Source organism: Vanessa atalanta, chromosome 30 (assembly GCF_905147765.1).
Source record: "Vanessa atalanta chromosome 30, ilVanAtal1.2, whole genome shotgun sequence".
NCBI classification, from domain to species: domain Eukaryota; kingdom Metazoa; phylum Arthropoda; class Insecta; order Lepidoptera; family Nymphalidae; genus Vanessa; species Vanessa atalanta.
Window position 1 is genome coordinate 3511629 of NC_061900.1, and position 51316 is coordinate 3562944.

The following is a 51316-nucleotide window of genomic DNA, read 5'->3' on the forward strand; positions in this document are numbered from 1 at the left end:
TTACCCCCCTGCTTCCGGCCACCAACGCCCTCTAGATTAGTTTCGCTCTTTGTCCGCAGAGAGTTTTGGTGGCCACATTTATAGTTTTATTTCCTCATTATAGCGTCGTTTTTCAAAGTGTTCAGACGTGTTTCCTAATACTACCTACTTTTTGAATATAAAGTAGATTAATACTTTCGAATACAGTTTTGCGTTAAATTTGTAAAAGTTAAAGTAGAATAGGAATCCCCTTGCTTTTACAATGAATAATAACGAGGAAGAAATAGTGGTTCGACGAGCTGAGAAGAGACAAAGGAATGACAGTGAGGCTTCGGATACATCATCATGTTCGAGTAGCGTGGAACGAGAAAGGTCTGATGAATCAGAAGGTAGGCAATCTGAACCAAGACCAAGGAAGCGGGCGCGATCGGTGAGTCAGTTGCAATTTGAAATTTTGTCACAACAAGTAGCGTTCTTAACGAGTTTGATAACGCAGTCTCATAAAGAAGTGAATGCTAGTAATATTAATGAGTCATCCTCGAAAGCCGTACCTATTTCAAACGATAATATGGTCGAGGGAATCAATTTACAACTACCCGCCAATGTTTGTGTAGAAAAGGCTCAGTTAAATATTTCGGATTACACGACAGTAGTTAAAGATCCAATTTTTCCAAAATCAAAAGAAAGTTATTTGAAAAGGTTAGAAGAGTTACAAAGATTTCAGTCGGAAGAATGGAGTTCAATTAGATTTGCAGAAGTACAGAAAAAGTACCTTACTTCTCCGGGCTTTGTAGAACTCAGTGTTAATGACGAACTAAAACGTTATTTACCGTCTACTAGTGAACGCATTCGTTTAGACTTAATGGAACGTTCTTTTGCGGCAATCACTCACGCGCTTTTAGTTCAGAAAGATGAATTACGCAATACTTTACAATGCCTTATTAATTGGTCAACTGAAAAGGAAACGGTATTGACGGCCACAACCCTTTTTGAGAAGGTAGAAGGTTTATTTTGTAAAGATTCGAATTTTATGAAAACAAGTGACGACATATTACAAATAGTATGCGGTAGAAGAGCGGATTTAATTCAGTTACGTAGAGATTCGATTCTTAAACAAATTTCTGATGAATACATTAGTGCTATTTTAGAAAGGGTACCCCCTAATTCAATTAACTTATTTGACAGTAACTCGCTTAATAGTTACATGCAAAAAGTAGGGGGGGCTGAGAAACTTTATCAAAATATGGGCCCAGCAAATTCAATGCAAAATCAAAACTTCGATGCGGGTCGTCCCAGTACTAGCAGTGGATACAGAGGTAATTTGTCTAATTATAAGCACAACAAGGAAAGTTCCTTTCGAGGTTCCCGAGGCCCTCAGGGAAAAGCTAAATCTAGCAACCGAAAAGGAACTAAAGGTAAGAAATCCAGTGCGAGACCTGCAGGATATCCAAAAGGCAAGACATCTCGTTCCCGCTCTCCCGTTAAAAACAAAACTCGACGTGCATGACTACAAACGCTTTCAAGGTGGGTGTCTTATGCAATATCGACATATTTGGAAAGATCTAGGAGCTCCACGCCATATCTGCAAACTTCTAGGCGGTATTCACATTCCTTTCATAATGAAGCCGCCTCTGGTATATCCAAGCCAAATAACAATGTCCAGTTTTGCAACAAAGATATCTCCGGTAATGTCACAACAAATCAAAAGCATGATAGACAACCAGATTCTCGAAAAAGTAGAAGTCTCTCCCAGCTACCTGTCCAACTTTTTTCTAATACCAAAACAAGATGGATCGGTACGTCCAATCTTCAACCTGAAAAGATTGAACAATTTCGTGAAAGTCGGAAATTTTCGGCTATTCAGTCATTTCCGGATACCGTCTTTCCTACAAAGCAAGGACTGGATGGTGAAATTAGATTTGAGCCAGGCTTATTTTCATCTGCCAATCGCGCCTCAACATCGAAGATTTCTCAGAATGAGCTACGAAGGGTCGCTTTATCAAATGACGTGTCTACCTTTTGGTTTATCATCAGCGCCCAAGACATTCGCGATGGTCACAAATTGGATAGCGGAGTATCTAAGAAGCAACAAAATACGATGTGTTGTTTACCTAGACGACTTCCTGCTGGCCAGCCAATCCTACGAGCAGCTTCAGCATCAGGTAACATTTACAATATGCCTGCTGCAGCATCTAGGATGGACGATCAACTTCGACAAATCTGTTCTGGTTCCGACACAACACCTAGAATTTCTAGGTGTTACTTGGGATACACGGAACAATTCCAAATCCCTGTCGGAACCAAAGTGCCGGACGCTACGCATGGCATTACAAAAACAGATGTCGGAAGGCAGTTGGTCCCTCAGACAGGCCCAGTCCCTAATGGGGAGACTCAACTTTGCCTCCTTCGTTGTTCCCAGAGGGCGACTTCATTGTCGAACCATACAATACCACAGTCGACATTTTCCGAAAAGTCACCCTTACTATCAGGTGATGATTCCGAAACCAGTTCTTATCGAAATGGAATGGTGGATGAAGATGGCAACCAGCACATTACCGATACATTCGAAACCCATCACACATCTACTCACGACGGATGCATCCGATATAGGTTGGGGAGCCCAACTAGGACACATGAAGTTAGCAGGTCAGTGGACAACAGCTCAGCTATCCTGGCATGTGAACTGCAAGGAGTTATATGCGGTCCACGCAGCGGTATATCACGAACGACGATTGCTGAAAAATGCTCACATATTACTTCAGTCCGACAATCGTACTGTTGTAGCATACATAAACAAGGAAGGTGGAACGCGATCAAAAAACGTTCTGAAGTTAACCAGACAACTGCTAGTTCTATTGGACCAATTAAATGTACATCTGACTGCACAATATCTCCCAGGCCGATACAATACCGAAGTAGACGCATTGTCACGCAGAAGAACAGCCCCAGAATGGCATCTCCTAGAACCAGCGACGAAAGTCATATTCAAAATGTGGGGGACGCCGGTGGTGGATCTGTTTGCATCAGAGACAGCTCATGTCGTAGCCAGGTATGTAGCATTAGATCCAGACGAAAAAGCCCTAACTCGCAATGCTTTTCTGCATCGCTGGAACTACAGCCTAGGCTGGCTATTTCCACCGCCGAATCTGATACCGCAGGTGCTGTCTCATCTGAACTCTGCCCAAGGTCAGTACATATTAATAGTTCCGAAATGGAACAAACCTTTTTGGACTGCAGACCTACAACAGCGAGCTCTTCAACAACCGTTCCTGATACCAGATCTGTCGCAAGTCTTAATAGACACAAAAACTGGCCGTCATCCGCCAGAGATGAGGAACATACTCTTGGAAGCATGGTTGATTCGAGGTGGGTAGATTTAATTCAAGATTGGTCTGAGGAAGAAAAATCATTATTACTAACGAGCTGGAGGAAATCAACCATACGTACTTACATACCGCCTTGGAACAAATGGAAAAAGTGGTGTATAGATCAATCAGTTGATTTTAAAGATCCACACCCGTCATCTGCAGCTCGCTATCTAGCATATCTCCATAATAATCAAAGGTTAGCATATCGAACAATTCTCGTGCATAAATCGGCTATATCTACCTTTACAAAGACTAGTGAACAAAATATATCATCTAATTTCCTAGTAAAGCAAATTTTAAAAGCAATTTCTACAAAAAATTTAAAATCACCAAAACCTCCAATTTGGAATCCCAGAGTACTTTTAAAGTTTTTAAAGAATCAGAGTCCCGATGAAGAAAATTTCTTTCATGTTTCGAAACGCACAGCCATCTTGCTTCTTCTTGCTTCGGGTCGAAGAGTGCATGATCTAACATTATTAAGATGTGATCCAGAGCATCTAATAGATGAAGGTAATGTTATTATTATGTGGCCAGCTTTTGGTTCCAAGACAGATTCCGCTATTCATAGACAATCTGGCTGGAAAGTGACACAGCATCCCGAGAAGAACTTAAATATAGTATATTGGATTCGTCGATTATTGGAAATATCACAGGAAAGGCGTAATGAAGGTAAATTCTTAGAATTATTTATTACACCTCGAAGGCAATGTAAACCAGCATCGAGGACAATTATTGGAGGATGGATCAAAAGTGTACTTCGGGAAGCTGGGATTGAAGCGACTCCTGGCTCGGTACGTTCAGCTGTCTCATCATTAAATTGGTTAGAAAACTATTCAATTGATCAAATTCTAGCTACTGGTAATTGGAAACAGGAACATACTTTTAGAAATTATTACCAAAGACAGATAAGAAGTTCTGATAATATTGATTTAAATAAAGAATTATCATTGTCACAATATTTTGAGGCAGTATAGAATTTTTACGTTGATTTAATCAATAATTTAATCAAATATGATATGTAGTTAAGTATAAAAGGATTTTACTTGAATTAATTCAGAAGTAATGATTGTTTTGTATTACAACAAATTACAACACATTATAGCATTAATAGTATAATTATATAAGGTACCAGGAGAAAACAAACACATCACTCAACATGGATTCCGGATATCGATGACGGAACAAATAATAGAGAGTTTTACCTACCAATAAAACTTACCTATTATTTTTCCTGAGATATCCGGAATCCAAATAATTCCTACCTGGTACATACGCTTATAATGAGGAAATAAAACTATAAATGTGGCCACCAAAACTCTCTGCGGACAAAGAGCGAAACTAATCTAGAGGGCGTTGGTGGCCGGAAGCAGGGGGGTAAACAACGCCGGAACACTTGAAAAACAGAGACTAAACTCAACATGGATTCCGGATATCTCAGGAAAAATAATAGGTAAGTTTTATTGGTAGGTAAAACTCTCTATTAAGCCTAAAAATGTTATAAATTTTTATTGGCCTTTTTTAATTCGATAATGCTAATAAATTTTAACAGTGTTTCTCACAAATCAATGACATCACATAGAGAAAATATCTAAACTAATATAATTACCAAAATAAGCGAACTTAAAAAACTGTCAATGTCATTGTTTATATAATCTATATTTTACGTGAAAGGTATTAACATTGCTAAGTATTAATAATCTGTTGTTAAAAAGAGATGCATATATGTTTCATAATTCAAAACAAAATATTATAACTAATGACGAAAATACTAAGTTATTTAAACGTCAAATAGTGACATAACTCATGATGGATTTCTTGATACATATACATATAGTTACATACAGCATTTTTATAAGTGTTGTTTAACGGCTGTTTCGTTAAACATTAAAGTAGAGTAACATTCTCTGAATTTTCCACCCATGCTCTAAGACATTGAGTCGAAGGCTTAGAGCTCAGAACTCGGTTGGAGGTTTGCTCCAATGAAATCTATCTTTTTTTTTTTGAAAAGCGTTTTATTGTTTGAACGCGCAAATATGAAGATCAGCAATCTGAGCTGTCAATTTTTGATTACATATATGTTGACTGTGTGTGTATATTGACTTTTTTTTCCGACTAGGATTTTAATATCACGGTACAAACTATGGCGTTGAAGCAGTCACTTTTAACAGATAAGTCGTTGGGGACATTCGTTTATGACGATTATGTGGCTGTATAATTTATACCATCGAGAACATTGGGTTATTAAAAACAATTTTACTTGAATTGTTCTCTGTGACGTTTATGATGGTCGTAGTTTTAAAATTTGTTTACTACATTAATTGTAATGTTTTTTTTTTTACTATACTTTTTTTTCTTGATTAGAGTATCATTTTTTTTTCTAAGTATTATAAAACACATATCACAACTAATTAGGTATTGAAACATTGGAAAAAATATTAGTTCTTGTAACATAAGAACAATAGTTTTGTTGTTTGAAAAATATACAACCTTTAAATATTTTTATACCCAGATAGACTGTGTAAATCGCGTCATACACGCACACTAGTAAAGTAGTATGACGTTCGGCGAGTGTTAAACGTAACTGTCACGCACACAACGATAATAAAGTTGGCTCGTGTATTTTAGTGCGACACTCTGTCTAGACATATAAATGATCTAAGTATATAACTCAAGTCGATCTAAAAAACTGAATTAGATTTTTCACGAAATAACTTTTTTTGAAATTTGATAAAAAAATTAATATGATCTGTATTAAGATTTACGTAACGTTTTTTTTTAGTTTTTAATTATAATTAAAACTGCACCGTCGCTTTTTTTTTACAACACCTATTTAGCAATGGTAATAAGAACTTAGTTTCTGTTTTGGCCACCAGATGTCATCGCATAGTGTGTTCTAGGATTATACGTGCATGAAAAAATTGTATACATTTTGGCCTCTATCTATTCATACTTATGCCCATAATACACAGTACAGATTTTTAAAAAAAACTAAAATTAAAAGTAGCAAAATTAATAACACCTATTTGAAGTATTCACTTTTTATAAACCTAACTTTAAACTAAACAACAATATAAGGCGCTCTTTTAACGCTATTCGAAGCGACTTTATGTATATTTTTTTTATTACATTATCCAAAATGGCGCGTTTTATTTTTACTAAATGACAGATGTCACAATGGTTTTTTTATACCGATTAATCATTTTTTTTTTAATATTCGAATGAAACCGTACTGGTTTTAAATATTATATAGCACATAATAATAATGATATCAATTCAATCGACCGAAGATTCCGAGTCCTCATTCTTGGTGCTGAGATGGAATGCGATCACAGGAATCGACCCGAGAACCATACACGAACCCATGCCGTAGAAGCACCAGGAGTAGCCGCCAGTGACGTCACGGAGGAGACCTAGAAAAAAAAAAGTTAATAGCTAGCTTTCGGCTGCGACTTCTTTCGCGTTGATGTTGATAATATTTGTAAAATCAAAATACAATAGGAGCCGTTATAGGTTCGTCATGCTATTATCAGTAAGAGTGGTCTTATAAATATAATTTATCAGTTCTTGGTCATTATTTAGTTGCGAAGTTATTTTAAAACTATGACATTTTTAAAATCCGAAACACAACGGTACCAAGTAATGTTTGTTGGTGGTAGATACGATGATTGGATGGTACTGGTGATGTGGTGGTACCAGACTGAAATTCATAATAGAATACTCACCAGCTGTTGGAGGAACAGAAACAGCCGCCAAGCTCTGGAACATTCTGACTAGACCATATGAAGACGCAATGCGAGCGGTGCCGAATGCATCAGCCAGTAAAACTGGAACCAACAGGAACCAGCAGCCGAGACAGAGTCCGTAAGCGCCTGGAAATATATTTAGGTTTAGAGTAAAGTTCAAAACTTTATCCAACATAAATACGCTACAGTTATTTCTTAGTTAGTTAAAGCTATAATCTGTTCAGAATGCAGATTCTACCTAGAAGGACCGGCAAGAAACTTAATAGTTACTTTTCAACATTCGAAGAAGAGTAACTAATAATTTTCTTGCCAATTCTTCTCGGTGCACAAACATCTTTCTAATAATCACAAAATCAACCCCCAAGTAATTCAAGCAATGGCATTTTATAAAAAGGCGGTCATGAACGGAACTTTGAAAAAAAAAACAACCATATAAGATTTTAAATTAACATGGTTATTTTTATTACTACAAGTATTTGAAACGGAATATTTACCATGATTTTTATGTTTGTTTGGTTTAGCTCGATATTTCGACATTATGTATGAATTAGTAGCATTAGCAGCCCGTTAATGTCCCACTGCTGGGATAAAGGCCTCCTCTCCCTTTGAGGAGAAGGTTTGGAGCACATTCCACCACGCTGCTCCAATGCGGGTTGGCGGAATACACATGTGGCAGAATTTCGTTGAAATTAGACACATGCAGGTTTCCTCACGATGTTTTCCTTCACCGCCGAGCACGAGATGAATTATAAACACAAATTAACCACATGAAATTTCAGTGGTGCCTGCCTGGGTTTGAACCCGAAATCATCGGTTAAGATGCACGCGTTCTAACCACTGGGCCATCTCGGCTATATTATGTATGAATGTCTTGTTAAAATAATATCCCGTTTCAAATTCTTTCAGTAAAAATCAACCAGTTATATATTTACCTGATGCAACTGCCAAACTCCACCACGAAGTCAGACTGGGCAACGACAAAACGGCGATTCCGGCAATAATTATGCTGAAAAAAGAGATATCAGTTAGAAATATCTGCGGACATCGAATACGATGTCTTCCTGAGCGAGTTCCGACTAAATGTCCAGCTACCAAAGTGTACTCAGTGCACAGACACAGATGCCATCTCCATTGCAATTATTTTCATAATCCGATGGAAAGCTGCCGCACCATATGATGGAGGGACGTCATGCACTGGTTTACATCGGGGTTACATTACAGTTGGGTTTCCTTTGAGAATAACCGTCGTGTTCATGTTAAGTAGGACGTAATTTTAATTTATCAAATTAATTTTTTAAATACATGCTTTAATAAATTATCAATATTGAGTTCTTGGTCTTGTTTAGTTACTATTCTTATATAATGATTGTATATAACTACGTATATCTAGAGCCGGATTAAGCAAGAACTAGGCCAGTAGTAAATTCTGTCAAAAAGCGCTTGATCTGCTTTGGGTTCGTCTATTTGCCATCTTAAAGGATACATTTTTGTGGGTAGATAATTGGTCTAATAGATAAATATAGGTCCTGTTAGGCTCTGTCAAGTACAAAAAGCCAGAAATGAGATTGTCTGGCAATTAAGAATAACTGTTAGAAGATAATAAAAATTGGAAACTGATTATACTACACAAGTTATTTAAAAAAATGATTGAGATGAGTTTATTTAAATATGCGGGACCCCCTTTCGCTTGGGGCCCGTAGCAATTTCTACTTTTGCTATGTGGTTAATCCGGCACTGTATAGATCCTAGACTAGCATAGCCTTTTGGCATATAAATCAAAGACAATGAGATTTTTTTATAACATTACATTAGCAGCCTGTAAATTTCCCACTATTGGGCTAAGGCCTCCTCTCCCTTTGAGGAGAAGGTTTGTAGCATATTCCACCACGCTGCTCCAATGCGGGTTGGTGGAATACACATGTGGCAGAATTTCGTTGAAATTAGATACATGCAGGTTGCCTCACGATGTTTTCCTTCACCGCCGAGCACGAGATGAATTATAAACACAAATTAAGCACATGAAAATTCAGTGGTGCTTGCCTGGGTTTGAACCCATCATTGAAATCATCGGTTAAGATGCACGCGTTCTAACCACTGGGCCATCTCATCATCCAACACATATGTAATATAACAATACCTTAAAATATAAGCCTTCCTTCTGCAAAACAGATGCAAATCACACAGATAACCCAGACCGAGGCGGCCGCATAAGTCCAAAATAGCACTTATTGCTACTAAATGACCTGAAAATAACAAATATTTACGTATTATTGGAGCCCCAATTGCTTTTAACCTCTTAAAGTCTTCTATCAGTCAAAATTTTGCTGAAGTATTTTTGTTTAAATCATTATGGAATAAGCTCCAGTTTTATGTTTTTACTCTTCAAATATATTTGGAATATGGTTTAAGTTATAGCACGCTGAGCTTTGAGTTTATGGTCTAGACCCAAGTTATTGTGCACAATGGGATAACTATTTTTTGCAAACCCTATAGGGTGAGTCCACCTACACATGAGATATCAGCAATCTTCAAACAGAAATACTTAGTAAAGCTCTATTCGAGTTTTTTTTTATACAATCCGGGTAGGCATGTGACTCCACTCCACCCAGTGGTAGTGGAGTCTAAACGCGAAAGCGGAAAGTATATTTAGCGAGAATGAACTGCACTAGTCGTCATCGCCATGCCGGCCCGCAAGATTCACGCATCGTTTGAAGATTGTCTGAGCCAGTGCAACTACAGGCACAAGGAACATAATATCTCGCAAGGTTGGTGGCACATTAGCGATGTAAGAACGTTTAATATTTCTAACAACGCCAATATTATTCGACAATGGTAACCTTCTGCCACCCATTTAAAAAAAAAGTCTCACCAGCAGCCGCCTTGCTATGCCCAACAGCCACCGTGTACGCTGGTAAGTAGTACAAGGCGTATGGAGAGCCACAAGACATGAGCGCGACGGACGCACACAGGAGACCAAAACGCCACGACTTCAACAGAGACACGTCGAGATATCTAAAAGAAGAATTATCTGGTTTGAGTACAATATCTACTTGTTGTTGTTTTGACGACCTCCGTGGTCGAGTAGTGTGTACACCGGTTTTCATGGGTACGCTACTCCGAGGTCCCGAGTTCGATTCCCGGCCGAGTCGATGTAGAAAAAGTTCATTAGTTTTCTATGTTGCCCTGGGTCTGGGTGTTTGTACCGTCGTTACTTCAGATCTTCCATAACACAAGTGCTTTAGCTACTTACATTGGGATCAGAGTAATGTATGTGATGTTGTCCAATATTTATTTATTATTTATTTATTTACTTGTATAAACCTATGCACCAAACACACTTTAAGCATTTGGACCTTCTTAACAAGAGATACACCTCCTGTCCAAAGGATCAGAAAATAAAAAATGTTAAAATCTTAATATCACTAAGATTACCTGGATATCTTTTCAACACATCCCCGCTTCACTTCTTTGTCTTCCACGTTTTCTTCTTTTAATTCTTCTTGTTCGTTCTTTTTGACATCGTTGACCGGTTCAGAGAGTTTGCTTTGAATGATCCTGCTCGGCAATGGAGGCTTAATGTATAACGATCTGTACAGACAAAAAAAAATGTTTTGTTTTAAAAAAGTCAAGACCAGCTTAAACGCAGTTGTTATTCAGTTCGAGAGGCAAGTCATACATTATGTATAGTGTAGCCACATTAGTCTGATTTTGGAACACCCACCGACAAAAACCCTCTGAGTTTCTTTCACCGGTTCTTCTGAAGATATTTTCACTGTCATTCTACTTTTCATATGAGCACACACAAACATACATCATACTTAAATATTATTATTGTAGAAATAAAATGTAGATTATGTTACTTCTAGATAAATTAGCTTACTAACGAAAGAATTACTTAACTCGAGTCAGTAGTATCAGAGTTTATCGATAACAAACAAACAAGGGCAGGTACCTACTCACTGATCAGATTTTCTGCCATCAAGCAATACTTTGGGTTGAAGGATTAAGGGTATTAAAAGTAAATTATGCAAATTTTAATTTAGCTCAAAAATTAAGTTAATTACGTCTTTTGTTTCATTTAAGTAAAATAAGGTTTTAATATTTAATTAGTTACTTTTTTTTTGCTCGTTATTTTTATTTAAATATTTGTTTTCTTTTGACATTTTGTAAATTTTTGTGAGCATGGTTTGGTCTCCTGTAATCGGTCGTACATAGACAGTTTTAATTCAACGTAAAGTGATCTTTGAATATATATTAAGTACGACTGTTGGGGATCCAAACAAATAAATGAAACTCCAGGCACAAGGGACACAAAATTATAGGTCTCGAGGTCAGTGGCGTATTGGCAATATGAGAAACTGCTGATATATCTTACATATATAAAACATGAGACTTTTATATACAAAATATCATAACTATGCCTTTGACCGTTGAAGAGTTCCTCTAAAGCAACTCCTGTAATTTACTGTCTGATCATCTTCATACGTTATGTAGAACTTCAACATGAATTAGTTCTAATTTAGTTTGTACGATTTAAGTTAAGCAAACTAAGGAACATTAGAAACAGCCTCGAAATATCTCATTGCTGGGCTAGCTAGCTTTTGAGGATAAGATATTGAAGCTTAATCCACCACGATGATCCGACGCTGGTGGATACATGGCAGAATTTCATTGAAATTAGACACATAGATTTCCTTGCAATGTTTTCCTTCACTGTTCACGAGATGAATTATAAACACAAATTAAGCACATAGAAATTATGTGGTGCTTAGGTGGGTTCGAACGGTTTAGATGCACGCGTTCTAACTACTGGACTATATCGAATTGAAACCAAAATTGCTTGATATATATTTAGTCTTACCGACTCAGTGTCCTTCCTCTAGCTTTATAGACACACGTGCTGTCTGTTGAGAGATCTTCAACGGAATGGAGAATTGAAGACGACCGAGTCGGTCTGAGACGCAGCCTCGCGACCTCACGCGGTAAACCTGAAAACAAAGATAGTACCACATTTATTTACTAACCAACACTGTTGATTATTTAAATTTTGAAAATTATTTATGAATACTAAGATTTAGTAAAAGACGTGAAGTGTTCATAACTCACCGACAACTCCTAATACATCAAGCCCTTCTGAGTCCTCGGAATCCGACATTTGAGATTGTAGAGGTGGACGCGCGACTTGCTAAAATTACATAAAGAATTAAAAAAAAACTTTATAATCAAGCTAAAATAATACTTTGGATCATTGTGTAATGTGTATTCTGTCTCACAGTGAACCTTTTGTACTTTAGTCACAATTGCAAGTACACTCTTAAATTACACCACTAGTTCCGTCACTATATTCAAGAGACGATTAGTTTTTTATTTTTTATTTAAGACTATTGATCAAAAATCTTCTCTTCAAAGAAAATGGTATATAATTAATATATTAAAGCACTCAGGAATAATTTCTTACTGTCAGTGCTTTTTTTAAAATGCATTATCCCCTACATACAAACAAACTATTTTACTTATAATATAAGTATGGCATCCTACTCTGGGGTAATGCAGCTGACATTAATACTATTTTTGTACTGCAGAAGAGGGCTATTCGTGCAATTTATAACCTGGGCCCAAAAGATTCGTTAAGAGGTAAATTTAAAGAAATTAAAATAATGACTGTCGCTTGTCAATTTGTTTTTAATAATGTTATGTATGTACGCAAAAACATAAATGATTTTCCCAGAAATTGTGACGTACATTCTGTTAACACTAGGAACAAGAATAAACTTGTTACTCCAAGTACCCGATTACACAGGGTTAGTAACTCTTTGTTTTGGGGCAATGTATACGTTTTTACAACAGGATCCCAGAAAACGTTCAAAATTATTCAATTATAAAATTTAAAAGAATCGTTAAAGAGCGTTTGTGTGCTAAAGGATATTACAACACTAATGACTTTTTAGTTGACTGCACACCTTGGGAATGAAATGATCGCCTCCAGGCTGTTTCAAATAACTAAAATATAATTATCATTGTACATGCAAAATGGAAAAAAAATAATATCCCGCTGAGTTTCTTTCGCCGGTTCTTCTCGGGTCCGAGGTGCTAAATTCCGAACCGGTGGTAGATTTTTGACAATCAATAAGCAAGTGTATACACTTCTATATTGAATAAAGATTTTTGACTTTGACTTTGAATTACTTACGAGGCGTTATTTAGACACTACCAATAGCGTACCGGTTAATGTCAATTATGTACTTCTTACGTCAAAAAGCAAAACGAAATTTTGCTTATAACATAGTAACCGGACTACAAAGGTATATATAGTCGTAGTAATTTATTTTATTCTGTTTTTTACTGACTTTTTTTGTCAGTTCCTTTCGAAATAAAAAAAAAAACAGATACTAAACCTAATAAATTATATTGATATAAAATAATTGAAAACTTAGGAATATTTCATTTGTTGCCGTGTTAGTGACGATAATATAGTAAAAATGTACTTTGGCTCATACTGGATCATAGTGTAAAAAAACAAACCTCTATGAGACTCGGGTGAATTATTTCGCTGAGGAGATTCGTCCGTTTATCTTCGCTCATCAAGGCGTTCTTCTGGTTCAATGTCAGAGTGAGTTCAGTCTCTGGTTGAAAGAGGTTCTGTAGCTTATTGTCTTTGTTTTGGACTAAAGTTTTACCTGAAATTCATAAAATATATTTCCATGTTGTAAAAGACATCTCCGATTAACTTCATATCGATTCAGAATGTTGATTTTATTGAGATGAATATATGAATATATTCTATCGCTTAACAGCAGTACTTAGTATTGTTGTGTTCCGGTTTGAAGGGTGAGTGAGCCAGTGTAACTACAGGCACAAGGGATATAAAATCTTATATCCCAAGGTTGTCGGCGCAATAGCAATGTAAGCAATAATTATTATTTCAACTATAACATTTACATATTTAAACATTCGCAATTTAGATTTGTAATATAAGATAAGGTGTAAAGTTGTCTATTTCGAGCGACTTGACACTTAACACTTAGGTGCCATATATGTAATATGGCAACACCTAACCTTGCAAATTAAAAAAACGCGTGCGGAAATTACTTATAGACATATTTGGTAATTTAATATAGTTTTTTTTTTGGGCTCATTTATAATCAACGAGTTCCCGCCCGTTTCGCTCGAGTTAATAACATTTCCTTGGAGTTAAAGCTTCTTTTTAGCATGCTTATATTAGCTTCACTTGTAACTATGTATGTAAGAAAATCTTGGAATTTTAATTTGACCCACTTCCCGGCCTTCGATTGGGATGAAATTTTGCACACGCTCTGAGTTCTGATGACAATACATGACTAGCTAAGAAACGTTATTACAAATCCAATATGGCGGCCTCCCCAAGATGGCGGACTGGCTGTTCGAAATCCGCCCCCATGATATGGGTATTAAATTAAAGGGTTTGCTTTTATAATTTTTAGTGCGTGCTAAAACCGTGGTTTTTAGTTTAAGCTATTTTTTTAACAACTTTCATCAATTTTGGTTCAGTGGTTTGGTCAACGAGCAACAGACGAACAAAGTTCTTTCGCATTTATAATATTAGTATAGATTATGACTCACCTTCCTGTATATCGTTGAGAAGCGTGGTATTCTCCGTGGTGGTGGTCGTGACGGGTGTGATAGGGCGTGGCGTGGGTGGTGGACGGTACAGAGTGGCGGAGACACACACGTGCAGCATACCGGCACCTAATTCAATACTAATTAGTGTCTGTTGGAATAAATTGTCTGTTGGATCTCTTTTGGAAAAGGGGACTTTGGCTCACAGTGGATCAAGACAAGTAGTTGCTATTTCTTTTTCACTTTACATAAGACATTCATCTTAATTACTTTAATTAATAATTTTATTGAACAAACTAAAATAAATGACAGAATTTTATTTTATTTGAAATCCCGTTTGAATTAATACATTGAATTAGCCCCGAGGTTAGAACGCGTGCATCTTAACCGATGATTTCGGGATCAAGCCCAGGCAGGCACCACTGAATTTTCATGTGCTTAATTTGTGTTTATAATTCATCTCGCGCTCGGCGGTGAAGGAAAACGTCGTGAGGAAACCTGCATGTGTCTAATTTCAACGAAAATCTGCTACATGTGTATCCAGCAGCCCGCATTGGAGCAGCGCGGTAGAATGTCCAAGCCTTCTCCTCGAAAGGAAAGGAGGCCTTAGCCTCATCAAGAATGTCATACTGTATATAATTGAAATATAAAGAGAGACAGTGAGGAAAAGGTCGCCTGGCATAATGCGTTTTCCTTACGCGTTAAAGAACTTCGTTCAAAAATAAACTGCGTCATCAGCAACTCAAACTCGAACTCAAACTCAAACTCAAATTGCTTTATTCAATATAGAAGCATTACACTTACTCATTGATGGTCAAATTAAACACTACCACCGGTTCGGAAAAGGAAACACCCCGACCTGAGAAGAACCGGCGAAAGAAACTCAGCGGGTCTTTTTTTTTGTCAAACTATGAATGGACATAGCCAACAAAGTCATGATAGAAGTGAAACATCTTAAATATATATCCATCTTTGTCTTTCTCTCTGCGTTATCCTTTTTCTCGCTCACGCGTGACAAACTTACCCAAAAGCAAAACGGTTCCATGCAGACCGTACGTGTCAACGAGTTTCTCGATCAGCATAGGAAAAACAAAACTCCCAGCTGCTGTCCCGCTCACGCATATACCATTTGCCAGAGCTCTGAAAGAGACGGTAGATACTTGTAAATATTGACGAGAATATCGATGGAATACAATAATTAATACTGATGAGCAGCCAATCAAGAGACATTCAAGTGCGTGTGTCAGATTAAGTAAGAAATAAATAAATAATTAGACAATTACAAACAAGGCTTTGTATGTTTTAATCAATTCTGTAATAATAATAATTTAATTTAAGTTATTTTTGAATTGTATTGATAACATTGATATTAAATAAGAGGGTATTTTGACTTTTCTGTTCATTATTGTGAGTCACGTGATTTGTAGTGAGGCTTATATGAGTGATGGAAGCTCCGTACAGAATACTTACCTTGCTAACATTTAAGGTACGACATAATTTTGTGATATAGTATCGTTAAATTATTGATGAATATATGAGTTGTATTTTTTTGCAATTATCAAGATACAAAGTTAGTATTAAATAGTAGTTAGTTAGTATTTGGTGTTAATGTAAATATAATTTGATACAATGTTACGATTACTACAGCTATTATAATGGTTAAATAAATATTTGTGTTTCACATATAATCTTTTATTGTCTTAAAACCTTAAAATATAATGAAGTGATAAAGAAATAGAAATTATCTTAAAATATCCTGACATAATGTGTTAAGTCTCTATAAAAAATCTAACACGTGCACGGTGCATAAACACAGGAGCAGAGCCGTCTCAAGCTATGCTGGTTCCCACACAAACATAGCATGAGACGGCTCTGGACGTAGATAAAACCGATAGCTTGCAACTTTGAATATCGACTATCGTCCTTTTGATAAATACTTTAGTTAATTCTTAAAAAATATTATTTATTAACGAAAAACAGATGGTGTGTTGACTAGAGAGGGGAGTTGTTGTCGAGGAGGGGCGAGGACGGGAGGTGCGTTGTGGAGAGGAGAGGAGAGTTGTATAAATAGGCGGCAGTGTGTGATTCGGGTTGCTTTTGTTACATAAATTATCATATTGAAGTTGTCAGAGAGTGATTAAATAAGTTTAATATCAAATGTAGTGTTTATTTTTTATCTACCGACGTTATAATTTATATTCGCAAACATGTAAGGGGGTCGGGCATGTAATAGTGTCCTCGCTGACCCTACATCGGAACCAGCGCGTGTGTTGTACAAATAAGTGAATAGTGTTTTTATGAATCGATGTAATTAATTCATTTGTTAAGTATAATGTTGTGTAAGCACTATGAGGGTGGCATTTTCTTACAGAAAAAAACCCTTTTAAAAATAAATGATTTAAAAAAAAAAGATGTAAGGGATGTGTTGGTTCTTGTGTGTCAACATAAAGACTATAGAGCACTCTATCTACCCTTACTCCCATAATCCGATGGGAAGTCAAATCCGCCACGATCGAAAAAAAAATCCCGGTATAGGCTGCACGTGCTTTCCACGAGAGGCACGTCATTGCATACGGGATACTTTTAAGAGTATTTCACTGAAATACCCACTCATTTTTCATTTGTCCGAACTCTTGAACCCTGAATCTTATAGTTTTATACATCGCCTCCAGACAGAGGCATTTAATAATAATAATTGTTTATTAGAAATTACAACCAAATAATGTACATGCATGTACCTCATGAACATTATTACAATTTGTACGTTAAATTATCCTTTGAGTACGAGCGCCTGAACTACGCCGAGCCTGTCTCAGACGCTAGTCTCTTCCGATGACGTTATACATTATACATACATACAAAAATAATAAATTATGTTTATACGTTTTGATATTAATAATCTTACCTATGTTTATCAAAATACTGCGAAACTATCACTATACCGGGGGTAGTGGACAGGCCCCCTCCGATACCTGTAAATGATTAAAATATATATATATATTTACTAATAATAGGTTTACAGTGGTTACACGTACATCATAACCGATGGTTTCGGGTTCAATCCCAGGCAAGCATTGCTGAATTTTCATGTGCTTAATTTTTGTTTATAATCCATCTCGTGTTCGGTGAAGGAAAATATCGTGAGGAAATCTGCATGTATTTTATTTCAAGGAAATTGTGCCAAATGTGAATCCACCAACCCGCACCAAGATTTAGCCCAGCAGTGGGCAATTTACAAGCTGTACATGTTGCTGTTTACACATACGATTGAACAATTAACCGCTTCTATAGATGATTATGCTAAGAGCACGTGTTTCTCAATTGAAAAAAAACACTTGGAGTTCAAGTTCACTTCATACAAATTCGGTTCAGTGTTTTGACGGTGAAACATCAAGAAACATACATATAGACGGAGTTAGTTAATATCAGTATAGATTATTATTATTATAATAACGTAATCTTACCCGTCATAACACCGAAACTCAGTAATAAGTGCAGTAATCCTGTGCTAAAGAATGAGACGGCGAGCCCCGTAGCGCAGAACAAGCCCCCGATGAAAACGACGAGCCGACACGAGTATTTCTCGCAGAGAGCTGATGACAGTGGAGCTGAAATGGAGATTATTTCACTATTTAGAGTAAATCGGAATTATTTATCACGTATCAAATACTGCCGTCAGTACATATGACATTTGGAACTATTTTTCCTAAACTACGTTAAAGGTGATATCAGACGGTTCATTCGAGTGAATGTTCTTTTGTGTGAATGATTCATTATTCTTTCATTCCATGTTTAACTGGAATGACGTAAAACGAACGTACTTTCTTTCAATATGGCGTCGAATGAAGTCGTGTCTCTTGGGATAAGTTTAATTTGTGATCATTTCATTTCACTCTGTGTTCAGACTGTTAATTTTTCGTTCATTCGGAGTGGGAATGAAAGATGCCGAATGAACCGATACAACGTCGTTGGATCAGTTCACTAATGAATTCATTCGGCACTTTTGTTTCACTTTGTGTTTAGACGTGTCATTTTGAGTGAAAAATGCAAAATGTCACACGAAAATGAACTAAAAATGAACCGTCTGATTCCACCTTTATAGATAAATCCGCTTCACGTTCACACGGAAGCAATGCAATTCTGTAAGAATTCTTTTTTTATCTAACTAGTAATATGTTGACAAGCGAATAACAGTGACACGCCATTTTATCGCGGATATATTTTAAAATTATCATATCCAAAGTAATTCTGATTTTTGACACTCGTGTCCTCTAAACTACTGGATTTGAAGGATCGTTTTCAAGGTATTCATTAAATCCAGATGACTGTCTTGTATGTGAACTCGCCCTTAGAACTTGCCGGATTCAAACTCAAACTCAAACTCAAATTCCTTTATTCAATATAGAAGCATTACACTTACTTATTGATAGTCAAATGATACGCTACCACCGGTTCGTAAAAGGAAACAGACTGACCTGAGAAGAATCAGCGAAAGAAACTCAACGGTTTTTTTTTTTCAAAACGTATGTACTATAGCGGGCATATATAAAACGTCGCGTAGTGTGCATGTAACATTATTATTGCATGTTAAAACTCACCCAAAGCGAGGCAAAGCGTTGACAAAGCGGCTGGAATCCACGACGCAACACTCTCGGAGGAATCAGGAAATGTTTCCATTATTTCCACATAAAGTACCCCATATGACTTAAACAGCCCCGCGACCCAGAACTGAACCATGAAAGCGCCGAATACCACCACCCAGCCATACCCTCCATCTGGAGGTGATGATATACTGGAAAGAGAATTACATTTATTAAAAACCATAATATTGCATAGGACTCTTCTGCTTTTGAGGCTTGGAGCTTATTTCAAATAAATTGATGATATATTCTTATGGTATAGGTAGACGACGGTCACCACCACCACCGCCCATAGAAAATGGCGCTGTAAGAACCAGAGAAGATAAGAATATTAACCATTCCTTACATCGCCAATGTTATGTCCCTTTAGAACTAAAATGTTATGTCCCTTGTGCCTGTAGTTACACTCGCTCCTTTCAAACCGGAACACAACAATACTGAGCACTGTTGTTTGGCGGTGGAATATCTGATGAGCGGGTGGTACCTACTCAGACAGGTTTGCACAAAGCCCTACCACCAAGTAAATTACTCGTGATATTTTAATTCAACACCAAACAATAAAGTGCTTTTACTGGTTTTAAACCGCATTATTTTAAGATTAACGCGAACTAGCCACTGTGCCATCTTGGGTCGCGCTGTATGTTCTCCAGGAATTGGAACAGCTCCAAACAATCTCCTCAAACGGTCAGGTCCCTTGACGTGGTATAATAAGGTCGATACTTCGGATATAATTGAAAATAGTTCGTACAACAGACTCGGACATATTTCCAGACAACGTGAGATTTTAAGATAAATGAAATTAATATATTTACTAATATAATTAAACCCTCAAGAAGTTTTATCCACGCGTACGTTATCTATTTGTCGAAAAATGCACTAACAATATTTTACAAAACCTAAAAAAACAAAACAACTCAAGAAACTTAATTCTTAACAGAGGATCGGAATTGCGATTCAACGGGGAATCATTCTGCAATTCAAGCGGTCAAGATTTATACAGTGACTGTTTTTAATTCATATTTGTATCTATTTAAGGACTTAATGTTAATAATCCTTATGTAAAAAAATATTAAAATGAGTTTTTTTATTCATATATATGAAATTTTGATTCCCGATACAAAATCTCACCCCCTTTTTATGCCCTTCTCCGAGACTCAAACTAACTCCATACCGAACTTTATCTAAATCGACTTAAGCGTGACGTAACAGAGTTACTTTCGTATTATAATATCAGTAGGTATATTCATAAAAATTATTACTATTCGAGGAAAAACGAATATTATAATCAACAGTAACCCTGACGTAAGTCTCTCTAAATCATTTTGAGCGCAGGGCCGAATCTACCACGTGGCTCTTTGGGCTTCAGCCCAGGGCTCCGTTTATTCAAAGGTCCCCAACCCCCAGCTAAGTCAAGTCTAAGTCGAAAATAGACGATAATGCGAAAGAATCCATAACTTTATTAAACAAAACAGATCGTATGGTTGCAAACCCTGCGAGTCTTGCAATTAATTTAATTCAAGTCTACGTTCAGATATGTCTTAGGTGGGCCCCTAAGTAGTGTTAGCCCAGGGCCACCTACACTTACGGTCCGGCCCTGCCTGGGCGTGGCACGCATCATAGTTGAAACCCACTTAACTCAAGCTTATTGGACGGTGGACATATTAATAAAGGAAATTGGTTCTTTAATACTTTCTATGAGTACCCTTGTTAGTACGCACACGTGTACCCTGAAAGACTAGTAATATTCGCAGTAATTTTTTACTGTAACTAGCTGTGCCCGCGACTTCGTGTGCGTTTGCAGTTAACAAAATAAATTATTAATGTAGCCTACGTTACTCCTTATTACATCAGCTATCTGCCAGTAAAATTCCCGTCAAAATCTGTCCAGCCATTCCTGAGATTAGCCGGAACAAACAGACAGACTGGTAAACTAACAAAAATTTAAAAAAATGTTATTTTGATATTACAAACAGGCACTCCATATTACAATTTTTTAAATTAATTTCGTACTTACTCCGTGGAACCATTATGAGGTCTGAGCTTTCTCGACGCGGCTAGTAGCGGGCGAGCGGTCACCGAGGACAGGGTCAAGAGGGAGTCCTCCTCTTGGTCCGTGGGTGACATCGCTGACAAATACGCGCCGACTTGCTGTTAAAATAATAATTGTGTCATAATATTGTTTCGACCACTTGTATCATTGAAAATATGTTAATTGTCATAAAAAACCTCCATCAACTTCAGCTTTTAGAAAAGCCGTTAAAAACTATTACCTAAATAAAAATTTAGACGACTTTAATTTATATAACATTTTATTATCTTAAATGTGTAATAGTGTATAATAGAGATATATATTATATATACATATTTATATATGTAGTATTCATAAGTATTAGTGTGTAAATATTTGTATGTAAATAAAAATATTGGACAACATCACATACATTACTCTGATCCCAATGTAAGTAGCTAAAGCACTTGTGTTATGGAAATCATAAGTAACGACGGTACCACAAACACCCAGACCCAAGACAACATAGAAGACTAATGAACTTTTTCTACATCGACTCGGCCGGGAATCGAACCCGGGACCTCGGAGTGGCGTACCCATGAAAACCGGTGTACACACTACTCGACCACGGAGGTCGTCGAGTAGTGTAAGTTTATGAATGCACCGCTACCCTGATGTTTTTAAAAAATTCTCTCTCAGATCGGGTTGTCTGGAAGAAATGGCTTATTAGCCATAAGTCCGCCCATTGTACATCACTCGTAATCAACATTTATTTTTCGTTTTTGTATATTACTAACTTTGTTTTTTTTTCTGTGTGCTTTCTTTATTTCTGTTTGTGATGTATAAAGTGCTGCTGATCCTATAATCCAATAATTATTACTGTTAACTGCTCGAATGTCGATTGAGCCATTGTAACCAAAGCCTTTTTGAATCGAAGGAGGAATAATGGTAAATAAACCTTAGATATATTATGCCACGCGATTTGTTAATAGTTATATTGTTCACTACAAACCAACGTTGCAGTTTTATCGATAGTTGACCTTGAAAACTATTCAGGATGTCGATAGTACTATCGATAGTATCGTTTGATCAATAATATCGATACTATCGATAGCTCTCCGTGAGTAATTCTGGCAAATACGATTATCGATAGTTAAGGTTTTTAACCTTAACTATCGATAATCGTCATGGTTTTAGCAATATTATCTATGGTATTCCTAATGGGGAGCTATCGATACTATCGATACTAAAAGATACTATCGCTATTGATGCTATCGCTAACACCTTAATTATCGATAGTCTATCGATATGGGATAACCTTCCCCCCGAAGGGAGAGGAGGCCTTAGCCCAGCAGTGGGAAATTTACAAGCTGCTAATGAAAAAAAAAAAGTGTCGATATGCAACACTACTACAAACAGTTCTCGATAAATATATCTTTATTTATAATACAACACTATTACACGTAACTATATTTGGAGACTTTATTAATTCCTCAAAAGAAATACATATATTTCACTTACTGAGAAACTATATAAAATAAAACAATTATAAAAGAAGCGTACAGAGATAACAAAGTAAAGATAAAATAAAATATCACACAAAAGAGGGTAGACAGATCTTACATTAAAATATAAACACCGTATACATGCATGTTACAATTATTAACTTCATAGATTAATAAGTACCAGAAGTGGCATTGATGGATATTGTTGATATGGAAGTTAAGTTTATAATGTTAAATAAATTACCTAAGCCGGTATATATGTGTGTATATCTATAAATGTTAGTATGTTTTGTAGTGTAAGTGCATGAAATTATTAATATTATTATTTTTTATTCTATTTAACTTTTTTAATATTTTTTATTTTTTTTTAGTTTTTTTTTTTTTTTTATTATTTTTTTTTTTTTATTATGTTTTTAAAAAGTAAATTTAAATTAAATTTTGGTGTAAATAAGTTATATTTTTTGTTTTAAGATATGAAATTTGAGTAGTTTTTTGAAACTTAATATTGATTTAGTCTCCTTTATTTCCTTTGGTAAAGAGTTATATAGCTGAGCACCATCATATTCAATGTTCTTTTTACCGTAATTTGTTCTAGATGGGCGTAATATTAGATTGTTAGCATTTCGTAATTTAATTTTTTGCACTTGTAATTTTTTAGTAAATGTTATATTAGTATGAATGTCCTGGTTTAAAATTTTTCGTACTAATATACATGTATAATATTTGTATGTTTGTTTTATATTCATAATTTTTGTGTCCGTGTAAATCTTTTGTGTTGGTGTCCGAAAACGATAGTTAAATAATATTTTAATTAATTTATTTTGAGATTTTTGTATTATATTTAAGTTTGAATTAGCTGCCGTTCCCCAAATTTCTATCAAATAGTCAATATGCGGCTTGATTAGGGAATTGTAAATGATATATCTTACTTTTCGCGGTAAACATTTCGTTATACTTCGGATAGCTCCTGTGAGGGAGATTAATTTTGACTTAATTTTTTGCAAGTGTGGTTTCCAATTCAGGTGATTATCTAAAGTTAGACCCAAATATTTTTCATGCGTTTTTCTCTCAATAATTTCATCGTTTATCATGAGTTGAAAGTTACTGTCAATATTTTTGTTTTTCGCGGAAAATATAACATATTTTGTTTTTGAGATATTAATTGTTAGCAAATTGTTTAGAAACCAGTCACTTAGAGTATTTAAATCATTTCTTACTTTAGGCAAAATAGCGTTAATAGAGTTGCCAAAATAAAAAAGGCTTGTATCATCTGCATATAGAGATATGTCCCCATGAAGACCAATTTGGGAAATATCATTTATGTATATTAGGAACAACAATGGGCCCAGAATTGATCCTTGAGGGACGCCATATCGAATAGATTTAGTGGAACTTTGGTGTTGCCCTATTTTAACAATCTGTTTACGGTTATGTAAGTAAGATTTTAATATTTTAAACGCGTTCCCCGTCACACCAATATTAGAAATTTTTCTCAATAGTATTTCATGACTGACCGTATCAAATGCCTTAGTTAAATCGACGAATATACCCAAACCTATTTGCTTTTTATCTATTTTGTTTTTAATTTTAGTAATGAGATCAATGGTTGCCGATAGTGTGTTTGAGTGTCTGCGAAAACCGTATTGCTGTTTATAGAAGAAATCGATAGAATTTAGGTGATCTTCTAATCTAGAGTAGATAACCTTTTCAAAGATTTTGGAAATAACGGGAAGTATTGAGATGGGGCGGTAGTTACTGGGATTCGATTTACTTCCAGATTTATATATCGGAGTAACTTTTGCGACCTTAAGACTGTCTGGAAAAGTTCCTTCGTTAAGGCATCTATTTAGACATAATGTTAATTTATCTGCTACAATATTTTTAATGCATTTTACAGCTTTTGTGTTAATACCATCAATACCAGAACTAGTATTAATATCAAGATTATCAATAATCTTAATTATTTCGGTCGGTGTAATAGGTGACATCTTATTTAGCTGAATTGTACTGTAGGTGGGAAGTGGTTGAGTTTGGACTTGACTTTGATGATATTTATTCGGAATTGCATTTGCCAGAACTGATCCAATTGTTGAAAAATAGCTGTTAAAGTATTCGCAGATTTCTCTTTCATCTGTTATAGTACCCGAATCGGTAACGAGCTTATCAACCAATGGAGACACATTTAATTTATTTTTAGACAAATCAAAGATTAGTTGCCACATTTTTCTAGGTTTATTTATGCAGTTTTTAAAGTTGTTATAGTAGTAGGCGTTTTTCGTTGTCTCTATATTTTCTCTTACTTTAGTTTTTATTGCATTAAGCTCTTCTTCTATATTTTTATCAGTTTTATTTATTTTATAGTTTTGCCATAGCATATTCCTATTGTTTAAGTCTTCTATAATGTTTTTATTTATCCAATCCTGTTTCGGCAAGTTAAGAATTTTATATTTTGTTATTTTACTTTTTAATAGGCAGTCCATCAGTTGCTTTTCTAACATGCTATATTCGAAGTCTTCTTCAGGGTTCTTTATGTTTTCAATTAATTTGTAAAAATTTTCATAGTTGACAGCTGAATATTCGACTCTTCGTAAAGGTGGAGGTTGGTATCTTTTGATCTCGCAAAATATTTGTTTATGATCCGATATTGCCGAATCAATGATAGCTAAATGAAAATCATTATGTTTCAAGTTGCTACAGACGTGATCAAGGATTGTTTTTGTTGTCGTTGTCTCACGCGTGCAGTGTTGATGGTCAAGTTTATTCAATATTTTAAAATCATTCTCTTTTAATATATCTTTGTAGTTTCTAGTACCGCGTTCGATGTCAAGCAAATTATAGTTAAAATCTCCAAATACTACTGCTCTTTTCATTTTTTGAAGTTGAGAGGAATATGTTTCTATGAAATTATTGTCATTAGTTCTTTCAGGTTTGTATTTAGCACCAACATCTAGTGAGAATTTATTTACATGTACCCATAAATAATGGTTATCATCAATACAGTGATCTTCAATAATACTATGCTTTAAATTGTTATGTACGAATATAGAAACTCCACCCCCTCTTTTATCTTGTCTAAAATTATAGTAATGTGTATAGCACGGCATTTGGATTCTTCTAGCTTCATCTTCAGTTTTTATCCATGTCTCCGATAAAATAATTATATGTATTATTGTTCGAAACGATTCAATTGAGCATCTCAATTCATCCAGTTTGCCCGGCTTAGTGATACTGCGTATATTGGCATAAAAACACTTCAGAGATTTTTTTGTTGTAACTATATCCGTATACTTAGAAACAACTTGATAAGTGATTTTCTCAGCTGACGGTTTTATTAGTTTTTTGTCTTTTTATTGGATTCTGTCTGTAAGGTCTTAATTATTTTAGGTATTCCTTTTATATATTTAATTCTAATGCTTTTTTCACCATTATCAATGCGGGTTTTAAGTTCTTCATGTAATTTTTTAAAGTAATTCCGTTGATATGGTGTTTGATCAGAAAATATTTTGATTCTATCATTCTTTAGATTACTTTTATTACGCAGTATGTCTTTTGCTGCTTTTTCAGAGGGCAAACATATTTTAATGTTTCGAGATTTATCTGTCTTTTGCTTTCCGAGTCGATATATTGTTAAAGGTTCAGGACAATTGCTATTAATCATTTTTAGAATTTTAACTACTTCGTGCTTATCACTATCTTGTTTGTCGCGAACAGACATGCTGGCCTCAGGAATTCCAGCAATGATAATATTTTTAGATCGTGCGTGACGCTCATGAATTTCTGAGAATATTTCTTCACAGGACATTTTATTATAGTTGGAATTAGGTGCATAGAAATTGTTATTTATTTCGCTTGCATGAGATTCTAACTTTTCTACTCTTATCTTCGTGTTATTCATGTTAGTTTCTAGGTTTTCTACTGTAGTTTTTAAATTGTTTTGATCTATAATAATTTTATCTATGGTAATGCTAATGTTGTTTACCTGGTTTTTTATTGCAGCAACATCTTGACAGAGTTTGTTTATGTTTTCTTTTTGTATATTACTTGTAGACATTAAAGCCGACATCATTTCAGTCATTTGTTTTCTTATCTCAGATAATTCATTTTTAATATAGTCGCTGTCATCAGTTTGTTTTCGTTTGTTTCGAAAAGTTATTTGGGAGTTGGCGGAATCAGTATCCATATTAGAAGTTGACAGGTTTGGGTGAGAACCGCCAAGTCCGATGCCACTTCCAGTCGGCGATCTTCGTGCACTCATTACCGATTTGTATGCACACTTGCGTTATTTCATGTGAGTGAGATAAAGAGTTACACACTTAAGGTCCCGTCTCGTTTACCCGAAGAGGTGAAGAGCGGTTACCGCATCGATGCAAAAAATTATTATCGTCTTTGAACGTAACACTTGCTTAGGCAAAGATATTCTTAAAACTTAATTATTATGGGTCACAATTCACTGAATGTTTTATTTAATATTTTTTAAAAATCTGTAACACGTCTACTCTGTGCGCTAGTTTAAGTAGTAGTTTTCTAACTTAACTACTTATATCCACTTGAATTCTACTTCCAAAGTTCCGGTAAAAGCTTCGTGATGTTCAAAACGACGTTATTTTAAAAATCCATAACGTATATCATAGACTATTCAAGCTCTCGACCAATGATATCGCGTCAATTCAAGGTTGTTTATTTGGCATTTGTCCTTGTGGCTGGAATAGTCGATACGGGAACCAGTGACATAACGTATTAGTTTCAAACGCTAGTGACGTATTGTCGATGTAAGGTTTGAATGTTGGTTGTTATTATTATTGACAAGATGTGTGCTATTAGATTGGATCCAAAATACTGTCAGCGAATAAAATGAGGCTGGATAAAGGCTTTGCACGTGTGCATTACTGATACTAAATATACTACAGAATGTCTCATAACGTTAACAGTTTTTCAGTCATTAGACAATACAAACCGCTACGTCCCTGCGTTTTAAATCTGTAATATCTGCGAAAATATTCATTTAAATTACACGCTGTAAAGGGCCATATTGATCTATATTAAATGCACAATGAATTTAAGGATGGAATGTACTTAATTGGATAAGAATTAGGATTAATGCTGTATTGCTTAAAATCGCTTCGAAAATACGTCATTATTTCCCGTAAAAATTGATGGATATAAAATGGTTGTCATGGGCTATCCTTAAGAGATAGACGAATACTATCACAGACTTTTTTGAAGACCTTTTCAAGGTGTACAATACTGTAGTACATTATTTTGATCTATCTCGTAGGGTTCAGCCAGCGTTTGCAATGTAAGCGCAAAAATATCTTTATTTACGACATCACATTAGAAACCTCTAAAATTATCTCCATTTCTCTACTATATTGTGCATGTATTATACATATAAACCTTCCTCTTGAATCACTTCATCTATCAAAAAAACCGCATCAAAATCCGTTGTGTAATTTTAAAGATCTAAGCGTACACAGGGACAGACAGCGGTAAGCGACTTTGTTTTATACTGTGTAATGATGACTGCTGATCATTTTCACTTACAGTTGCTAACGGCAATTCTAAGAGCAAGCTGACAGGTCTCTCTCGGGGCTCGATGCGTTCGCTCTGTTCTGGCGGCGCTGATTGAATCGACAGCAGGGATCCCGCCTTGTCCGGTGACAAAACCTGACACAAAAAAAGAATCCAATATAACCCTTACAATATTTACAGTAAATGCTTCGTTAGTCCACTGGCATAGACCTCCAGGGCCTTGCGCACCCATGAATTTGGGGCCCTTATGCTAGATATTTTTTGGTTTAATTATTGGTAAATTATTGGTTCTTCGGGGGCCCTGGGCACGTGCCCCATGTGCCCTATGGTAAAGACGGTAATGTTGACCTCCAAGATCCTGGATCCTGGATGAAAAAGTTATAAAGTTTTTAGAGTCTGATAATTGTCAATATTTAAGCTGCTATGCCTCGGGTAGCAGGATGGCCATTGTTTCGGCGCCTAAACTGTTTAGGCTGTCGGATTCTATTATTTGAGATTGAACGTATAAGGAATGTGGTTAGAACGCATGCATCTTAACCGATGATTACAGCACCACTGAATTATCATGTGCTTAATTTGTGTTTAAAATTAATCTCGTGCTCGGCGGTGAAGGAAAACATCGTGAGGAAACTTGCATGTGCCTAATTTAAACGAAATTCTGCCACATGTGTAACCACCAACGCGTATTGGAGCAGCTTGGTGAAATATGCTCCAAACCTTCTCCTCAAAGGGAGCTGAGGGAAATGTACATGCTGTTATTGTTGTTGTTGTTTGTTTGCTTAATGCCAGATGTCGATGGGCGGTGGTGACCATTTACCATTTAATGGCACAATCGCCCGTCCTATTTCGACAGAAATAATAATGTATGAAAAAGTACGAAAACCTAAAACACCAAGTTTTAGACTTCGCAATGTTAATATATCCTTCCTAGAAAATATTATTTGATTCTAAATAAATAAATATAAATATTGGACAACATCACATACATTACTCTGATCCCAATGTAAGTAGCTAAAGCACTTGTGTTATGGAAGATCAGAAGTAACGACGTTACAAACACCCAGACCCAAGACAACATAGAAAACTAATGAACTTTTTCTACATCGACTCGGCCGGGAATCGAACCCGGGACCTCGGAGTGGCGTACCCATGAAAACCGGTGTCCACACTACTCGACCACGGAGGTCGTCAAAATTCTGTAATAAAATCACGCTCTTTTCATTTACGAATAAATAAAACTTTTATCTGACACTGTCTTATTGCGCATACAAGTGACAGGATAACTTTTTTCTCGTTCAGGGAATCGAAATTGCGATTCAACGGAGAGATGCTTCAAGAATTCTTGCACCCATTCCACGCTTTCAGGATTTGTACCATAGTTTTATTCCACCAGTTACAGTACAGGAGTTATTTCTTCCTACACGAAGAAGGCGCACGCACACATATTTTTTTATTTATAAATGTAAAATTATATACAGGGTTATTGGTAATGCGACGTATTCCCGTTAGGAGGTGATAGGGGTGATTATTTGCGATAATTTTAACCCCCATATGCATGATGCAAAAGTGAACCATTTTTGAGTTATCACGTTTTTTAGTTTTTTTTCGAAATAAGTCAAAAATGCAACTTCTAAAATTTATTTTAAAAAAGTATCAATTAAAATCTATTTTTTTTTTCTTCTGATTTATAAAAACGAATAAACACTGATTATTTGTCAATATTAAAACAATAATTATCGGTCCAAATTTAAAAATGCGAGACGGAAAAAGACATTTTTTTTATATTTCTTCGACAAAAATTCCTTAAAAACAAAAAAGATCGTTATGAAACTTGTCATGCAGATTATTTCAAATACACCGAACCGTATCAAATGAACTTTAACATTTTATTGATTTATTTTAGCGTGACGCAAATCTCTATCTAATAATTTACTTGGCAAAGTTTAAAGCGTGACTCACAAAACACAAATACTACCATGCTGGCAGACCCGCCGGTATTGTTTAGATTCAATCACGTTTTGGTGGCTAAGCGACTTTGAAATTATATAAAATAGATAACTTTACCATATATAAACATAGGGGGAGATATTTAGGGCCGGATATACCATATGGCTTTTTGGGCTTCAGACCACGGCCGCGTTTAAGGGGCCCCAGCTAAGTCAAGTCAAAGTCAAAAATAGACGATAATGCGACAGAATCCATAACTTTATTAAACTACACGGATCGTATGGTTTGCAGCGCTGCGAATCCTGGAATTAATCAAACCCATTCAATTATTTTATTAAAGTCTACTTTCAGATATGTCTTTGGTGGGCCCTTAAGTAGTGTTAGCCCAGGGCCCACTAAACTTACGGTCCGGCCCTGGAGATATTAATCATCTGTATTCACTAATCTTGAGAAGTGATATCTTAATTTTTCAAAACTAGGTACTTAAATATTTATTAACGTCTGATAACAATCCGCTCACATAAGGAAAAAATACATGTATGTGAAGATAACTCATATATCGGTATATCGATATTTTTGTGAACATAATCTCGTATAATGAAAATCAATATACTTTATTCAAGTAGGCTTTTGCAAGCACTTTTGAATCGTCATTTAACAAACTTATTAAGTGAAACTACCACCGGTTCGGAATGTAGATTATATCAAGAAGAATCGCCAATAAACTCAGTAGTTACTCATTTCCGAGATGACCCAGTGGTTAGAACGCGTGCATCTTAATCGATGATTTCGGGTTCAAACTCACGAGAACACCACTGAATTTGCATGTTCTTACAGTAAGGGAAAACATCGTGAGGAACTGCATGTGTCTAATTTCGACGAAATTCTGCCACATTTGTATTCCATCAACCCGCATTGGAGCAGCGTGGTGGAATATGCTCCAGTCCTTCTCCTCAAAGGGAGAGGAGGCCTTTAGCCCAGCAATGGGAAATTTACAGGCTGCTAATGTATGTTACTTAAATACATATATAAAATATATCATAGCAGTGAACAAGTACTAAGTGTTGAATTATTATTTTATTTATGTTTTATTAACAAACGATCGGCAAAGTTAAAAATATCTGCTCAATTTTATTATAGACCTTTTTCCCAAGTAGGATTTACTGACATTGCGGAGTCGGAAACTTGGCGTTATAAGCTTATCCTTGCGTCTCGTGCACATACAATGATTATCACTGATTCTATCAAAATTAACAGTGTCACTGTAATATACATAACATTGTTGTATAAATATTGTGACCCAAAAGTAGTCTTACTTTGTTAAATACATCGTGAAATCTCTAGTAAAGTAATACAAGTAATTTGTAGAGATCTGCTTCTGTAATGGTTCCAAATTAAATTGGCTTTCCTCAGTATTTTTTTTAACTTCCAAATCTATTTAAACCGCTTCGTTACGTAACGCGTTACGGTGCCAGTCTGTCTGCCTTCTCTTTCTCTTACGCATACGGCAATGGTAGGCAGGTTCCCCTCACACACGCTAAAAGACACCATCCGTATTATTTTATAATCAATAAAAGATTTCATCAATAAATAACCTTTCCTCACATCATCATATTAATGTACATAACATTTAAGTAACAACCTAAGCTTATCTCGAGTTAAACAATTTCAATATTTAATAGTTCAACTTAGATTGGTTTAAGTTATCACTTCGGTGTTTTGTCAGTAAATTTAAGTTACCTCGACAATTGGATCCGCTGACAATTCGATTGAGCACGACGCCGGGGCTGGTGTTGTTGTTGGGGCTGATGAGCCGAGCATCTGTCCGTCCAACTTCGATAGCTCCTGTAAAAGGAATAAATTTTATATATAGACATATCTCTTGTGGTTGGAAAGGGCTTTTTTATTTGATATAGATGTGCAAGACACGTCTCGGTAGCCCCTAGTATTCATCAAACAGTAATACTCAGTATTGTTGAGTTCCGGTTTGAAGGATGAGAGAGCCAGTGTAACTACAGGCACAAGGGACATAACATCTTAGCTCCTAAAGTTGTTTCCGCATTGTTGTGATGTAAGGAATGGTTAATATATTATACCAGCATTTACGTAAAAAATAAGACCATTTTATCTACCCTTAGTTTATCTCAAAGATGTCGTCAGTCAAACGGCAATTTTTGTTTTGTTTCATAAATTCAAATCGAATCGACAACCTCCGTGGTCGAGTAGAGTGAACACCGGTTTTCATGGGTACGCCACTACGCGGCCTGGGCTCGATTCCCGGCCGAGTCGATGTAGAAAAAGTTCCTTAGTTTTCTATGTTGTCTTGGGTCTGGGTGTTTGTGGTGCCGTCGTTACTTCTGATTTTCCATAACACAAGTGCTTCAGCTACTTACATTGGGATCGGAGTAATGTATGTGATGTTGTCCAATATTTATTTATTTATTAAATCATTTGTAAAAAATACTTTTTTAAAGGAGGAATATTATTCGATACAAGATTATATAGATGATAAAAAAGCGTGGAGTTGATTGTTGACTTCCAGGAAGGATATATAACATACGTATTATATAATTGTATTTAACTATACATGACTGTAATTTTAGGCCTTCAAAAAAAGTAACTACTGAGTTTCTTGTCGGTTCTTCTTGGTAGAATCTACATTCCGAACCAGTGGTAGCTTCACTTAATATAGTTTGTTAAATGACGATTCAAAAGTGCTTGTAAAAGCCTACTTGAATAAAGTTTATTTTGATTTTGATGACTTAAATACTATAGTATTATATTGACATAAAAACTTTACTAATTTAATTCGAATAATCTGTTCAGTGATTAAACAAACGACGCGGAAAAATGTCATGGGGTGAGTTGTTTTCAACATAGATTCCTGTTTATCGATTGCAAGCTTCGCTCAACGCTGTCCGCAGTAGACTCATATCCTTGACCACCGAACATACTATCTAAACCTCTTCTCAGTTTTATTTTTTACGTATAAATAAGCTTTAATTTATAAAGCTTGTTCGTGGAATACGATATTTATAAATCAAAATATTCCTTATTCAAGTAGACTCATAAAAGCACTTCGAATCTTCATTTTAAGGTGTTGAATTAAATTTAATACTACCACCGGTTCGGAATGTAGATTCTACCGAGAAGAATCAGCAAGAAACTCAGTAGTTACTCATTTTCAAAATTTTAATTACATAGTTTTCCAGTAGAGTTCAATTAATTCTATATTTTCATGATTGGAAATCAACAAATACTAAGTCCAAGCTGTTTTATCATAAATATAATTGTCGTATGGTGTAATGTATAATTATCAATGTTATTTTTAAAATGCGGTTAATTTTTTTTAATAAGATAATGTTGCTTCCCCTTTACAGCTAACAAATTAAACGATACAGAATAAGGAAACCACTCGCAAAACCAATTACTGGAAATTTACTAAATTAGTGATATTTTTCGCGAGTTACAAGGTTTTCGGGTTTACGCCTAACAGATTTGACAGTCAACTCGACTATTTTTATGAAGAAGCCCTAATAATAACCAATTATAATAAAATCAGTAAGACGTTAGAAGACACTTAATGGTCAATTTTCGAACGATTTATTTAAAGCGAGCGCCAGACTTGCAACATTAACATACATTAACAGCCCGTAAATGTCCCACTGCTGGGATAAAGGCCTCCTCTCCCTTTGAGGAGAAGGTTTGGAGCATATTCCATCACGCTGCTCCAATGCGGTTTGGCGGAATACACATGTGGCAGAATTTCGTTGAAATTTGACACATGCAGGTTTCCTCACGATGTTTTCCTTCACCGCCGAGCACGAGATGAATTATAAACACAAATTAAGCACATGAAATTTCAGTGGTGCCTGCCTGGGTTTGAACCCGAAATCATCGGTTAAGATGCACGCGTTCTAACCACTGGGCCATCTCGGCTCAATCCATCTCAGACTTGCAAATAAGTTGACAATTTTGCCTTCAAACTTATTCTCAATAACAATCGTTGACAACTTTAGTTCAACAAAGAGCTAACTTCGTACCTGTCGTAATATGTTGACTTACAGTGATACGCCATTTTGATACGTGTATCCTATGAATTTTGTAGTTTTGATGGACAATAACGCAAATCACATTTTGACATTTCAAGCTCACTCAAGTTCGCTGTTCTGCGTTGAGTTCGATTTTTGAAGTGATGACTTCTTATTGGAGGGTTAACCGCTTCGTTATGTAACGCGATACGGCGCTAGTCGCAGGGCCTGATCTACCGTATGGCTTTTTGGGCTTCAAGCCCAGGGCCCCGTGGATTCAAGGGTAAGTCAAGTCAAGTCAAAGTCAAAAATAGACCACAATGCGAAAGGAGCCATCATTTTATTAAATTAAACAGTTCGTATGGTTTGCTGGCTAGTCGGTCTGGCTTCTCTTTCTCTCGTCCTCTCTCACTCTAACCCACAACACTAGCCGTATTTCGGACAGTTTAAGCCATCACCTCTCTCAGGCGTGACGCATTTGTTCATTTCATTAGTTCATTGTTCGCGTATTTTGTTTTTTATCAAAGAATATAAGCCTATACAGTTTAGTTCACGATGACATTGTATGCATTCATAATTTAAAAAAGAGATGCTCGGGAGACCCTGCTGGAAAGAAGTTGCTTTCACTTTTTTTTTATGTTATAAGTGGCAAACGAGCAGGAAGCGCACCTGATGGAAAGTGACTACCACCGCCCATGGACATCAGCAACACCGGGAGGCTTGCAGATGCGTTGCCAGTTGCGTAGTAGTTACAACGATACTTATATAAAAAAATATTGATTGGATTGAAGAACATAGTGCGAACCATATGGTTTCAACGGTGTTCGGGTTCGGTGCACTCATTCTACGAGAGTGTGGGCGCGACATTATAACTGCGCTTTCATGGCTTCAGCATCTTTCTTCATTATTATGTAAGTGGGTTTTAAATAGATTTGTTTTCTACTACTAATATTGCTTGCTTTGCTTTCGCCGGCAGTTTTTCCGAATCGATACGACTTGGGAACCTTCAAGAAAAGAGCGTACTCATTCCTCAAAGGCCGGCAACGCACCTGCAAACACCCCGGACTTGCAGATGTCCATGGACGGTGGAAGTCACTCGCCATCAGGTGAGCCTCCAGGTCCTTTGCGATCTATCACACATTAAAAAAAATACTAGTTGGTTGATCTTCAGCTGTTTGGCACAAAAAAGCACAACCTTCCTTGGAGTTTAATCTTCCTTCGTAAAAAAATTCATAGGATTCTGTTTCAACCCCCATAGAAATATAAGTATAAATAAAGTGGAAATATTTGTTTGTTTGAAATCGATAAACCCTGAAACCGAATCGATTTTTAGCCGTTAGCAACCGACCAATGTATGTACTCTTATAGTAACTAGCTACTTAACTATTTATTAAATACCACGCAGGCAAAGCCAGTTATATATCTATGTATGTTCCTTCGATCTCTCAAACGTCTAAGTGCGAATCTGATAAGGAGTCATTCATTTATTACGTAGGACGATTTAGGGGGGAGGGGGTGCACCATGTTTGTGTTTTCTTACAAGGGGGTAGGAAGGAGTTTCGATAGTTCTTACGTAAGATCAAGAAGATTAAAATTATTTGAAAAAACGCGAGAAATCGCGTGATTGCTGAGGTTCGCTCGGAAGCGTACCTTTAGAACCTTAGAAATTACAAATAAACACATTTCAAAAAGTTGTTACTTTGAAAAATAAACCAAACGTGTATTCATTTTCTTTTTTAGATTCTTACGTAATAAATATTAAACAGGGAGGGAGGGGGTAGGCCAGTTCTTATTTTTTCTTATATTAGAGGGAGAGGGGGTCAAAAACTAGCGAAAATAGTCTTACGTAATAAATGAATGATCCCTAACATACATCACATACATACATTAACAGCCTGTAAATTTCCCACTGCTGGGCTAAGGCCTCCTCTCCCTTTGAGGACAAGTTTTGAGCTACTCCAATGCGGGTTGGTCGAATACACATGTGGCAGAATTTCGTTGAAATTAGGCACATGCAGGTTTCCTCACGACCTCTTCCTTCACCGCCGAGCACGAGATGAATTATAAACACAAATTAAGCATATGAAAATTCACATCGGTTAAGATGCACGCGTTCTAACCACTGGGCCATCTCGGCTTAATCTGGTAACGATAATACTCATATATAAATATAACGAGGCGCGGTTACTTTGGTTGTTGATTTGGATAATTAATGAATCGAGTAGTTGGCAATAATGTTTGACGGTTGATTTAATTTCAAGAGCGGGTCACCCCGAATGGAGTTGTGAGTGTCATGGCAACGCGAGCCGTTATGTTTTGACAAGCGACTCAAATGCGATGGCTGCTCGCGAACCCATTCGCTCTTAATCGAGATGAATCATTGTAATCCTTTGATATTTGTGGTGTACGATTATAGAATCAATTAATACAGTGATTAGACGATATTAAATACGTTTCGTGAGTATCTCCATTGCACGTCATAGTATTCCACATGTCGGATCAATCCCCGAACCCAACTGTTCGGCATCCTGCTCCTCCGACATATGTATAAATAAAAAATCTTGGTAGCTAAATCTCATAAAAATATTTATTGTTCCAATAGATTGATATTTTGAAGGTTATTTTTGGGAAGATATTGTATAATCGCTATAGTATTCGTGTCATTAGGTGTAAGTTTTTAAATACAACGTCTGAGCTATGCAAAAAGTATTTAGTTAAGTAATTTCTAATATGTTTTATAATTTACATAATAGATGTCACTGTACCAAAATTAAATCGCGCTAACGTTTGGTATTGTTGTAAATACTAATGTTCGAGAAATATTTGTGTATTCAGTTCAAAAATAATAATGTATACGTGAAGAATAAAGTATCAGTGTATAAAGTGAAGTGTTTTACTGGTTCCTGAAGTAAACTTATGTACGACTGTGCGGGTTGTACAGATATGTATACTCGTACGTCAAAAGTCTAATGCTAATTGGGACTGATTCTTGACGGTGACGTCACAAATTTCCCCCAAGGCGCGCCAAGAGATGCATCACATCAAACCGAATTAAGCAAAAATCATTCAACTTTGAATCCGCAATCTTCCAAAAAGATTCACGTTTTTATATAACTTTGTTCGATAAAATCGTAAATCGTTTAAATTCCTATTATAACGAAGGCAATCGGCATTGAATTTATAATGTAGTTTCTAAATTTACCTCAATCGATACTGTTTTATGGTTTTCCGTAATCGAGGCAGATACGTTCAACCATAAACTTGCAAGGTTGATAACAAGGTTCTTTCGGAAAATTTTGAAAACGTGTAACTTTGCTGTAGCTATTGGCAAACATATCTCTTGTAATGGAGAAAGTTTAGAAGGTCATTTTTGTTTTGTAATATTATGTAGGTAGGTAAACGAACACATGGGCAACCTGGTAAAAGATCACCACCGCTACATTACATCATCTATGCGCCACCAACCTTGGGAACTAAGATGTTATGTCCCTTGTGTCTGTGATTACACTGGCTCACTCGCCCTTCTAACCGGAACGCAACAATACAGTGTACTGTTATTTGGCGGTAGAATATCTGATGAGTGGGTGGTACCTACCCAGACGGGCTTGCACAAAACCCTACCACCAAGTCAATATATAGTTTTTTTTTTTTATGAAATTTTTTTTTAAAAGACAAAAAATGTTTATTTTGGGCTATCCCTAAGAGATAGATATATACCTTCGCGGACTGTTTTAATAAATTTCTAAAATAATAATAACCTAAGTTACTCCTTATAACATTAGTTATCTTCCAGAGATTGGTAACAGAGAGAGGCAAAAATTGAAAAAAATGTTATTTCGGTATATGCATTTAGTAAAACGCGGTTATTTTAATATTACAAACAGACACTCCGATTTTGTTATATGTATATAGATGTATATAGATAAGTGGCAAGGCCCGGGAGGCAAAAGATTAAAAGGCAGACCAAGAGCTCGTTGGATTGACGAAATAGAAAAAATAGTGTGTAAAAAATGGATGGTTGTAGCGATGGATAGAGAACGATGGAGACTACTGGAGAAGGCCTATACCCGAAAGGGGCCATGACGTTCTTTTAAATTAATATAGTATTAGCAATAGCCTAGTATATAAGTACTTTAAATCTTTTTCTTTCCTGCTATATTAACCTCGTAAATATATGTACTTTTATTTGTTGTCATGGAAATAAAAGGCTTATTATTATTATTATTATTATATAGATGAACGTACGACAACATGACGATTCAAAAGTTCTTTTATGAGTCTACTTGTATAAAGAACAATTTAATTTTGATGATTAAATTCTGCAACAAGTAACCACCAATCGTGAGCTGATGATTGGGACCAGCTGCAACAGTTCCTTCAATAGTCCATCAACCAGCAAGTGGGAGAAGTTTTTTCCTGAATAAAATCTATCGCTCTAATAAATCTAACAGCCAATAAATATAATATAAATAAATAAATATTGGACAACATCACATACATTACTCTGATCCCAATGTAAGTAGCTAAAGCACTTGTGTTATGGAAGATCAGAAGTAACGACGTTACAAACACCCAGACCCAAGACAACATAGAAAACTAATGAACTTTTTCTACATCGATTCGGCCGGGAATCGAACCCGGAACCTCAGAGTGGCGTACCCATGAAAACCGGTGTACACACTACTCGACCACGGAGGTCGTCAATAGCTCATTATATCGATCTGGTGTCTTGAATCACTCCGTCCATTAGACAAAACCGTCCGTATTCGGTAGTTGAGTTTATTGCGTACAGATGCGGCGGGGTATACTTTTTTTATATGTCGTGATAAAAAGGCAAAGACGAAAATAAATAGTTCCTAATTCTCCTCTACCTGTCAAACGGTTTTCTTTTTTTTTTTCAGTAACTAATACAAACACAAGCTTTATGGTGGACGGTAAAAAAATGGAAATGTTTTTACAAAAAAAAATTAAACGTTCGGAACATGAAAATTCATATTCGAATTTCGACTTCTGTGCGAAGTCTAGTATTTTGTAAATATTACGTTACAATTGTTTTCGACGCACTAAACGTCGGTATCAACCAGGTCGTTGCTCGAACAACGCTAGACAACGTCAGCGATCAATACTGAGTTGCCTTCCTTGTACTGTGCAAGAGATACCACACCTAAAAACTATAAAATTACATAAGGAGGTTCGATAAATAACCATATCCATATGAGTCATTTTTTAAGACTATATTATGTTCGCATTTTTGAGTTTTCAACAATGATACGGCACAAAGAGGAGCCAACTAATAAAGTATGTCACTTTTCGCCAGCGGTTTTTCCGAACAGTTACGACTTGGGAACCATCAAAGAGCCTACACCTTTCTTAAAGGCCGGCAACGCATCTAAAAGCGTCCCAGTGTTTCAGGTGTCCATGGGGGTGTCACTTTCCATCAGGTGAGTCGCCAGCCCATTATCCACCCATAGAAAAAAAAGAAAAGGTCTTTCCACCCATTATCGATGTTTACGGATTCTCTCTGAATTTTCATTGGGGAGAAAAAACGTAGAATAACCTGCATGTGTCAAATGGAAATCTACCACGTTTGTATCTACCAACCCGAATCGGAACAGCCTAGTGGAATGCGCTCAAAACCTTCTCCAGAGTGAGGAGACTTTTGTCCAGAAAATATATACCAGCTTTTTAGTTTTCCAAAAATGATATCTGCAACAGTAGTATAAACTTCTCTAGCAACCGTTGGTGGATTTTTGTTTTTCTCTCATAATATAGAAGGACGGGCAAATGGGCTACCTGGTGGTAAGTGGTCACCACTGCCCATGACAGAAGCATTATTAGAAATATCACCATTCCTTACATCGCTAATATTCCACTAACCTTGGGATCTAAGAATATACAATGAGTGGTTGGTATCAAACCAGACGGGCTTGCACAAAGCCCTGGAGTTTAAGACGCTGAATGATCCTGTTATTGTTTCAAAAATCGTTTTGTAAAAATTGTTTATTGACATTAATCGACGTCTGAATACGTCTGTAAGATGGCGAAAATATCTGATTTAGTATTAAACAAATATGCAATTTGAAGTTGTTATATTACGTTAATTACGTGCCCGCTGAAGAGACAAGAGGGTACCGCTTTTTTGTGGGTGCTCCGGTGTCGTCCGCTAGACGTCCTGTTTACCGTCGAGTCCTACGTAACCCTTAATGTAAGGGTAACGTAACGTATTTTTACAGAGAGAAATAAAAGGATATATATGTTACCGTTAGATTACAAACATCGTTAGGTTATCTAACTCGTCAGATTGTAAACTGTCGTAATATTGTAAACCGTGAAATATTATTGCAATTTAACGCATTAATTTTCGCTATATTGTAATCTATCGATGGGAAGCGGTCAAATCGTGAACTGGCGTAGAACGGAATGCATCTCGCGCGCTGATTGGTTGAAAGTTATGAGCCCCCCGCGTCCCCGGCATCCGCCATATTATTTCACCGTAAAATTGCAAATACCGTTAGATTATAATCTATTTCACGCAATTGTAAACTGTCGATAGATTGTGAATTTATTTATTCAATTTGCAATAAAATATAAACAATTACGGTGACATATGCAAAAGCGTTTATTTTTAGGACCCCAAATTGAGGAGATCAATGTCTGGCGAAGGGTTATCACTTTAACGAACATAGTCAGCCCGAGACGTCTCTGAGTCATAGTTTTATGATATATCATAAAACGCTACAATTTTCACATACAGTTTTATTTCTTACTAGCTGTGCCTGCGACTTCGTGCGCGTTTGAATTTAGCAAAAATGTATCGTTGTAGCCTAAGTTACGCCTTATTACATCAGCTATCTGCCAGTGAAAGTCCCGTCAACTTCGGCCCAGCCGTTCCACAGATTAGCCCGAACAAGCAGACAGACAGACAAAGAAAAAATTAAAAAAATATATATATTTTGTTATATGTACCGTGTATACATATGCATTTAGTAAAAAGCAATTATTTTAACATTACAAACAGACACTCCAATTTTATTATATGTATAGAATATATTACTTCGTGTGATGTTGAAAAGCGTATTACGTTTAATTTGTAGTAGTCGCACAAACCCTCACATCCAAGGTAACGCCCTCGAGGGGGTAATTAAAAAAAAACTATAGGTATCCTTTCCTAGGACTCAAACAATCACCATGATATATTCTAAAGTAACCGTCATGAGAAGCTATAAATTTTGTAAACAAGTGTTCAGGAGTTCACAAAATTTGGACCAACAAAAAAAATGAATTTGTTTAAGATTTAATAAATTATTAAGTAACAAATATTAATTAACATATATTATTTAAGAATAATTATTCGTCAGATTCATAAGTAAAATTAACAATAACAACCAGATCCGCGATATATGCAAAGCAATGAAACAAACTCGTACGCATTCGAAACTCGAATGACGCGTTTATTTCAAAATGGCGTCCCGATAGCTTACAATCCCAATTCCCAGCGACGGACGCGTCCCGGTACCAAAAAACACAAACGATAGCGCTTTGCGTCGTTAAAATATGATCCGACTAAATTAAATAGGTTGTTACTTTCATATAACCCGTCTATATTTCATGTCGATTGAATATGGTCAATTTATTATTATCTCGCAGCATAAAATGTTTACTTAGTAAAAGATGTTTGTTTACATAATTTATAGCTTCTCGTGACGGGTCCTTTTAAATCGGCTTACACAGAGTTATTCTTCTTAAGAGCCGAGACGGCCCTGTGGTTAGAACGCGTGCATCTTAACCGATGTTTCGGGTTCCAACCCAGGCAAGCACCACTGAATTTCCATGTGCTTAATTTGTGTTTATAATTCATCATCATTCATCTCGTGTTCGTCGGTGCTTGTTTTGTAATGTTTTGGAGCTCATACCATGCTGCTCCAATGCGGTGTGATAAACATGTGGCAAAATTTCTTTTAAATCAGACACGCGATGTTTTCCTTCACTGAGCACGAGATGAAATATCAGAAGATTCAGAAGTTGAACGCGTTTTAACCACTGATAAAAGCTAGTTAAATTCATATAACATATAAAGCCGAGTCAATATTATATGAAACGGTAATGTCACCAAGATACGGCGAACAGTGACCTAAAATACTAGGTCCGGTATCCAGGTCACAATTGCATTGAACTCGGAACGTTCTAGCAAAATCTAGAGCATGCTAACTAAATATCTGCAATTTTACGTTAAAAAATCAATAAATCGCACAACTTAATCGAGGGTTAACTCACTTAGCGACCTGCGTAGTTTTAATTAAAAATTTTGCTCATTTATATCATAGCAGAGTTAGAGTTCGTTATATCTACGGATAAATTATATTCTCTTCTTTGTGTAATGGGCATTGATGTAGCAAAGAAACGAATTTATTAAGAGAATATTTTAGTAAAACGAAACGAACATACGCTTTTAGCCAGTGACTGGCCGGCATTAAGCAGTAATTACCTATCAATCAATTTTATTCAAGTAAACTTAACAACGAAGCGTTTTTGAATCGTCGATATTAAAACACTACCACCGTTTCGGTAAGCAGCCTCCAGCGAGGAGAAACGGCAAGAAACCAGCATAGTTGCTCTTATCAAAATAAACACATTTATAAATAGTGTCTTGTGATGGAACCCGAGCCTAAATCCAGGCGTTTTTTTTCTAAAAAGTAGGTACTCTTTTAATGAATAATACGACTTATTTCTTAATTTAGTCGTAATAAACTTTTTAAATTATTAATAGTTTCGTTTGCGTTCTGTCCTTTATTAGTATTATTATTAGTAGTATATTATTTAATGGCCACCGATGCCAGTTACTGAAAAACATCAATAAAAATAAAAGATAATTCTGCACACAATAAATTGACGTAAGTTCTATCTAAATTCAATTCAATCGAAAAATAAAGATTTTTATTTGTGCTCAATTCCAATCATATGTTGTATCTTATTGGTTCTTATTTTTAATTATTAAGCTTATGTTTAATTAATATTTTCAATAATTACATTGTGTAATATGTTAATGCATGGCGAGACTACCTGTAAGTAGTAGAACTTTTGCCTTGATAATTTACAAATGTAATTTTTTATTTTTTATTTTGGATGTGACATTGTATTAACTGTCGGTCCTAATGAAAATAAAATAAATACGAACTAACTTTAATGAAATTCATATATCATACAAAAAACTAGTAACGGCATAGGTGACCAATAAATTAAAAAAAAAATTTTTTTTTTTTCAGTAACTAGCCACCCTATTTATTCTCTCTATTTATTTTTAAAACTAAAAAAAAAACTTGAATATAATAATGCCCACCATTAATTGTATTCACTGGAAAGGGTTGAAAACGAAGAGTTAATTTTTTTTGAGAAACAAACATGTCTGCCGAGTGTCGAAAGATAATCGTAACTGTCTCCAGTATCTATAGGGGATTTTTTTTTTTAATAAGATGATTTTTAGATAACTTCTTGATTCCGTAAATTTCTCGGACGTGGCTTCGTCTTATACAATTCTTATTATGTTGAAATGAAACGGCCAATTACTGAAAGCGGCCAGTTACAGCTGGTTTTACCGCACTTTTTTTAATTAAAAAGTAATATTATTTTTTATCTGTGGTTTTCTATGAGGACAAAATTAAACCTCACTACGGTTTCGTCTGCAAAATTTCGACTCGAATCGATTGTGCGACACTAGCTTAAAATTCAAAAAATTTAAAAAAAAGGTTAATGATTGTTTACGAAAATTAATAATTTTAAGGAAAACATATAAAAATTAGTATTAATAATTTAAAAATTTACAATACCTAAACAGTCTATCAATTCACTCACTAAGGTGTGTCTCAAATACAACAATGTATTGAAATAAAAAAAAAAATCACAAGTCTCTAAGGCCCAAGAACTACACCATTCTGCCAATCGCCCACGACCTGTCAAACTATTTTGACACTGACAATGTCATCTGATTTTTAAAATTGCGGATTTCCACGCAATATGATTACGTGTTTAAGTGCTGACGTCATCGTCTCGCAGCTGAATGGGTACCGCCTACGCATTTGGATCGTTTACTACATACGTCAGAGTCAGTAGACCGAGAGAAAAAATGGGCCGTGCAATACTGTTTTTTTATTAATTAAAAATGTATATTTCTAAACCAATGGGAATATTATCTTAAACTTATAACGTGTATTTGTGTTGTCATGTTACGCCTGTGCGTTTTCGTTCATATGTGTTGCGTTCCAAATTTGAATTATACGGTCTGTCACAAAATTCGCCATTTTTAAAGTCAATTACGGATACAAACGATAGTAATGACAGATAGACTACTATTCTAGTGTCTCTACTATGTTAGAGTCTCTATGTTTCTTGGTAGGGCTTTGTGCCCGTCGGAGTAGGTACCACCCATTCGTCAGATATTCTACCGCCAAACAGCAGTACTCAGTATTGTTGTGTTCCGGTTTGAAGGGTTTGAGTCAGTGTAACTACAGGCATAAGGGACGTAACATCTTAGTTCCCAATGATGGTGGCGCATTGGTGATAAAAGGAATGGTAAATATTTTTGGTTATTTAACAACCTCCGTGGTTGAGCAGTGTGTACACCGGTTTTCATGGGTACGCCACACTGAGGTCCCGGATCCGATGCCCGGCCGAGTCGATGTAGAAAAAGTTCATTAATTTACTAAGTTGTATTGGGTCGTCGTTACTTCTGATCTTCCATAACACAAGTGCTTTAGCTATTTACATTGGGATCAGAGTAATGTATGTGATATTGTCCAATATTTATTTATTTATATTTCTTATAGCGTAATTGGCACTTGCTCGTCCAATCGTCGTCAATCTATATCATAAAAAAAAACAATCCGTATCGCTCTATCTCTTTCACGCATTCATCTGTAATGACTTCACGGCTGAATGGAGGCCAGCATTGTTCAATATCTTTGATGTAGAAAAATAAATAACATAAGACTACCCACGCACGTAGCCCATTAGTAGTTTACGTAGCGCCACCCACGACAAATAAGGGCCGTACCTATTTTCAGCACAAGTATTATTGAACTACTAGGAAGAAATGGAATTACTCGGAAAAACATAGTATTTCTAGAAAACATAACTTAATTGGCTATTTGACAATGCGAAAAATAAAGTGTCAATTATTGTAATCAGTATATATTATGACATTTAAAAATGGTTATTTATTAACGAAAGTTGAAAATAATAATTAATTTATTCAAAAATCCATAAATAAAAATGCATTTTCTTAAACGTTTGTCACGTGACACAAAACGCTCCTTATTGGTCGGGTTTATGATGACGTCACTTGCTTGTTAACCTTGTTTGCCTACTTTTTTTGGATTATATGTGCTACAGATTACAATACAGGCAAGTGACGTCACTTAAATGACGCTATTTAAATATGGAATTTTTAATTTGATATCATTCAGCAAATATGTACTAGAATTAAAAGGAAACACTTTTACTGGGTTCCTTAACCTCTACTAAATAATATAAAATGGATTTTAAAAACCAGTCAAATAGCCTATTGTTTTCTACTACATGTCACACCCGACATCGCTGGCTTTTAGGGGTCGGTCGTCAAGTTTTAGGTATAAGAAAGTAGCCTTTGTCCTTCCTTGAGGTTCGACATTCATATTAATTTCAAGTTTAGTTAAGTTGCTTAGGGAAATAACAGAAGAACATTTGAAATGGATAAGATCGACTTTTATATCATGACGGCTAATGGCATGACGACGCCGCTCTGTACCCCACTGTTTTACTTACTACATAGTTGAAACTGCAACCTCGCGAAATTAAAAAAAAAAAAACACAATCTTTCAACCCCAGTTTTACCCCCTTAGAGGTATTCGTAAAGTATATTATTTTTTATGATAAAGGCAGATTGTCTTGGCAAATAAAGTTGATGGTATGTGGTCAACATCGCCTAAAGACAATGGCGCTGTAAGAAATATTAACCATTCCTTACATGACAATGCGTCAAGGAAAACATCGTGAGGAAACCTGCATGTGTCTAATTTCAACTAAATTCTGCCAAATATTTTTCTTCTTCTCAAATATTTTTTTTTTGTTATTGTAGCTATAATTATCAATAAAAAATGGAAATAAATTAAAAAATATATTAAACTATGTGCGAGTCCGATACGCACCAAGTTTAACCGTACAAAAAAACGTATCAATAAAAATTCATTTTATTCTGTTTTTTAATATTTGTCATTATAGCGGCAACAGAAATGCATCACCCGTGGAAATTTCTAGTGTCTGATTGTCACGGTTCATGAGATACAGCCTGGAGACAGACGGACGGAAAGCTGAGTCTTAGTAATAGGGACAATAATTTTACCCTTTGGGTACTGAACCCTAAAAAGAGTCGTGTTATGTAAATAAAGTTTCGTATTAAATAACAGACGCAACTAAATAAATTAACAATGTTTGAGAAAGAGATGACAAGAAATAAATACCAATTATTTTTTTATTAAACCGTATAATACAGAAAGAAACAGAAAGCATGAGAAAGAGAGGGAGATAGAGCGCCTGTAGGGGGCATAAAACCTTTTCCTTACGTGACGATTTCTGCTCTTCACTCTACTTTAAGCCGCGTCAAAGAAACATTTTGTTTAATTATATAATATCTCATTTGCTGTTGAAACGTTTGGCCCTTAGAGTGTTTGTGCAAAAGGCTCCATTAAAAGTATAACACCTCGCCTTATTGCCTCCACTGGTGACAGGAGGGCTGGTTCGTTTTTAGCTCAGAGGATCGGAATTGCGATTCAACGGGGAAATGCTGCTAGCATTCTCGCCACCATTCCACGCGGTCAAATATTCAAGGAATTTTTGTCAATAATTCTTTCAAACTTTAAATATTTTGTGTTATATTAAAAGTCAGGGACTAATTCAAAACGTATATTAGGTTATTTTGTTAAGAAAACTTTTCAGTAAATACTCGTTATATAAAGTTCGGTAAGCACGTAGAGCCATTATTCCTGTGCGTTACACTCTGTTCGTGGTGGTTGCCGTGCCACCGAACTAAATCTAGGAAATTGTTACTCTATGTCCCCTACACATTTGCTAGCTGAATCTGCGGCTAAAAATATAAGAAAACACAACCTTCCATGCCCCTTTTTATCCCCTTAAGGAGTGTTTCGTAACTGCCATTCTTAGCGGATGTCTACACCCTATAAGGAATCTGCCAAATTTTAAGTTTTATAGTTTCAGAGATTTGTGATTAATCAGTCAGTGATATTCCGTATATATAATATATTATACTAGCAACACACTCCGGCTTCACGCGGATGCAATTTATTAATAAAGAAAATGATTTAATCTATACGTATAATAAAATTGGAGTGTCTGTTTGTAAATATAAAATGACCGTCTTTTACTAAATGCATATGTATGTATACACGGTACATATATCGAAATAACATCTTTTTCAGTTTTCGCTTGTCTGTCTGTTATCAATCTCTGGAACGGCTGGACCGATTTTGACGGGACTTTCACTGGTAGATAGCTGATGTAATAAGTAGTAACTTAGGCTACAACGATCACTTTTTTGACGCGCACGAAGTCGCGGGCAGAGATCGTATAAATTAAAACCTATAGCAAAATTAATGTAACTTTTGACCTATTTAATAATTAATAGGTTCTGTTCCTGTGGTTACTTCCTACATACAAACAAACAATTTTTACTTCTTTATAATATTGGTATATGTAGATGGACTGCCGCGTTGATCTAATGGGTAGATACGAGTACATCGAGATGCTGGGTTCAAACCCCAGGCCGGGCCGATAAAGTTATTGTATTTTCTATGATCAAAGGTTGTCTGTTGAGATAGCTTGAAGCAATAAAGGGAGCCTTTGTACATCCTCAATCGAAATTTAAAATCAATATGTTTTTTATTTTTTTTGGAATAAATACTTTTCCTCTTTCTAGTGTTTCGAGAATGTTGTGGCCCAACATTGATCAGTAACGCATCGTCACGTCTGATTTTTAATCATATATAATTCGGCAAAGATGAAACAGTACGGTACTTTTTTCACCTTTGCTTGTCAATTGTTTTTTTTTTTTTATTCTTGTTAGACTTTGACGCAATTTTTTTTTTTTTTTTATTAATATATTTTTTATATTGACGTAGAAAAAGAAATATTCGAAACATTATAACATTTTCAAGAATGATTATTGTCAAAATCGACCAATAGCCGAACAATAAAAAGTTAAAATTGTCAAAATGACTTTAAATTTGTTCATATTTAGTTGAATGTATAACAATCGTATAGTTATTTAATTCAAGACGAATTATTTAACTCGGATATGGAATTGCATGAGCTACATCCATTGAAATTGTTTTAGTTTTTTTCTTGATTTAAACTATGATGAATGGATTTAAGCATTTAAATTATTCCGTTTTTCTAATTTCTTTTATCAAAATATTTTAGAAATGCGTCAATAAATTGTTTTTTTTTCACTTTTTAATATAACTTTTATTTACGCTAACTGATTGCACAATATACTGCCAATAAGACGACACGTCGAAAATTGATTTGTATTTTTTTTTAAATCAAACTTATAAAATAGCGTTTGTTTTTTTATAATTTATAGAATGACATTCAATAAAAAGATATAATATGAACTGTCATATTTTATACAGCCTTAAAATAGAATTAAAAAAATTTAAAAAATTGCTTACCTTGTTAAAAATAAACTCTCTAGGCAATGACATGATTCAATATCTGGAGGCGCTGGTATTGAAGAACGAATACTGTTAAAGTGGTCCTCAGATTCTGTTGATTCGAGCCTTAATACGATTCTTGTCTCACGCACGGCATCCGCCGCTAAATACATTGGTTTTGCGTAATATAACTTTGGGGTAGCCGTTTTTACTATTTTTAAATCACTTCTCAATAGAAAAAATTGAATAAAAATCTTTTATTATTTCTCTCACGGTAAAATACAGAACATTTTTTTGTAACACAATTTTTATTTTAATATTTCCTTTGCCTTTTATCTTTTTTTTTGTAACTCTTTCCGGACGTCCGCAGAGGTTTATGTCAGCGTTATTAGTGGTTGTACTGTATCCGCGCATGCGCTGAACAGCCAATCAATATACGACAATGAGTTGAAGTTCTAGTAGGAAAATAAATAATATTCTTTCCTAGTTTTCTGTTACCATAAGTTCGTAATGTTGCATGTCTATATAATTTAGTTTCAGCATAATGAAAAATTTTTTAGTATGGTAATTTTGTATAATTATTTAATTTCATAATATTTCTTGATACTTATGTAATTTTATATTTATGCTCAAAGCATTGTATGCTGTATTTATTGATTTCCTAATTTCAGCACTAGCAACACTAGGATAATATTGCAAATGCGTAATTAGTTCTTTGTTAGTATCTGTTACGATCGTATTGGAATTTGACATAGAGATACCCTGGAGAGAAAGAGACAGGTGATGTTACGGGAAAAAAATATTTTGACCATAGAATAAATTTGACATGAGGAACAGATATTAATATAAACCATATAATGGGTCGCCCGCGAAACGTTGCGTTTATTCAACAGTTTTTTTAGGAATTTCGAAACCTTTGACAGGTTTTGTTTTGATTTAATGTCATCGTAACTGTCCCGCTCTCTAAAATGAATTATTCGTTGAATCGTAACAATTAAGTAAATTGCAATCAATAATCCTATTTTATTTTCTATTAATATAAAAGATATAGGAGATTCCTTTATCTATACAACTAGTTACAACAAATAAAAAAAAAAAATCAAAAGCGCGCGATTTATATTTTTGGGCGCGGACAATAAGGTCGATGTTGGCGCGACTTGTAATTTGTTAAAAGTATTCGTTGTGTTGTATGTATTTTGTACTTATAAACATAATTGAGTAAATAGTTTACTTCAATATGTATGATTTGGTGGTTTATTTACGTCAAGATAAATTCGAAGTTAGAACTATTTTTTGTTTGCTAGTAAATGGTTTTTAATATTTAAATTTATTTTTTACTCTGTTTCATTTCAGTACTCTTTAAATATATTCTTAATTACTTTCGAAATCACTTTAAAACATATTAACAAAATAGGTATAGTCCGTTATCTTTACATAGTATAAAACAAAGTCGCTTTTTCTGTCCCTATGTCCCGTTGTATGCTGAAATCTTTAAAACTACGCAACGGATTTTGATGCGGTTTAAATAGATAGAGTGATTCGAGAGGAAGGTTTTTGTATATAATACATAGACAATATAGTTAAGTAACACTGATAATTTTAAAAGTTTCTAATGTGATATCGTAAATTTATACATTTTTTTCGCTTACATTGTAAACGCTGGCTGAACCCTACGAGATAGATCAAAATAATGTACTTCATTATTGTACACCTTGAAACGGTCTTCAAAAAAGTCCGCGATGGTATATGTCTATCTCTTAGGGATTACCCACATTGCACCCGTGCGAAGGCGGGGCGGGTCGCTAGTGATTCTATAAAGTGAATAATATGAAAATACCATATTAATCGCGTTAGCAGTTTTTTCGTAAAAAGACTTAGAAACAAAACATATCTATTCGTAATATTAGAATGATGATATCGGTCAAGGCCAGATTTAGAGACCTGCAGGCGATTTTTTGCTGGAAAAACGCATTACACGACAAAGTTATGGTACTTACGTATTAACGCCAACGTGGCCAAAACGACGAATATATGTTACGTTAGATTTTATTTATTTATTACTATTATTATTTTACATAAAACTTAACCTTTTTTATCTCCCTAGAAAAACACGTCACGCGGTTCCCCGGCGTGAATTCACCCCACATAGTACACCGCAATACCCACTAAAAAACCAACGGTACCTTGTAAAGAATGATAATATACGTAAAAAGCAAAAAATTACTTATATTATTAAAGTTCGTTTGAAGCTGGTTTAAGTATGTTGTAATT

The 51316-nt window shown here is 35.4% G+C and overlaps 1 protein-coding gene across 1 annotated transcript; it reads right to left on the bottom strand.

Annotated features, from left to right (window-relative positions):
• Positions 1-6233: 6233 nt before the first annotated feature.
• Positions 6234-49477, bottom strand: LOC125075272 (monocarboxylate transporter 12-like). The gene is made up of 18 exons (XM_047686986.1): positions 49064-49477; positions 32056-32160; positions 28381-28503; positions 21341-21474; positions 19285-19478; positions 18151-18294; positions 17592-17658; positions 15711-15826; positions 14690-14815; positions 13613-13767; positions 12197-12275; positions 11952-12078; positions 10523-10678; positions 9960-10102; positions 9228-9333; positions 8023-8096; positions 7070-7216; positions 6234-6757 (listed from the first exon to the last, which is right to left on the bottom strand). Exons 1-18 carry the CDS (start codon positions 49094-49096, stop codon positions 6621-6623), a joined length of 2166 nt encoding a protein of 721 aa, XP_047542942.1. The 5' UTR covers positions 49097-49477; the 3' UTR covers positions 6234-6620.
• Positions 49478-51316: the final 1839 nt, after the last annotated feature.

Bases quoted from the DNA above. Each gene is read 5' to 3' on its own strand.
- LOC125075272 (XM_047686986.1), bottom strand. From the start codon at position 49,096: ATGTCATTGCCTAGAGAGTTTATTTTTAACAAG. The intron at 17,659-18,150 runs GTAAGATTACGT...AATCATTTACAG, and splicing joins GAGTTTCGGTGTTATGACGG to GTATCGGAGGGGGCCTGTCC. The intron at 12,276-13,612 runs GTTTGTTTTTTT...ATGTAATTTTAG, and splicing joins TTCACCCGAGTCTCATAGAG to CAAGTCGCGCGTCCACCTCT.